The following is a 60,948-nucleotide window of genomic DNA, read 5'->3' on the forward strand; positions in this document are numbered from 1 at the left end:
GATAATTGTATTTGCTCTTAATGTTAAGATAAAACAAGTTATATTGTTCCACCGCTTATCGCACGATTTGGTTGATGTATAGGTAAATAATTACAAACTAGGCTGCTCGTGGGTTAAGTATTATTATTAACTTGTATTTATCCAGGTTTAAAAAAAACACTTAGGTTACAATCTGATTTTCAAAGATGACCAAGTTAATGTTTGTAGTCCAGATAGGATTAACAGTAATTGCAAGCAACAAAGGGTATATCGGTACACACGATTTGTTCACCAGAAAATGTTTAAACTTGCAAAATCCAGTTAAAAAGTGAGCAAGTCAGATTGTCAACGTTTCTGTGCAGCTTGGGCAGTATTTACAAGTCACAGAAATGAATCCAGTGGTTGAATGCGTTACATTCAGCCACTTGAGTTGCAGAACCAGAGGAAACAGACAGGCCTGCTCGTGGGAATGCACACGGTACGTTGTCGTGTAGCGCTATGCTATATGCATATTCATTTAAAGGCTATCTTTGATCTTTGAGATGCGAGATTACATCCATTGCACCTGTTGGCATTTTCTATAACTATTTAGCGTGGAAAATTGAATGCATTTGTTTAAATTATTGCCCCTAGTAACATAAATTATTGTAATTATCCCGGAGACTTTACAAACTGCAGTCTGCTCGCACTTACAGCCAAAACAAACAGACACGTCACGGGGATAGTTTAAGGACATCGATCCTCTGCAACACATTTTCAAGTCATAAATAACTGCATACAAAATAGCTTTTTAATGCATATGTGGTAGCGACTTCAACAGCAACAGAAAAAAAGACAATGTTCTGAATCAATCATTTTCCAGTTAGAGGTATACACAGATAGACCCAAACAGTCTACCACTTTGCAATTGATTTGGGTTTTCATTTTCTGCAAATGCTTGCGTCAACGGTTCTCTCAAACTAAAACACATAGTCAAATTATAAAACGACGCGGGGGAGGGGCGAGGACACAGCACAGCGATGCAATACTCACGTTTGACAGGCACAAACACAGATTTAAACGCCCAGGAAAGCATTGATTAATTTAGTGTTTGTTTTTATTTATTTTTTTAAAAAATGCAATTACTGCAACTAATCGCTCAGACTCCTTTGGCTTAAAAAAAGAACAAAAAAAAACTTCTGCTTTATTTAAAACTAAAACGCTCCAGTAAAATTATCCGTATTTGTGTTGCCATGCATCATTTCCCTCGCTTAGATTATAGAGCGCTTTATCAAAATCATTGCCTTCATCGGCGTTGTGTACGATCCATTGTTTTACTGTTCTGTTGTCTTTCCTTCTATATCGCTGACAATTTCACTATACCGTATTACCATTACTGAGGATGTTACCGGAGGCAAGTTAAAAAAGTCCCTGTTTTCTTTCAATTTAGCTTAACCCGTTTGTGCTTCCCAGTTCTTATCAAATCAGAAGGTTAACCTATAGCTTTTTTTTTTTGGATATTGCAATGGTATAGACATGAGTGATTACATACGTCCCACTAAAAGTTGGGTGTTCGGTTGAGCGGTCGGTCAGTTTGTAAATTTGGTATTCGTAACGTTCTGAAAAAAAGTATCGTTTATATTTTGTATTGCATAGTTGCCATGCCAACTTTGGGTATCGTGTGAGCAATATAGACGACAACTTAAATGAAAGTAAAATGGTTTAAGGGACACTAATGGGACATTAAATACAGAAACGCATACCGAGACAGATGACCACGACTCATTCGGCGCCTGAAATTTAATTAAACATACATACGGGTCTGTGAATTACATAATCATACAGGGCAGGGGAAACTGCCGGTAAGCACGGTCCATGTGAGCATTTATAAATATATGTTTCTGTAATGTATTTCTGTTTTATAGCGGTGTTTATCTGTAGCTCGTGGTTTAGTTGTACAGCACCACAATAGGCCATAGGCACAAAGCTTTGTTATTTTTTTTAAGTCTGTTTTTATGACAAACAAGTGTTATGTTTATAAAAAGGCTCAGAGTCAAAAAATCAGGTTAACTCGAAAGTGTTTCATGTGGTATTAAGCAGACGTTTGCAGGATGTAATTTTATACACTAAGTTTGCAACATCTTAATGTAATTCTTGGATTTTCACCTAATATTTATTTAAATAGGAATGTTTACTGCATATGTGTATAATGTAATAAAGGAGAATGCAAAAGTAGGCTGAGTAGGCTGATCTATACAGATGATGTCGGCAAAAACCCCAATAAAAAGGTGAATAAGGTGCCTTTTATTAATTATGCACTGTAAAAATATGTTTATTATTAGCGAAAAACAATTTTTGTGTTAACTTTCTAATCAAGGACACCACGGATTGTGTCACCGATAACAAAACACAGGCACAGGCTAAGGCTACTGGATACATAACCGTGTCTGTCAACCATTCCGGCTTTAATTTTATTGCCATTAAACTAAAGTCTCATTTCAAAATTCCCTGTATTTTACTTTTTTTTCCCCTGTTAAGCAACACAAGCTGTATTTCTTGGAAGATCCAAATTATTTTATTGCTGAATTTTAAAATGCTGTAATATTTGAGAAGGATGTAGGATAAAATATAAACGGTGGCTTTTAATACAACCCAGACGCAGGCTGAGCACTTATTGTCAAACAAACCCGTATTTTAAATCAACATGATGTGTTACTGGTTAAGCCAACATGCAATATGTGCAGCAATGTGCGTATTCTGTGCAAACCATTTCATTCATATACTTTCAACGTAGTGCTATATATATATATATATATATATATATATATATATATATATATATATATACACACACACTGGCCGCCCCCCAAATTGTCAGAACTTTGTTCACACACAAGTGTTCGGCTTTTGCGACTTGAAGTATGGGAAGGCGCAGAAAGCTTTTGCCTGGGCGGAAATGAACAGCACAATTAAACAATGAAGAAAGGGTTATTGGTATTCAATAAACCCGAATACCCGTGTAGAGCGGCCATAACAAGGCTGTTTTAATCTTCCTAAACTAAAGGCAGAAGAGTTGTATCGTATTTATACCTGGCACAGCTGCCAGGGCGCTGTATTCTGGGCTTGGCACGAAACCAAAAGTGCAATAGAGCCAACAGTGGTTTCCATATTCCAACGTTTCGTGTAATAACGCACCAAGTAGTAAAAACATGTTTTCTTTGAAAAAAAACAGACCACAAGCTGTATTTATATCATTTGATATATTACATCTAGATTTAACAATGATAGTGTGTCATTACGATAGTTCAAGAGAACATTACCACGACAGGTAGATGATGTTAGTTAAAATATGCTCCCAAAGAAATTACAAAGTAGTCTGTTCTGAAATGAGGACAATGTCACTTAAGGGGTTAAATTAGTTAGTGCGTCTAAAATAATGGCGTGCCCCTTTGTTTTCATTACATTCATCTTCGTGTTGGAAATTAGAATTCCGCATTGTTTTCTAGCATTCCAAAATGCTTTGATCTTCCCCTTTCTTAATAAGAAAGAAAGAAAGAAAGAAAGAATGGAAAGATGAAAACTCAAAGTGGGGAACTCAACAGCATATCCCTCCCCCTCCCCAACCCCGAGCTCACCAGAAATCAAGACTATCTCTTTAATCAGCACTAATGGGGCAGGGGGCGCCATCCTCGTCTACAAATTCAAATGTATTTATTTAACCAGGATAGACCCCTTGAGATATACATCTCATTTACAAGGGGTCCCTGGCAAGAAATACCATTGTAAAATCAATGCAGAACTGGATGTATTTACTCTCCACTAATGCAGTGCCCTCAATATGACACGGTTTTAGACAATAGCAAGGGAGTACAGCATGTAAAGAACGGCCTTTATAGATCCTAAACCAATACAAGGGTCCCAGTGAAAACCTAAAGGAACAGTATGGCTCAATGTAGAACATATTTTAACAGTGTACCTCTGATTTGATGGTTACAAGACTATGGTCATGTGATCGATCTGTAGCACCCTCCTCCATCCATGTGTGGCCTTGCCATTTTGCTTTCTGTCAAAAAGCTTTCTTTTTGGTCCAAGGCTGGCTTTAAAAATTCTTTAAAAATTCAACTCTATTTATGCCTGGCGTTGGCATTGGATCTAGGGCAGGGGTTGCTCAAGTTGATCCACTCCTGGTTTTTGTTCCAACCCTAAATTGTTTAATATATTAAACCACACACTGAAATAGTTCATTATATAATTTTACCTGTTAAACCTGGAGTGGAACTGCCCTCCAGAACCGGGATTGGGGACCCCTGCTCTAGGGGAACACTTGGAGCTGATGTTTAATGATGACCTCCATGAATAACACAGATTATTATTATTTTTTTTTTAGCTACTTCGTTTAGAATATTCCTTTCACAGACAAAATCAGCTCTCCCAGCTGGATGTAAGGGGTGAGCAGGAGCACTCCGTTCTCAGCTCCTCTGCCCCTGTCGCTCCCCCTCAGGAACATTCAGTCTAATGAAAGAGAAGCAGGCAGGAACGCACCATGTGATGAATACGATGCACTATTAAAACTGTAAACTGCTGGGACCTCTATGCAAAAAGGGCTGATCTGCAATTCCTTGAATTATTTGTTTCAATGTGCATACAACTGTGCTACCACTTCCACATATGAATTAATAATAACTGGAGATGTCTAGAACTTCAGCCCACTGTTTATTCAGTTCCATTATACCTTTTATGAACTTAACTGCCTGTTGCAGGCCTCAACCCTCTTAGCAAAATAGCTATTAAAAGCAAGCAGAAGAACAATGACTATGCTCAATGCATCTTGTGTGGAATAGCTGGCCAATGCATAACTCAAACCATGAACAATCATCCAAGGAATACTGGAGTGTACTGTACTGTGTTAGGGTCTGCTCATAACCCTGGGACGGCAGCCCAATCAATGAATTCATTAATTAAATTAGTGCTTTAGGACATGGTTTAGTTTGTTCAATTCATTCATTAAGGACATGGTTGGAACAAACTTGGACTGGAGTGCTAACCTCATCTTGTAGAGTTCTAGACTTGAATCGGTTCGATTTGACCAGTGTTTTATAAAATGTACTGTGTTTTTTTTTTCTCTTCTAAAGTTGGAAAACGTTTACCATTAATTTTCCATCATTGGTAAAATGATCATGCCACTAGTACTAGGTCTTACGGACATTTTTCGTTTTGCATGATCTGTATATTCATCATCCATCCATAACATCAAACCACCCAATCAGTATTCTAAACTACAAGAAACTCAAGTGGACAAACGTTTGAGTTTTCCTGGTATTTACCTTCAACAGAGTGAGGAGCTGGTCATGTCAGAGGTTTCCAGACCTGGCCAAGCCCGTAGATGAAGGATATTTAGAATTTAAGAAATGCTGTTTTAAAACAGTAGAAAGTTGTGATAACCTAAGTACCCAGTTTAGATTGTACTAGCATTTCATGCAGACTGTTTATTTTTTAAGCCACTCAATAAAAAGCTTAACAGACTATCCCCCGGTTGTATTTAAAAAGATAACCTCAGTTATTAAAACAAACAAAACAAAAAAGTCTTTTCAACACATGGAAAAAAATGATAATAACCTAAATTGTATTTTGGTTCTGTGGTCTATTACTAAATATACAAGGCTAAACATTTGCCTGACATCATAAACCGATTTACACAATTAAACAATGAATGGTAAATGTATCACAACTTTGGAAAAAAAAAAGATACTTTTCCTAAAACTAAAAGTCAAATTAAATAGAGTACATTTATGGCACATTTGTTTATTAGAAACAATTATAGGTTTATTGCATTTCATTAGCATCACTTGAACCCTGTCGTTATTATTATTATTATTATTATTATTATTATTATTATTATTATTATTACTATTTGTAGTAGAACTACAGTAGTTTGCAAATGTATTAGAACATCCCATTGCTTCTGTAGTTTTAATTTGTCATGCGTATGAAATCAAACCACTCTAACAGAAAATCTTGGAAAATTGTCAAAACACGCAAATTAACGATTGTCTCATTTAATTGATGGCTTTAATAGGCCACACGTGCAATTAATTTTAAATAGTAAGAGAAAAGAAACACATTTTAGAAGTTGTTTAAGATGCCTAATTAAAGCACAAAGTGGTCTAACATGTTCACACATGATGTTTCTATACCGATTACTGACCGAAAATTGAAATTCTCACCCGCAGAGGTTTTCATGCAGTCAGATATATATATATATATATATATATATATATATATATATATATATATATATATATATATATATATATATATATAAATTACAAATCTGAAGGTGTTCTGATAAACTTGCGCACGACTGTTAAGTATACCTCACAGAACACTATGATGTATTATTATTCTTTGTAGCAGAAGTAGATTCGTTTTGCATACTTTGCAGTAACCAGCACGGGATATTTTTGGGGTTTGTTTTGTTCAGTTAACCGCACTGCGGATGTAACCGGTATTTTTAGAGTAGGTCTTTGACGGGAACGTTATTGTTATCATGAATGCTGCTGTCCTCCGCCGGCCCCGATGGGCATCGAAAGCCTGCTCACTTACTTATTGACCCGTAATGCTTTACAATGACCCTGCTGACCCCAGCGTGACCCAGTGACCTCGCGAGGACTAGGGGCAACAGAACGGAGCACAGATATGCTAAGAGAGGGGGATGGGCTGCGAGAAGAAAGAAGGGGGGATAGAAGCTATGGGATATGGAAGCATTTATAATACCCCCGCAAGCACACACACACACACGCACGCACACACACACGCACGCACACACACACACACACACACACACGCACGCACACACACAATTAATCTGAGGCACTGCTGATAGGGACGCAGTAAAATAAGAATACAGACCGATTTAAATTGCCCCTCTCAACCCTCTCCACCTCTTACTTGAAATACATTAAAAAAACTAAAGCCATGGACTATTACTTTATAATTATTATAGACGTGTGATACAGTCAACACAGACAGCGAACACTATAGCGCCTATACAATTAATTCATGTTTTTATATTTGTAGTTACGAATTTAGTTATCTATGCCCCCAGAGTTTTAGTAAAATAAATAGACGTGGTTTAATCTTTGTTCTATTGTAACTGTTGCAAGTCTAATACCACAGATTGTAATTTTACAATTGGATTTTAAATGTTATGAAAGTGCCGCCATATATGTGTATGGTATTATGAATACAAATATATGTTTTTAAGTTCAATTATTTTTAAGTGAAATGTTGAGTCTATTTAAATATAACACAAGCATTCCATACTCTCTTTTGGCCCATGATTTTTATGACTTTGAATCTAAATAACCTCTTCGACAGCGAATAGCTCTTAAATTATATGTCCGACTTGAAGAAACAGTTGGCGCAGATGTCTCTATACTGTAGCTGGCCGTTCGGAGCCCGGTTTTGGCAACCGGATTAGGGAACATTATAGAAAGCACGTTTAGTGGTAACCGAATATGAAGCCGCCATCGCGGATTAGCGTGATCGGCACATACGTCTGATTATGTCACCATGCTAGACTGTTTTGATAATCATTTATGGCATGCAAGTAATTGACTTTTCAACACACTTGTCATGTAATTCTGCATGCTGTATTTTTCACATCACTCTGCCTCCTCATTTTTTACAGGACATGACATTCAAAAGAAGACTTTTGTATCCAGTATAATTTAGGTCTTTAACTGCAGTAAGGCATGCGCGCTTCCCGCAGAATAATACTATATGCGTATATAAAAACACAACTTATCTTGGCATACATTTCCGTTCCCAGCCCATCTGTTCGTTAATAATTCCCAATCTGCAATAAACAAACAAACAAAAATATATCTTCATAATGAAATACCAGAACATGATATTCCCAGTCTGTAAACCCCTCAGATTTCTAAAGAATGCTGGAACACGTGGGGCAATCATGGAATGTTGTTGGAACTGCGGGATGTTTATCCTCGTCTGTGATGTGTTAATACTGACTTGATTGAATTGTAGCTTACATATACATCACTGCCTTCCTTGTTGTATTAACACAGTGGGTTTAAATAATTACACTAATATGAAAAATATACAGCTGAATGAAGATGTTTTTACAGTAGCAGTGGCAAGTATGAGAACTTATATAAAACGTATACATAAAATCGTCAAATGATTTTATATATACTGTACACACACACACACACACATACACACACACACACACACACACACACACACACACACTAATACAAAGTTTACATGTAGTTCTATAGCTTTTTTCCTAGTTTTTTGTTTGGTTTTGTTAATTCTGCTCCGGCTAAATGCTGCCGTGCCAGCTTGTTGACTTTAACGAGACTGCCTTATGTGCCTTCCCCGCACATATGGGGATATTTCTAATTCAGCTAAATCGATACCAGCATTACACGGTATAATAAATGGGCAGAGGTTTTGAGTAGAACATAGTATAAAACATGGAAGTGCGTGTCTTCTGTTGATTTACGACCGCCGACCCCCCTTCATTTTCAAAATCGTTTTCTTTCTGCGTATCAAGTTTTGTATATTTATACTGCCATCCTGTGGCTTGCATAGGTACTGCGCATTGGCTTTATTTAAGAGCAGGTGGTTTTAATTTTTACTGCATTCCACCGTCACTCAAAGAAGCTACTGAGTGGATACCGAGCAACAGATATTAGGGTGTCTCATATATATATATATATATATATATATATATATATATATATATATATATATATATATATATATATATATATATATATATATAATTTATAAACGGTATGTAGTTAACTGATCACATATTGTTCTAATTGAGTTAAATTAACAGTGACAGCATAGGGAATGCTTGGATTTTAATTTGATAAATTAAACTCGGTTCGTGAGAATAAATATTGTTTCATAATGAAGTCAAGTGACGTATTTGTTACGCGTGTTCTTGCGCTGTTTGATTTACTTGAAGCATGGAGGATAGTGCAGTTTCAATCTCTCCACTAGGAGGCGATCTACTCTGGTTAGAATTTGTGATGTAATAAATACTTTCTGTTCCTATGTGTGCTTGTTTGTGCATGTACAATTTCACTTTTTGTTTTTTAAATGAATATACATTGAATCTACGAAACCAGTAAAATGTCATTAGTGTACATTTGTAATCTCTTGGTCATAATTAGGTCTCTATTGAGTTTAATTTTTTTTGAGTGTGTTATTTATTTTAACAGCTTTCGAGTTGAATTGAAGAAAAAAAAACAAATTGCATTTTTTTTCACTCTGGGTTCAAGATCTTAATCTTGTTAGTTTGGGTGCTGTCCTCTTCAAAGGCTAAGAGGTGGAAAGCAAACACGCTTCCTTGGAATTACGTCCAGCAGCTGGCTTGCTGTGACATACATAAACAATGACGCTAGAGAGGGCTGAGTTTCAATTCTGTATTCATCGATCAGTTTTGCAGACAGTTTCGCCACCTGCTGGTAATTTATGGTTATGACCACTAATAGAAAAGTTACATGTTTTTCTGTTTTTTGTATTTTTTGTTTTTTTTACCATGTCACATGTTTTAACCAGGCATCTGTTCTTTACCATACGTTTATTGTGCTGTACTGTATTTTGCAAGGCTATTTACCATGCGCTGGCTGTAGTGACTATTTTTATGATAGTTGTCACTAGTAGAAAGCGGCAGATTGACTGGTTTCTATTGATTAAAGTCTTTTTTTAAACCCCTCTGCGCGATAGATCACCACGTTATGAGCTCTATATGGAGTTTGACACAGAGGGAGTTTACAGTTTCTAGCTATGCTTACAATTTCGCTGATTGACAAAGCGTTCTAAATGCCCAGCCCACTGCAAGTTCTACAGAAACAGATTAAATACGTTCATATCAGCTTTCTGTCGGGTTTTTATTTAGATGCAATGACTCATAATATGTTTGTAAGTGTAAAAGTATAGTGCGCTAGAAATACATCCTCAACTTGATTATAGAGAGCCACTGAACCCTTAAAAACACACATCAAAACTTAACTCCTTATCATTGTGTCTGACGCTGAAGGAACACGAGGCCACTTTTTTTTCAGGAAAACGGCGCCTATGGCAAATGATCAGTGCAGAAAAAGAAACTGCTGGAAGCAGAAATTAAACATGGTAACCTTTCAGTGGAAGACAATGCTCCCAGCCACGTGTTTCTGCCCCGGTCCGAGGATAATTTATGAAGCAGAGTTGAAAAAAAGAGCCGTGAGGAGGGGGCGGGTCTCTTTTTAGCTATGTGATTCAGATGGTGTAACTTTACTATAACAAACCACTGGAAAAAAAAAAGTGTATTCTTAATTTTAAAACCCACGCTTGTCAACAACACACAGAGCGTATTATTAACAGCAGTAACCAGAAATTATACAAAGCACCACGCCTGCAATATCCTTTTTAAATAATCACACACACACACACACACACACACACTCTCTCTCTCTCTCTCTCTCTCTCTCTCTCTCTCTCTCTCTCTCTCTCTCTCTCTCTCTCTCTCTCTCTCTCTCTCTCTCTCTCTCTCTCTCTCTCTCTCTCTCTCTCTCTCTCTCTCTCTCTCTCTCTCTCTCTCTCTCTCTCTCGTCAAGTTAAAAATGGGTTCTCTTTAAAACTGTGTCAGTTGTAAGTCTCGCCATGAAAACGGATGCCGGTTCTGGTCATCTCGTTACAAAAAGGATATTGCTGCTCTAGAAAGAGTGCGAAGAAGAGCGACCAGAATTATCCCGGGTTTAAAAGGCATGTCGTATGCAGACAGGCTAAAAGAATTGAATCTATTCAGTCTTGAACAAAGAAGACTATGGGGTGATCTGATTCAAGCATTCAGAATCCTAAAAGGTATAGACAATGTCGACCCAGGGACCTTCTTTGACCTGAAAAAAGAAACAAGGACCAGGGGTCACAAATGGAGATTAGATAAAGGGGCATTCAGAACAGAAAATAGGAGGCACTTTTTTACACAGAGAATTGTGAGGGTCTGGAACCAACTCCCCAGTAATGTTGTTGAAGCTGACACCCTGGGATCCGTGATTCTGGGATCAATAAGCTACTAACAATCAAACGAGCAAGATGGGCCGAATGGCCTCCTCTTGTCTGTAAACTTTCTTATGTTCTTAACTCTGCTGAAGGTATATTGGACATGTTTGTCTGCTATATGTTTTGTCTAAAACTGAGGGAACACAAAGCCCCTTTTCAGTAACAATGGCTTGAGACCAGGAGACCTATTTGAGGTTGCTGTATCAAACCCCAAGTCTCCCCTGGTGTGCCAATTGTAAGACAATTACATTCTGCATACTGAGCAGCACTGGTAATGATTCTGAGTTTCAGTTCCTTCCAGTAGGGGGCGACATTGTCATTGGGTATCCTGGTAATGTATTATTGTACATAACTATTTGCAACTCAGTTTGATTCACAAAAGGGACTTTATATGCACGTGCTTCTTTAAACTGTATTTTCATTTTCTTCACTTTGAAAGTCTCCTGCCTTAGAATAAAGTGCAGGATTTCCTATAATTTCTTCCATAAGGTAACTCTTAGGTAACACTTTACATGAAGTGTCTTATTACTGTGTATTTACGTAGTAGTTACTTAGTAAATACATGTGTACTTACACATAATTACAATGTTATTATGCTGAGTTACAATGTACTAATGCGTACACTTTTTTTTTTTTGCATGATGTAACCCTAACTCTGCATACTTAAATATGCCACACAAAAAGATTTGAACATTGTAACTATGCATAACAACATTGTAATTATGTGTAAGTAAATACACAGTAATTAGAGACACTTCACGGAAAATGTGACCAACTCTTGCCCCCCTCTAGTTAACAATGTGGGCGTCATGATGACAAGACCCATCGAGTGCCAGCGCACCTTCTTCGGGGAGACCTTAAAAGAGTATGGAACAAGGTTATTAAAATCCCTTTACATTACTCCTATGAGCATAATAATATCACTAGACCCCCCCCCCCCCGCCCTTTTTCTATTGATTCTTTGCATGTTTTTTTACATGCATGGTTATAGATCCAGAGAACAGCATGATAGTGGAAACAGCAACATCCGAAACACTAGGAACCTTAAACAAATTGAATAGATTGCCATGTTCATTAGATTCACATGTTCTCATCGTGCTTCTTCCTGGTACCTTCTGATTTCCTGTGCTGTAGGTCACGACCGTACTATGAAGCTGCAGTGACAACAAACAGTGGGCTAACCGATGGAGGGATGTAGATGAAATACACCAATAAAAAATGAGAGAGGATCTGTGTGTGTCACGCTCTGATTGATCGCAATCCTGTCCTTGTACCCGGGGCAGTATCAGTCTGATCGAGCCGGGCCCAGTGGTCGCAGAGTTTGAGACTGCAGACATGTTGACTAAGATGTACTTGACCAATTGCAAAGCCATCTTCAACAGCACTGGGCAAAACCTGACGACATCGCCGAGGAAAGAACCGCTGAAATGAAATCACGTTGCTGTGATGTTAGCCCAGTTTAGGCTGGAGCAGCATTTCGGGCGTATTTTAGTAGCGTGTCTGTTTATGAAGTAGGAAACCAAACAAGCTTCTTCTGTTTCATTTTTTTTATTTTCCCTCTTTTCTGTTTTCAGCACCTGCTGAGAGTGAGCACGGTCGAGGTGACCCCCTTCTGTCGCCAAACGGGCCTGAAGCACGCAGACTTCCAGTGCGACCATGTGATGCACGCCAGCCTGGTCTGCGTCAAGATGATGAGGTGGAAGTCTCAGAAAATGCACAACGGCTTGAAGGGGACTTACATGGGGGGGGGGGGGGGGGTCATGTCATGTGCTGATAATGACATGTATGAAACATGGATGTTACATGTATGAAACATTTTGCACATTAAATGTTTTTAGCATGATCTGCCCCAGGGGTTCTCAAACGCGGCCCTGGGGACCCCCTGTGTCTGCTGGTTTTCATTCCAGTTGAGCTCTCAGTTATTTAAGTAGACCCTTAACTGAACTGAGCCCTTTGCTTAATTAGACCTTTTTACTTGTTTTCAGCTCCTAAACAGTTGAAGATTTCAAGTTAGAGAAAACATTTTGTAAGTAACTTGAACTCTGCACCTGTTTTAAGAGCTGAATTAAAAAGGTCTAATTAAGCTAATTATTAATTAAATTAAGGTTCTAGTGAAATGACTGAGAGCTCAGTTGGAATGAAAACTAGAAGACACAGGGGGTCCCCAGGGCCGGGTTTGAGAAGCCCTGATCTAGAACGAAGGCATTTGTTTGTCTCAATTGTTACCACTAAAGGGACTGGGTACAGTGGTCTTTAAAGACAGCTAATACAGGGAGATGTTAATGTTTATAATGGTGCTCTAGTCTGTATGTTGAGTGAACTGTGTACTTGTTTACATTGTTAATAATATTGAATGCAGCTGGTATTATGCACTAGACAAATAAGGTATTGATTAAGTTCCTACTGAATGTTGGTCTTTAAACTTTGCTTATTTAACTTTTTAGCTAATAAAAAAAACAAAAAAAAAACACTGTGGAAGCCTGTTGTTTAAAAGCACTTCTTAGTTAGATCTGTTAGATATGTTCTGGGTCGGGTATAATTGCTTGATTTTATTTTTCCCAAGGAGCTAATCAGAAATGAAAACTTTAACTAAACAATGATGCGGAAGGCAGTGAGAAAACAAAATACAAAAAATAAAAACTACCAAACCGTGTGGAATGTTTATGATCGATACTGCGATCGATCTTAATAACCCTTATTAATCCAGCTGGGGTTTTACTTAGGAGTGATTGTCGATCCAATTATTAAAATTTATGAATACAGTAAAAATACGAGGAGGTCAGTGAAAAAAAAAAAAAGGATTTAGAAATGTTATGTTAGATTCCCCACTGTTTAGATTTTAACAGACCGCTTTCACTGTAAAATTCCTTGCTGCTAAAAGACAAACAGATGTAACCCCCCCCTCACCCCCCTCACCCCCACCCCTGTGAAAGCCTGTGATCGGATTCAGTTGATTAAAAGGGCAAAGTTGTCCCAGGAGTTTTAAAGAAGCACGTAGAAAAATATATATATATTTGAATATCTCTACAAAAATACCTCCAGCCAGCAGATGTTTACTCACAAACAAGCACCCGAGGAAGGGAGGGGGAAGGGATTACTGAGGTCTCTGTCATCCTGTACAGGATGCTCAAACCAGACAGCGTGTCGAGAAAAATACACTTTCACTTCGCAAATTATGATGGAAAAAAAAAAAACGACAAATGCAAATGTATTTTTAAACGTGATGAACTGAAAATAGCGCAAGATGTCCTTTGAGAGTTCAGAGAGTGTGACACAGTGACTGGATACTAAGAGCATCTGGAGGTCTGCAGGTTGGGGCTGACTCCTGTAAGCAGCAATATAGAGCATGGCAATGGCGATGGTACTAAGGCATAATGGTAAAGGCCTGCAGCAATGGGATGAGGCTGCCATTGGCAGAATGGTACCACAGTTGAAACATTTGCATTGTAATTCATTCCAGTGCAGTGGTACATTATCAGGGCCACGGTTCAGAATCTGTTGCGCTGCCATTGTTGGAAATAGCCAAAGGGAACAGCGCCCCCTACTGAGGCTCCAACAGCACGCCCAAGTTTCTGAAATCTGAAGAAGTCTGACATTTGAAGCAGTGCTCGTAATTATCGGCAGGTATTAAAGGAATTCATTCACTAACGTGTTGATTTCAAAACAAGAAACGCTGTCCTTCCCTCGCCTTTACAACTCAGCACCAATCAATGGCGATTAACGTCTGCACTGAGCGTTTTGAAAGCCGACCAGAAACTAATTTTCCTCTCTCCTGTACCGTAAACCTTTCTTGTTTTGAAATCAACACATGAAAGCATTTATTTAAATACCTACTGATAAATACTTTTAAAATCATCACAGACCTAATCTGAAGTTTGGCTGGGCTGCTGGAAAGCATCAGAGAACATGGTACAGAATCCAATTACCATGCAAGTGTACCGTAGCAACTATTTCACTATCAATACCCTGTGAGGTGGCAAGCAGAACAGGCTAAGTGAGTCGGAAGTGTAGAAAGCAATTGAATGCACATCTGCCATAGGCAGAGAAGACTGATTCAGAGTATTGAGTCTGTGCAGGGAGGGCTCTACTGGTTTGGTTTTGGAGGGATACTTTTCCTGTATTTACCAGCCTTTCAATGCCATATGATATACAACTATGGCCAAAAGTTTTGCATCACCTAGAACAGGGCTTCTCAAACTAGGGACTCCCTGTGTCTGCTGGTTTTCATGAGAACATAAGAAAATAAGAAAGTTTACAAACGAGAGGAGGCCATTCGGCCCATCTTGCTCGTTTGGTTATTAGTAGCTTATTGATCCCAGAATCTCATCAAGCAGCTTCTTGAAGGATCCCAGGGTGTCAGCTTCAACAACATTACTGGGGAGTTGGTTCCAGACCCTCACAATTCTCTGTGTAAAAAAGTGCTTCCTGTTTTCTGTTCTGAATGCCCCCTTATCTAATCTCCATTTGTGACCCCTGGTCCTTGCTTCTTTTTTCAGGTCGAAAAAGTCCCCTTCATTCCAACCAAGCTCTTAATTACTTAACTAGAACTTTAATTGAACTAATAATTTGCTTAATTAGACATTCTTACTTGTTTTCAGTTACATTCAAGTTACGTATCAAATGTTATAGCTAACTTGAAATATGCAACTGTTTAAGAGCTGAAAACAAGTAAAAAGGTCTAATTAAGCAAATGATCAGTTCATTTAAGGGTCTAGTTAAGTAATTGAGAGCTTGGCCGAGTTTGAGAAGCCCTGACCTAGAATTGTAGGATTAAGATAGATATCTTAGATATTTTATTTAAACATCATGCAATCAAAGAAACTACAAAATGCTAATGTTAACTCTACCGGAAGCCATAATAGTAGTATAGTATTTCATGTTAGATTTTGAAATGTCACTTTATCAATTTTCGTCATTTTTTTCTTTTGCATACGGAAAACTACATGGCAGTATGTAATTCAATATGTTAACGTAACCTTATTCAGCAGGCTTCACTCGACTTTATGAAGCAAAATTAGTTAATTGTATAGTGGGAAAACCTTTGGCCATATCTCAGACTACACATTGATGCCTAAATTAATATATAAAACTGTACAGTAGCCATTTCTTTCACAGATAAAACAGGACACATCCTTCCTTGTTCAATTGAGAAGATTTAAATGGTAATAAAAAAAAGGGTGGGGGGAGGGGGGGGGTGATGACAACTTCTAATTATGTAACAGTGGAAAACGGAATCACTCGCGAGAAATTCAGTAAGATTGCTGTTTTTTTTTTTTTAAACAGGCTTGTTTGGTTTCGCTTTTCAAAAACAGCACTTTTTTTTTTTTTCATCGAGAGACGTTCGCGTGCCCAAGTTCTGCTTTGATTTGACAATATCTGGGTACAACACATTTGCAGCTTACACGTGCCATCTTACCATTAAAGCTCTCCAGATACGAACCGGCTAACTTTGTGTTTGCCGTGCAAATACAGGCGTAAAAGTCAAACTCAAAGACTGAACAATTAAGATCATAGGAAATACTTAAGAAGAGGCTATTCAGAACACCATGGCTAACGTATACTTAGAGCTATCGGGCTAACTTTAACTGTTGAAAGCTTGTAGATCTTACCCGGGTAGCAATTCCATGCATTTATTAATATCATTATATATATATATATATATATATATATATATATATATATATATATATATATATATATATATATATATATAGGTAACTGCATAGTTAAATTATGGGAAAAGCATGGTAAAACGGCAAAATACCATGTAAACACTTTTGTAAGGGTGCAACTGCAGAATACCACAAGGGTGCAAAGCCATTGGGGTATTCTGCAAAACCCACAACTTGTAAAAGAGCCTCCAAGCTGACCTTTAGACCCCCTTAGCCTTCTTCACAGCTTCTAACAAGGCATGTTCCATACTGAAACTAAAACAGCAGCAGACAAGTTAAACAAAAAACATGTTTATTTTGCACCAATGTAAAAAAAAAATATATATGCAGACAATGTAAACAGAATACAAACAAATAAGCCACTCACCTTTGATAAATAGGTAGTTCTGCTACATTACAAATGTCAGAAATTTAAACACATTGCATTGCTACAAAAAAAACACAAAGCATGTCGTTCATTTACAAATCAAAGCAACAATAACAGAAGTATAACATGTATTTTTTTTTTAAAGGTTATTTATACAGCTCTGTAATACCTGCACATGAACATATTTAAAAAAACAATATTTTTTTGCAATGCTTATTGATAAGTTTCCAAATCAATCTTAAAAAATGGGTTCAAACTAATGTTGTTTTCAAGTCACCTTTTATTAACGTGGCTCTTACTAAGGATTTGAGTCAAAAAAGTGTACAAAGTTGAATGTGTGATTACCTACATCTTAATGAGCTTCTGATCTAACATTACATTAACATAGAGTTCGGCTTAAAAATAAACGATGGCAAGCCTTGTTTTTTGCTTTCTGCACAGATGTATGTACGTGATTATACTATTATTTTACACCTGGAAATATATTGCACACATTTGACCACACAAATACAGGTAAATATCTATGCATACAGCATTTCCATTGCAGATAGAATATATATATTATTTCCACTTTTTTTCCCCTCACCCAAATATTTTTGACGATGCTAAAAAAAATCAAAAACCAAAAAAAAAACATTTCAAGCTGTTGTACGCATGCAGAAATCTGTGGGAGGAGCAGTTTACAATTTATCTGATATGGAACATACAGTAGAGACAGAAGAAACAAACACATGAAGAACTAGCTGAATGTTATAGAAAAGAAGGCTGTATGAGGGTAGCTGTATATTTAAAGCAGAAAGGGTGACACATCTATGCACCATTGCTATGATAAATACTTAGACACCCCTGCATTACACAGTAAAATACTAATACTTTAAACCAGCTCGATATAAAGATCATCTAATCGGACTAAGTTCCAAAAGAGACCGCTGTACTCCACTGCTTTCAGTCATGGTTACAACAGGGATTCACATGCGGTGCCACTAACAATGACTGGATTCACTTCATAAAGAAGGCACAACAGAACTATGACTGAATGCATACAGTGCCTGGATTAAAAAGGCTATGATTGCGTGTGTGGGAGGGGGGCTGGGTACTTGCAAAAAAAAAAAAAAAAAAAAAGCTGACTCAAAATGAGTATTCTGTGTCTGACTCAAACTAGGTAGTTTTGTAAAAATATCACAGACCTCGCTTATCTTTACTCAGCATGCTTGCTACAAAGTAAAGGGACAATGGTACTTCTGTGAACCTGCAGTGGCTGAGCAATCAAGGGCAGTAAAACAACAGGGGCTCATTGAGAAAAAAGTTCACTTTTCAAGCATCACAAGGCAGCCCTTTTGTGAGGGTGGGTGGGAGGCTATGGGGACTGTGGGTTGCCGCTGTTTCACAGCGGGTAAAAAGTCATATGAAGAAAACAGATCCTCTTCCTGTTCAATTCATTTTATAAACATTTTTAAAATCAGGCGTATCTTTTAGTAGTTGTTGACAATATTTTTATGACTGAGAAGAAGGGCACTTTTTGGGGCACAAGGGCAGGAAGGCAGGGGGGCCCCCAGCCCCCCAGCTCCCCAGCCCCATGCACGTCACTGATCAATGTTAAAGTAGGGGTGAAAAAACAATTCTATGCAAATTGATTTTTAAATAGCAGGACCTCGTCTGTTTAGGATGTTTTCAATAATTATGTTCTGGGCTTGCTCTGTTTGATAGTAACATGTCCTGCAGATACCTGATTGCATTCCGCTTACTTGTAAGTAGGGTTACCATATGACTCCATGTACACTAGGACAGTTGGAGACAGTTCAGGCTTTTCAACTCACACCCCAATGCATTCTGGTAAATGTAGTCCTGTTGTGAAAGGTACCTGAGACAGGTGAAAAGCACCAACTGTCCTAGGAGTCCACTTACACACTTATCAAACGTTTCACAGTGGGTTGCGTTAAATGAATGTAGCACCATGCAATTTTTCCAAGCAATTTTCACTAAGTTGCATTTGTGGCTTTAACTATTCACATAGCTAAAATTGCTCAAAAATGTTTCTTTCAGCGAGTTGTTTTGCAAGTTGCCCAAATCTTCACTCTTGTGTCATGAGCTTTAATATTTAAAAAAAGCAATTCTACCTGTTAGTGCCCTCAGAATCTTAATACAGTGATTTCAAATGAGAACACGTTACAGTGCAGTTGACGTGGCTAAAGTGCAGCTATAAGTTTATAACACTCTCTGTAACTGAAACTATACTTATTTTCATACCATAAAACACAGAACTAACAACATAGGTACCGTTAATCATAACAAACACAAGAGTATACATTTCAATGCTTCATATTAAATTGGCAATTTTTTCTGTGTGGTCCAGTGGTTAAAGAAAAGGGCTTGTAACCAGGAGGTCCCCGGTTCAAATCCCACCTTAGCCACTGACTCATTGTGTGACCCTGAGCAAGTTACTTAACCTCCTTGTACTCCGTCTTTCGGGTGAGACGTAATTGTAAGTGACTCTGCAGCTGATGCATAGTTCACACACCTTAGTCTCTGTAAGTCGCCTTGGATAAAGACATCTGCTAAATAAACAAATAATAAAATGTCTTATCAGTCTGCGCCGGAATCAAACTTCTAATACAGATTGGCTACAAAACAATTTGTTCTGCCTGTCCTGTTTAAAATAATAATATTCTACTTACTTATCAGGCAGAGTTTGATAAGGCTGGAGTTGTTTTTATATATAGATAGATATAGACAGGTTTGAAAGGAGGTATAACTGCAGTGTACAAAAACGTAAAAATATATATATATATTTTGGATGTACACAAAAGGTTTAAATGATAAAAAAAATAATAATAAAAGAAAAACATTTATTTCAGGACATATCAGACAAAAGCCCTTCTTCAGCTGTGTAGAAAGCAAAGTAAACACCGTGCAGTATAAGTTTATTACATTTTTTTTAATTCAAACCTTAAGTGTAAATCCAAAGAAAACCTTTTTTTTTTCATTCACACATCTACTGTACATACACATATTGTATCCCTGAAAATGCTTTTACAAGAGTCTTATACAATTTAAAAAAAAAAAAAAAAGCAATGCTACTTTTGAAAAAAAGAAAAGAAAAAAAAAAACTCATTTGTTAATGAAGCGGTGCTCCCCGCGCGCTATGTGTGACGAAAACTCGTATCTGTCCGGGCTCCGGTATCCACACACGTTGCACTCGAAAGGGTCCCTGAAGCCGTGGCAGCCCATGTGGATGGTGAACATGACGTAGTCGAGGAACAGGACGTGGCAGTGCTCGCAACGGAAAGCAGGGACAGCCTCCCCCTCCCCGCCGATCACCCTGAACATGTCGTGGGGCGACAGGGGAGGCCTGCCGGCCTCGTAGGGTCTGGGGGGCAGGTCTTTGAGGTGGTGGTGGTGGTGGTGGTGGGGGTGGGGGTGAGGGTGGGGGTGGTGCAGGCCGTTGCGCGGCCGGGCCAGGAGCAGATGACCCAGGTTGTAGACGCCGTGCCCCTGCCCTCGCTCCTCCTGGGGGTGGCTGTCTGCTTCGGGGGATTCGTGCCCGCTAGTGCTGGGAGACGGGCCTCTGTTGGAAGGCTGACGCTTGACCCGCGGATGCTGGTGGCTCCCGCCCTCGGATTCATGGCCGTTCATGTCGGAGCGGGTGAGGGAGAGGGGGAAGACGCTGCTGATTACAGGGACCATCTCGGGAGGAGGAGGGCCCGCCGGGGGGGTCTGGATCAAGGGTCGCATGTTCTCGGCACCCATGTAGCCCCTGGCCTGCTCCATCATGCCCCTTTGGATCAGCTCGCTCTCCTTGCTGTACATCAGGCTGTTGTTGTAGTTGATGTCCAGGCAGAGACGTTTGTCACCTGTGTGCCAGGGGGGGAAAAAAAATGAAAATGAATGGTTCAAGCACAGAGTTCTGTAATGGTGCGATCTGAGCCCTGGAGGGTTCAATCCGGTTCAGGTACTGTACACAGATACTAAGTGTTCAATTCTTCTTGAAAAAAAAAAAGAAAAAGAAAAAGAAAACTGGAACAAAACTGTAAGAGGCCTTACCGTAACAAGAACTACTAAAACCTGTAATGGTGAGTCAGTCAAAGGTGGGTGGTGCACAATAAGCAGTCATTTACCACAAATACTACACAGAATGACCTGCTCACGTTTCTCTGTTTTTTTTTTTTTTTTCTTGCAAGGACTGTGCATCAAAATATTATACCATTACCAGCAGATGGTTTCAGTGTTTTTTTTTTTTTTAATGCTGTGCACATGTAGCTTTGCAGATGCTGATGTGTTGCTGATGTTATGCAACAAGGATGAGGTGGAGCAGGGTACAGAACTAGGGACCCCAGTTTGGGTAAAGCCCTGCCCTAGCAGCAATAGCAGTCTGATTACCGCAGTCTTTGTGGCGCTGTCTCAAGCCCAGCTCTCCTTTAGCTGGATAAAAGCTGGTTTTCCAAGCATCCCCATTTTACTGATTCATCCCTCAAAGGTACTTTATCCATATCGTCATGCATGTTTTTTTTTAGGAAAGGAGAAACGCACCAACAAAAAAAGTTACCAATTCAAAAAACAATGCTGGGACTTGTAAGTAGTCTTAAAGATTGTATATATATATTTTTTTACTGTACTTTACTTTAGAACTGTAATTGGTACCACAGAGAAAAAAAAATCTACTCATGACACTTTGGAATAAAAGAAAGTCTCCTAACGCATTAAGTATTTGTCAGGCTGTGTCCTCTCTTTCTCAGACTGGTTTTCAGCCTGTTGATCGTGAGGCTACATTCTCAAACCTTTTTCACACCATTTCTTCAGAAAGGAATGACACACGTCAATAAAGAAGATCCCCGATACAGCTTACCACTACACTGCAGCAATGACCTCCTAACCTGGCTTTTAAAAGCACTGCAGGACAGTCTTTCAAACCATGGAGCTGCACATTTAAATGCGTAGGTATAAGATTTGTAGCTATTTAATGTGGAGAGACGACAATCCCTTCTTGAATGTATTGTATTGTTTGGTTAACCGAAGTCTATATATTAAGCATAAAAGACGCTTTGTACAAAAATAACACTGCGTGTCGAATTAACAAGGAACCAAAATAAACAGAAAGAGGTGGGGGACGAATTCATGCTCGGTTCGCTCGACGGTACATTGTCGTTTATTGACCCCTCCCCCGCCCCTTTTTTTTTATTTCGCTCAAACCCCCGTGAAATGGTTGCTAGATTTTTTTCACAAGCCACATAGCTGGGACTTCGCATGTATTTCAGCTCTATTATTAGCTGCCTGCTTGAAAGTGGTCATCGTTTTGGAGTGTGAAGAGCTGGTGCATGCTTTGCTCCTCAAGCTCACTTGCTGGGGAGAGGCAGAGCGAGCAGCACAGACCACAGGGGAAACCACTTGAAAGGAACTTTAATTAACGCGTGCCTCCTGCAAAAACCATTCTGATCACGGTACACTCACAAGGGAGGGGAAGGGGGGGAATCAGCTCCACTTCAGCTATGTGACATGTTAAAAACAGCAGAGCAACAGTTTCCACTGCACCCAGTGCTTTAATTATAGGTGCGTTTCCTGAGTCTTTGATTCAAAGGCATTTATTAGCAAATCGATGTTTCCGATGGCTAGGTGTCAAAAGGCAAAGATTGTTTGCAGGGCTACTAAGTTGTGTAAGGCTGTAGTCATCTTCCAGTATTTGCAGATGTTTTCCACAACCTCATCTACAACTTGAATTAATACAGAAAGGCAGTGATTAGGTACCGTGGTCCCTCTTAATGGAATGCATGTCTTGTCTTCTATAAGGGCCCGTACCAACCGTTAGGATGTTGTAACATTTGCAAAGCAGTCAATTGATAATCAGGAATTATGTGTTGTTATGAGTGCAAGGAAGTTTGCTAACTTAACGGGCTGAAACATTAAATAAATAAAGCACCCAATGCACTCCATGATTAATGAACTAGTCACTGAGAATTCAGTATTGGAAAAGATCAGCACAGGGCAAGGGGACTGAGATAGAGTGGAAAAGGTTTTCGGAAGGCTCGGTGAATTATGGTTGGATAAAGAGCTGTTTTGTGCACCTTTTCCACTGGATTTTTGTTACTGTTAAAAGACAACCTCATTCTAACTTCTCAAGCTGAAAAGCGTCACTTAAACAACGCTGGCAGGGGACATGCTAACAAAAAAGGCCAAAATGATACAGAAAATATATATATATATATATATTTTTTAATCTGCGTTGTTGAAAGTATTTATGGTTCACACATTTAGCAAGTTTCGTTTGTTGCATTTAATCGCTAATCAAATAGCAGCTATCTACTTCACTTTCAAAAAGGAATCGTGGGGAGGGGGTGGGGGGGGTTTACAGTAAATGAATTTTTTATCTTTTTCAGGTCCTATTTGTGATGTGTTTTAACACCCACAGAGCAAATAGGACATTATTTTCTCGCTTTAGCTGAAAGGAATGGTCTTAAGACCACAAGCATGACAATTTTCCATTCGCATTTGCAGAGCCTGTGACTTCTCACCTCCTTCCGCCCTGCCTACTGCATTTCTCTTGGGCTCTGAGCACCTTTGGAAATTGTAACAATGTAATTTGATGTCAGATTAAGGTCCAGTAAAATCTTAAATCTGCATTTTTGTTTTCAATTTAATTCCCTAATTATTTAATACCCTGTGATATGGATTCTGTATGATTCTACTAAATATTGTTGTTTGTGCTTAGATCAATGGTTGCCTTGCTTGCCAACTATTAAGAATATAGGGAATATTTGAAGAATTGGTTTCAAACGACATTTGCATACACATAATGAGATCTGTGCATCCCACTGCAGTTTTTACATTAATCAGTTTTGATATCAAGGAATGCATTTAAATAATAATCTCACTGTTTTTTTTTTTTTTGTTCTTTTCCCATCAAAACCCTCCTGCTTTGCATATCAGTTGGTGCCAAGGGTTTTGAAAGCCTGCTGAAATGGTGAAAAGTGGATTTTGCAAAAAGAAAAAAAAAAATGATACTATGACTCACAGCTTTGACACATTTACAGAAAATGATCTGCAGAGAAACCTTTCTCTCTGTTCACACCTTTGGTGAAAAGACCCTGTAACTTTTCACCTGATAGAATCTTCTTGGTGTGACTGAACTTGCAACGGTGAACTCCATTAAGAAACAATTCAAGTGCAGAAATAATTCAGTACTGAGCAATACTTGGGGCACTGCAAAGGTTGGATTATTTTTTTACACTGAAAGCATTTAGAAGTTTTCGTATTTTACAGTTTTGCTGATGTTTTTTTAATAGTCCTGCTGTAAAAGCAACCTCTCCTATGTGCTCTTATTTTACAAAAAGGCTTTTCATATCAAAAGATCATCAGGCTGTAACTTCTAATACAGCAACAGAGGCGCTTTATAAAAAACACTTTCTCTTAACACAAATTATTCCTTCTTCTTCTTCTTCTTCTTCTTCTTCTTCTTCTTCTTCTTCTTCTTCTTCTTCTTCTTTGGCTGTGTGTTCCAGTGGTTAAAGAAAAGGGTTTGTAACCAGGAGGTCCCCGGTTCAAATCCCGGCTCAGCCACTGACTCACTGTGTGACCCTGAGCAAGTCACTGAACCTCCTTGTGCTCCATCTTTCGAGGGAGATGTTGTTGTAAGTGACTCTGCAGCTGATGCATAGTTCACACACCCTAGTCTCTGTAATATGGAGCCTGCTGTAGGAATCTTTGCGAACAAACCAATGAGAAACGAATGTGTTGGTTTTTGTAAACTGTTTCAAGAAACCTAATCAGGAAATAATCAACATCAGCAAAAATATGCCTGAATAGTACAATTAAAGTGACAAGACTGGAGGTCGGAAAAAGGAATCTGCAAATACAGATTTATAAATGGATCCATTCGTTGTTGAAACAGCATTGACGGTGCTGTTTTGCTGGGTTTGAGTGTCTCTGGTTTGGAAACAAACCGGTAAACGGCCAGCTAGAATGCCATAAGCAGCCATTATTATTATTAAGTGATAAATAAATAAATAAATACGAATGTAATAATAAAATGTGAGCATCATGCATGAAATCCCTCAAAACATGTAGCTGCTAGAAGGAATAGATCTGGATGAAACCCCTCTATATCCTCTTTCGTTCACGATTTTTTATTTGGATTTTTGGAGATTTTAAACCAGTTTTTGGTGAACTCTATGGAGTTCGAGAAGTTGCCCCCCGGCCATAACTTTGAAAAAAATTAAAGAAATATCTGCATTATAAAATAGATGCATAGATAGGAAACTTAACATGGTACAATCGTGCACGCAGTGACTGGAGGGGACATAACCTACTTTCACTAATATTTAACATGGTACAATCGTGCACGCAGTGACTGGAGGGGATATAACCTACTTTCACTAATATTTAACATGGTACAATCGTGCACGCAGTGACTGGAGGGGATATAACCTACTTTCACTAATATTTAACATGGTACAATCGTGCACGCAGTGACTGGAGGGGATATAACCTACTTTCACTAATATTTTTAAGAATGTTTTTTTTTTTTTTTTTTTTCAGGGGGTGGGGACACAAAATGAACTAGAGTATTTGTTTTATTAGTGATAAACACATCGTGCTTGACGTTGCTCAATGTATTGCATAAGCTTTGTTTAAATTGTTTCCGTAAAATAAATTGAATTTTATATGCAAAACACAGCCTGCTGGTGGCAAATAATCACATTTTAGTAACCACCCCTTCCCGCCTGTGACACCCCACTTGCTTTGCCTAAAAAAAACAAATCACAATATAAAAGTGCTTTTTAACTCTTTCCACCCCTCACTCCACAAATCAGACAACATGTTGCCTTCTGTGCAATTCAACATGACACAAAGTGCTAATCATTTTGAAGAGCCAGATTCTCATTCTATGGACCATGAGACTGTGGTCTATCTTAATTCAATTTTAGAACGATGATTTTTTTTGAATAAAGAGAACATTCTCAAATAGCGAAGTACTGTTTCATGACACCAAAATAAAAACACCTTTTGTTTTTAAATAACAATATAAAAGGGCCTGCTGTGATATTGATAACTAGCACTGTACTGAAAAACATATTTAGATACACTCTGCTGCTACAATCTGCTTTATCGAAATTGACTACTCAACAGGTACCTGTTAGCAGATTTGCAAAACTAAAAAGGGAGACATTATAAAAGAAAGAAGCAGACACACACAAACCAAGCAAGCAACAAAAAAAATCAAAATGCAATGCTTTACTCTGATTTGAAACAAGCCCGCATCTATTTTTTTTTTTTTAGCAAACCCACAAGGTTAATTTATTTAGAACCGTCACGCTTGTTTCCTAAATAAACACTTTCTAATATGGTTTGTTACAGCACAGTAAACGTGAAAGAAACGAAAGGCTTTACCTGAAATTTCAATGAGGCATTCTTTGCTGTGCTCAGTTTCTTTTTTATTTTTTCTTTTGAAAGCATAGTCGGGTGAGTGTTTTTTTTTTTTTTTTTTGTACAGAGATACCACAAAGAATGAACGAAGTCTGAACAGTGTCAAGCAACTGACAGGCTTTGATCAGCCAACACAGTCGGTGTAAGAGAATGGAAAGATAATCTTAAAGAAACACCCTTGTACTTTTAGCAATGCGTTTTCAAAACCGTGGGTCATGTAAATAAGACGTAGGCTGTACAAGTTGTTGGTGCAATAAGAAAAAAAAAAAAAAACAACCCACAAACATTTCGGAACCACACACACACTCCGCCACAAAATAGAAAACACAAAATCTTACCAATGAATTTCTGAGGCATGGAACTCTTCCTTTTCGCTACGCTGCTTGCCAATCTGTCCAGCACTAGAGTCCGTTCTGTTCCCATCTGTGTTTTGGCGATTCTCACTTCTTCAGACTCTGGTTTTTATAAAACAACGGAGTGATGTGTTTATCTGACAACAATTATTACACACAAGATTAACAAGAAGCAGAAGAAGAAGAAAAAAGAAAAAAGATTACCGCTAGTATATCTTTTTGTTTCCACGCCAAAAAAAAAAAAAAAAAAAGCCTGGTGTCTCTAGCTGAGAGGAAGTTGGTTGAGGAGGCCTGACGTAATTATAATTTTTGCCAACGGGTGAGAGGCACAGGCTGCGGCCAGTGGAAGTTTAAAGAGATATAGAGAGAGACATCCTGTGGTCTCCAAGAGCCGCGATAGGAGGACATGACCCGCACTATATATCTTCTGCATCGGAAGTAGAAATGCTAGCCTCTGGACCCGTTTGCTCAGAATGACAGAGTTTAAGGCTAGCTCAACTGTTTTTGTGCAATGGGGTAGCGTTTGTTTTTGCAAAGAAACTCACAGAGACTACATGCTGGATTCCCATTGTTTCATCATTTTCTTTTATAATGACATTCTTATTTTCATTCATTCTGTCTTTTTTTTTTTTAACATCCCGTTTCCTTTCCTAAAGTTTGATTATTAATATTATAATCAGTTGAATGCTAGTTATCAGAACCCCCTTGATAAACATCTTCTAATACTGTAGAAATCCTGCTGACATTTTTCACAGTTTTCCCAAATATTTTGTTTAGCCTAAATATTATTATTAAGTTACAAAAACAAAATATGATGGTGGATCCTCTGATTTTCTCTAATTTACAGTACTGGCACAAATTATGACAACAACAAATGATTTACAGCAAGACTGAGTGAAGTGAAGTTATGGAAACTACACATGCAAGACTAGGGGTGGGGATTGTATTGCCCATGTCTCCTCACTCAGACCCTTTACTTACTAAACACCCGGGTATCCCTGAATAGATAATCGTCTCCTCTTTAAATGTATGCTATTTTAATGAGCAAGACATCTCACAAGCAGAATGGTACCCCGAAATGTTCTCATTTTTCCAGGAAAGCAGTAAAACTGGGGATGGGGAGTTTGTTGCTGGATAACTTCACTTCACGTCTTGCTGTAAATAATTATTGTTGTTTCCATAACTTGTGCCGGTACTGCATATGCAAATAATACTAATAATAATACTAATAATAATAATAATAATATAGGAGGCTGTGTGGTCCAATGGTTAAAGACACCTCAGCCACTGACTCATTGTGTGACCCTGAGCAAGTCACTTAACCTCCTTGTGCTCCGTCTCTGGGGTGAGACGTAGTTGTAAGTGACTCTGCAGCTGATGCATAGTTCACACACCCTAGTCTCTGTAAGTCGCCTTGGATAAAGGCGTCTGCTAAATAAACTAATAATAATAATAATAATAATAATAATAATAATAATAATAATAAAGTAATATGGCAGCAGCTAGAGTTGAAAAGTCACAGTAACACAGTAGTACAAAACATGGAAAAAGTACGCAGGCTTACAGGCAAGAAGGCAGACAGGTACACAATATTGAACAGACTGAGCATGAAGGAAAACTACTGAAATGGAATTTGGAGGTGCATTGGTCTGTAGTTTGTAGGCAGTTAGCAACAGAACGAACTGTGTGTAGTCATCGTGAGCATAGTGACACCAGGGTGATGCGCTTCAAAATAAAATGCAGATATTATCTCCATACGTGTAAAAAAAACGGAACTTGTCCCCTAACAGCCTATTGATTAAACTATACGTGTTATTCCATTCTGCTGTAAGATGTGTCACTGGTGCTCCCTACAGAACCTTTACAATCTGATTACCTGTCCCTCTCTACAGAAAGCAGACTGAAACACTGGCATGTGCAACCGAACCTTAATTGGGAAAACGCCTGCTTACTCGTGTGGTTTACTGGAGCACGCTTCTTCATTGCACAGCTTAAGAACCAGTAATTTTATTAAGCTGGTTGTTCCCTTGCAGGGTAGCGACACTCATTTCAGTTTGCAGCAGACTGGAATGAGTTTCAACAAAATTTCAAATAGAACGGTTCTTATCGGAGGTTGCTTTGAGCCGTAGGGCCGTCTCATTGCTGACGGACATCTGCTGAGGTGCCGTTGAGTTGTATGTTTTATGATTGATTACGTTTTTTTTTTTATACTCCTTATTTATTGTGTTTTATGTTGCTGTGGTGGTATCAGCCTCTTGTCAGGTCGTCATTGTAAATGAGAATTTCTTCATTTGGGTAAATAAAGGTTTGGATCGATTGAAAGGACTGCAAGGACTATCTCATTGCTAGACGCAGATTTAGTCAACAAACAATAAAAAATGAAGCTGTGTTTAAAAAAACAAAAGAAAAAAACACAAAAAAACGCATGAGCATGAAAATACTGAAGTGGAAAAAACAACTCAGTTTTGTTTTTTCTTTATTTAGATCATAGTCTTTTATGTAATATACATTTGTACTATGATTAGCTACACACAAACATACATATACACACGTATACACACACACATATATATATATATATATAAAAAAACTTGTTTTGACTTCAATAGAACTTTGTGGCTCTGTTCATTCTCGCCTTTTGCTGCTTTGGTTTAGATAAGGAGCCTCTGTTTTACTGATTTACAAGACAATCTAAATTGGAAGACGCATATTTAATTTTAGCGACGAAGGACAAAAAGTAAAACTGTTGAATTTATCATTGCGCAGTTGAGAGGCGTTTGCGTTAGAATGTATGTCCCAAAAACAAAGGCAGGTTTAGTGTGTGCACTGTGTACACCACAATGTTTCTGTGCTATTTTCCACTGCTGGACTTCACATTACACCCTTGCGTATCATAACACTATTTTTAACAAGTTGCAAAAAAAAAAAAAAAAAAAATGAAGCATGTCCAGCAATGTCGACTTGAAGACATCGAGAATGACTTCTCGTTGAAACCGTTGCTGTAATTGTGTATTTTATATTCTGCAGATGTAATTTCGAATTTTGTATTGGTGATATTTGCACTGTGTGTGTGTGTATGTTATAAACAGAGATTACATATCTTCCTGCTAGGCATGTAAATGGATAGTTAACAGCAGTATTCAGCATGCCTTGGCTATTACTAAATGCTCTGTGGACATGGAAACGTGGGTTTCTAAGACTGAAGCTCAGCATTGTAAGATGTAAAGTGGAGCGTGGGGTGATTGACAGTTTGGCTCAGGATCTAGCCTTCTGGACCAATAGGAGCCGCCCTCGTTTGAGGTGCGACCTCGGTCAGAGGTCACCAAGGCTGGGTGATGGAGGACCAGCGACCCCCAGAAGGGAGACACAGTACAAAGGAGGCGGTGGGAAGGTGGAGGAGAAAGGCTTGCAGAACAAGTACTGGAAGGTGAGCCTGGACTACATAGGTTGAGGAACCAATAGGATAAGCGTAGCGAGCTGAGCTGAGCTCCTGGAACTACCTCAAGCCTCGATTTGATTAAAAGGGAGTTTATGCTTACTGGAGCTGATAAGGGGAAATTGGAGAGAGTGGGGGGGGAAATTTTCTGCCACATTAGGCAGAAAGATATTGAAGATTTTATATAAATATTGTGCTACCTAATATGCAGTAAGATTTATTTTGGGTTGCTTTGGCTTCAAACTCAATTCACAGTTTGCTGCTATCGTTTAGATACTAGGAAGCCATTAATAAGCAAAAAAGCTTATATTAAAGATTATATATATATATATATATATATATATATATATATATATATATATATATATATATATATATATATATATACTATTTTGCAACTTAAAAATGAAGTGACATCTACAAAAAAGGATCACAAAACTGCATTAGCACGCTTTGCATTTCTCTCTCTCTTTGTCAAACTTAAAATTAAAAAAAAAATAAAAAATAATGGACACACACAAAAAAAAAGTCAAAAACCACAACTGCTGAGTAGAAAGCAAGAAGACAGAGGTAATGCTTCCTGCGTCTGCTCTAATGCGGTTGAAAAGCGATGGAGAGTAGAACAAAGAGAGGAGGCTTATTGTGCAACTTGAAGGCTTTATCTGATGAAGCGAGATCCAAATCAGAGGGCTGGAGGCTTCAGGTAGTCCTGTGTTACATAAACTGTGCCCAGAGTCTGGCAGGTTTGAACACCGTTTCCTTTAGAACCAATTACAAGTGTTTACCACTAGATAATAAAGGAATCATTTCCTTTTTGAAGTGCATCACCCTGGTGTCACTATGCTCACGATGACTACACACAGTTCTGTTGCTAACTGCCTACAAACTACAGACCAATGCACCTCCAAATTCCATTTCAGTAGATTTCCTTCATGCTCAGTCTGTTCAATATTGTGTACCTGTCTGCCTTCTTGCCTGTAAGCCTGCGTACTTTTTCCATGTTTTGTACTACTGTGTTACTGTGACTTTTCAACTCTAGCTGCTGCCATATTACTTTATTATTATTATTATTATTATTATTATTATTATTATTATTATTATTAGTTTATTTAGCAGACGCCTTTATCCAAGGTGACTTACAGAGACTAGGGAGTGTGAACTATGCATCAGCTGCAGAGTCACTTACAATTACGTCTCGCCCGAAAGACGGAGCACAAGGAGGTTAAGTGACTTGCTCAGGGTCACACAATGAGTCAGTGGCTGAGGTGGGATTTGAACCGGGGACCTCCTGGTTACAAGCCCTTTTCTTTAACCACTGGACCACACAGCCTCCTCATATGTATGGATTTGAACCATACATAGTCAGATGGCATTTGCACCTGCTTGCATTTTAAACACTAACTAAAGTTTGCTATTTTAACCCATTTGACATTTCTGGTTTCCCCAACGTGTTAGGAGCAATAGACTGCACACATGTGCTGCTACTCCCTCCAGCTCATTCTGAACATCTGTACAGGAATAGGAACACCTATTCTATTAATGTGCAGGTAGTTTGTAATTGGGCACAATTTAGCACTGCACCCCTGACTAACTTAAATAAAAACTGACTTATAGGCTACTAATGGTAATACGAATTAGTGGTATACTGCAAAATGTGTTGCTGAACCTTTGAAATTCGTATTAACGAGATCTTCCTGTAAGTATCAGAACTTGTCAATGCGGCACCATGATCTATTTTGTGTTAACTGTCTAGGCTGCCAAGTTAATAATAATAATAATAATAATAATAATAATAATAATAATAATAATAATAATAATAATTAAAAAAAACGCTAAAATCATTTAGTTTCTATCTGAAATAATCTTTTATTCGCATTGTACACCAATGTGCACAATGCAGCAGCATGATATATTTAGCCTACAGGCTAAAGTAAAAAGAAAGTGTGCTGGGTATTCATTTGATTTTACTACTGTACTGTATAGACCTACTGTACAGATTTATGTTTTCACATAATGTAACGTGTAGCCTACCCAAAACACATTGGTGTTATTTCAGTGCAATGATTGATACATTTAAAATACATTGAGCACTATAAATGTATGTGTGTGTGATTTTATTGTACATTTACATTTTGGACAAACATATCCGGTTTAGCGAGGGGCTACTGTCTGATTATGAAAAGCTTTTTGATAGAAACATATTGTTTTATTTGGGGGCCCCACTATAGAATCTGATGTCTTTTATTTTTATATATATAAACAGTATTCAAATAGGTAAAATGAAGATGGAACAGAATGCATTGTACAGATGACGTTTACATTTAACAAAAACAATGTTGTTTTGATTCTTGCACCCTTGCATGCATAGACGTTATCCTTCGGGCAGCAAACCACAACTCAACGCCCGCTATTTGTTTACACAATGTCGCACGACTCTCGCAACAAATATTTAAATGAGTATATTGCGGCTCTTTTCATTAACATATTTTCTCTTAGTACAAACGACAAAATGTTTACTTTGCTAAGTGTTGCAACGAAAATGCAAATTGCGGTATGTCTGCACTGTGACTGGCCCATCTTAGTACACCTACCTCTCAGTGGGTTAAGAAACTGTTCTAGGCTATTATTCAGGATTCCACTACAATATAGAATATACGTTTTAATTTTATTTTACAACAGCAGCATCATTTCTTCCATCTTCCTTTTTTTCCTCCACTTCATGCAAATCATAAAGAATGTTATGCATTTACCAAAGTTTGCCCTGGTATGCCATGTTTTTTAAATACACTTTACCATACCTCGCTATTCTTTACAATGCTTCCCTGTGTTTACCATGCTTCCACTGTGCTTTATTACATTTTGCTGTGCTTTTACTATGGGAAACTTTTATAAGGGGCACTTTACCTTGTTCATTGTCTATCTGGAAATAAATGTATATGTTTCGGCAATCAAATAATGAGCAAGTCTGTTGGGAGGATAAAAACATATTGAAATGCCAGTTAAACATTTAGATCAGTTTAAAAATTTAAGAAACCTTGTTAAAATGACTGTTACACTGCACAAGATCTTTTTCAGAGAATTACAGAACCGTAGTGTCATTTTCAGAATCTTTTGATCACACACACACGCAAGCTTTCTAAATCAGCAAGATTCTTTTTAGTTTTTCACACCAGCTTTTGGTGCAGTTAAATAGGTCAACGCATGAAATGACCCACAATGTTATCTATGTTTGAAATGTGGCTGATTCGATTTCAATGAAAGGAAAAAAGCATGCTCTGGGTTCTCTGCGAAGCAAAATCCACGAGCAAAATACTGAAATCAACCGTTAACTCTGCAATCCAGAAAAAATCACTGTGTGGGTTTTTTTTATTAGTGAGTTGTAGAATGAACACTTAAAAAAACCAAAAAAACTGTCTATACTGCCATTTGTTGAACTGCAATATCTGCCTCTTTTTTTTTTTTTTCCCTGGCAGTGAATTATTATTATTATTTTTTTTAATTTAGTCGTCGCCAATGGTTTTTACCCGTTTTCTCCCCAATTTGGAATGCCCAATTATCATTTTTTATCCCAGTTCACCGCTGCAACCCCCCGACGACTCGGGAAATGGAAGCTGGAACACGCGTCCTCCGAAATGTGTTCCTGCCAATCTCTCATTTTTACACACTGTGGATCCACAGCGAAGCCACCAGACCTATAGTGCCAGAGAACAACACAGATCTGCAGGCGCCCTATCGGCCACAGGGGTCGCTGGTGCGCGGTGAGCCATGGATTCCCCTGCCAACCTAATCTCTTTCTACCCGGGTGGCGCTCGGCAAATTGTGCGCCGCCCCCTAAGAACCCCCGGTCACGGTCGGAAGTGACATAGCCTGGATTCGAACCTGCCATCTCCAGGCTATAGGGTGCATCCTGCACGCCATGCGGAGTGCCTTTACTGGCTGCCCCACTCGGGAGCCCTCTGACAGTGAATTATTGTTTTTTGTTTTATGTATTTAAGTTGTAAAACAAAAAAAACAAACAAAAAAAAAACTTCAATCAAGCGTAAATGCTCTCCTGATATATACAGTAGTGTGCAAATGTATCAGAACACCTCCAGATTAGTAATTTCTATCCTTTATATACCTACCTGCATGCAAACCTCTGGGTATGAGAATTTCAATTTTCGGTCAGTAATCAGTGCTATAAAAACAATGTGTGAAAATGTTGTAACACTTTGTGCTTTAATTAGGCATCTTAAACAACTTCTAAAAAGTCTCCTGCATTTAACCATGTGTGGCTGTGGGTTCCTTTTCTCTTACTATTATAAATCAATTGCATGTGTGGCCTATTAAAGTTATCAATTAAATTAGACAATCACTCATTTGCCTTTAACAATTTCCCAAGATTTTCAGTTTGCGGTTTGATTTCATACGCACGACAAACCAGAACAACAGAAGCAATGGGGTGTTCACATAAATTTGCACCATACTGTAAAACTAGCAAGAAGCAAGATGAAGGCAGAAACTGGGTTATAGGGTTACATATCTTAGACATTTTTACGATAACGTTTAAAACGCACGCCATGCCGATTATAAACCAAACAGACTGTTGCGGTAAAGTTTATCACAAAGGAAACAGGACTGATACTAACTAGCATTCTCTTTGGGTGGGGATGTTGACATTTTCAATGTAACAAAAAGTTACACTTAAAAAGTTAAAGAAATGTGAAATGCTTTAAAAGCTTTTCTGCACCCCCCCCCCCCCCCTTAGCTTTTCGTATTGTTTTTAATCTTTTTGAATGAGGGTCTCCGCCTGCACTTAAACTAGGTTCACTAAAAGGTGAACAAGCTCACTCTTTGGCCTCACCTTTCCAGGTACCCCTGCTCCATAAATCAGCTTGCAGATAAGTGGAGAGGCTGACCGTAGAGAAGCCATGGGCAGGGGGGGGTGGCAGGATAGCTGTCCTCCCCTGTTAGACGAGGTTGGGGAGGAGGCAGACTCTAGTACACAGCAGGGACTTAACGGATTGAGCTAAGATATAAATCACTTCCTTGCCGATCATTGGACGTATTGCTTATCAAAGGACGAATAAGATACTAGCTGTTCTATTGACAATTTGATCTGATATTAAAATATGCCTGATGTTTGTCAGCGATTAAACAGGCAATGACAAGAAAAAGTTTCTAGAGCTGATCGCTGCCAGGATGAAAGGGTTAATGGTGGCTCTTACCTCCATCCCTGAGTCCTTTGCTTTGAATGTAGACATGGCAACGCTCTTTGTGTTCTTCCAGGGAGCTGCGTTGCTTGTAGCTCCGTCCGCAGTGGTTGCATTTGTACGGCTTTTCCACTAAAAAAATAAATACATACATAAATCAAATGTACAATCGATCAAAGTGTGCCGCAAAAACGGTTAAAGAAAAAGGCTTTATGACTTTGATTGGTGTTCCTGATGTTTTAAGTTTTCTCATGTGAACTAGCGATTCCACAGTCAGTTAATTTACAGTAACAGCTCTCCGCTGTATTGGAAATATCTGCACATGCCCGAGTAACTGAGCAGGTGATAAAATACCCCAACTGATTCATAATGCAGTTTCTTTTTTACTGAGTCATGATAAAATAATCTGTTTTTCTTTTTTTTCCGTAATGAATGGTTAATCGATTTCTCTTCTCGCTTCTTACTGCACAACTGAAACCCTACCTATGCAACAAGTGGAGAGGAGTACAGTCATCATTACATAAAGCAACCGTAGCAGGGCTAGGCAGTGAGGCTGAAATACTCAACTTCTTGTCAAACCGATATGCATCTCTCATAGCAGTGATGCATGACTTAAATTTGTGGGCACCTTTGATATCAAATAAGATTTCAGTTGTACCATGTTTAACCCAAACCGCTAATCAGATTTTTGTTGCATTATTCATGGCATCTTTTGAGAGTAATGAGATTCTAGAATGCGATAGTTCTAATCGCTGTAGAGAAATAGAGCTATAGATAATTGGTAGAGCTATAGATAATTATCATTATTTTTTTTATTTTTTTTTATAGTTTTTTTTGTGTGTGTCTGATTTTTGTTAAACATACACTGCATATAACATAGTCTGCTAATAAATAAATAATAATAATCATCATAATAATAATAATAATAATAATACAGTCCCCAACCCTTTATAAAACTTGAAAGACCTACTTTATAATATATTTTGGTTATTATTATTTATTTCTTAGCAGGCACCCTTATCCAGAGCGACTTACAATTGTTACAATATATCACGTTATTTTTACATATAATTATATTATTTTTTACACAGTATTTTTACATACAATTACCCATTTATACAGTTGGGTTTTTACTGGAGCAATCTAGGTAAAGTACCTTGCTCATGGGTACAGCAGCAGTGTCCCCCACCTGGGACTGAACCCACGACCCTCTGGTCAAGTGTCCAGAGCCCTAACCACTACTCCACACTATTATACTTTAATTTTTAATTCAATTTCCGATTCAGTGGGCAAATTACCCATACCTAACATTTATGGAGGGGGCACTGCATGTGATTATCCGACAGTGGACTTTCCTTATAAATAACTTTCTTTCAAATAAAAATACCTTGTTTTCTATACCTGTTGACAATTCTTGCAGTAAACAGTTTCATGAACAAGGCAAGACCGTTTTAATCAAGTTCCTTTGGTGGAGATTGAACTGCATCTAATTTATTAAAAGCAGAGACTTTAAAAAAGAACAATTTTTGAACAATGCACAAGTTCAAACTGTTGTGAACAGGGCGTCGATATCTTGTAGTTTCACCTTATCTTAAGTTTACTGCAGCAAGGGAAAAAAAGGTGATTCATTTTGAAACTTAAGTGGCAATGTGTTTTGAAAGCTCTGGTTGTCAAGCAAAAGAAATTGCAGCGTGCTTCGTAAGCGCACCGCTAGTTAATATGTAAGCAAACCAAAAGACACTGCTGTTTGCAGCCGCAAAAATCTATTTTTTGTTATTGTTTTTTTTCTTTTAAACTGACATCCAGTATTGAGGGATATGCATCAAATTAGCAATTGCGGTAAGGAAACTTTTGAGAAGAGACGTAACCGCAAATTCAAATACCAGCATCAAAACAAGAATTTTTGGGGGGGGGGGGGGGTTATGTAAGAAGCGAGAGGAAGATTCCGAAAAGATATTCATGCGGAATGTTCTGCCAGTAAAGTACAGATAAAGGTTTCAGCCCTGCCCAAGCTCACTGGATGCCTGGCCGGTAGGGTCTGCTGTAGAGTGATGAGGAGAAACAGTCCCTGACAGCTCCACACCACGCAGCTGTGTCTTTACCAGGGGAGACCCTGGCGGACTCCTGCGCTCTCCTGACTGTATGACTCCCCCTGCACACTACGTGGCCATGCCTTTACCAGGGGAAATCCTCTGGGACCCCAGCGCTCCGCTGACTGTATGACCACCTGCACACCATGTGGCCGTGCCTTTGTCACGGGAGACCCTCGGGGACCCCTGCGCCCCCCCTGACTGTATGACTCCCCCTGCACACCACATGGCCGTGCCTTTACCAGGGGAGACCCTGGCGGACTCCTGCGCTCTCCTGACTGTATGACTCCCCCTGCACACTACGTGGCCATGCCTTTACCAGGGGAGACCCTCGGGGACCCCTGCGCTCCCCTGACTGTATGACTCCCCCTGCACACCACGCGGCCGTGCCTTTACCAGGAGAGACCCTCGGGGACCCCAGCGCTCCCGACTGTGTGACTCCCCCTGCACACCACGCGGCCGTGCCTTTACCAGGGGAGACCCTCGGGGACCCCCAGGACAACAGATTCTCAAGCCTGGGTCAGAGCTCTCTTGAACGCAGTTACCTGAGTGGGTGCGGAGATGGCCGCTCAGGGCATCCCGTCTGCGACAGGCGTAGCTGCACATGTGACACTTAAAGGGTTTCTCTCCGGAGTGCAGCTTGATGTGACGCAGCAGATTGCCCTTCTGTGTGAACGAAGCTCCACACTGGGTGCAGTGAAAAGGGCGCTCTCCTTAAAGTATTAACAAGAAGAAGAAGAAGAAGAAGAAGAAGAAGAAGAAGAAGAAGATCAATCTTGGGCTGCCATTTTAACTATTAAACTAAAACAAACAAACAATTGACTACAAAATTGTTTTTATCCTTGATGAGTTTGTCTCGTTTTTTATAACCGGATTGAAGTTTTACTGAATATGAATGAGGGTATCTGTTTTAAATTCTAAATTATCTAAATTACTGAACTTTATAATAATCCTGCTGAAGTTTCCCCCCACAGGGATGACATATTGGCACAGTCATTAACATTACTGCATACAATAAAAAAAGAAAATAATGAAATGAGGACCGAAAATAATCAAGATAATCAGGGAGTTCTTAATAGATTCATACAGAAAAAAAAAAATATCACCAACAAAATGTTATTAGTTGACTAAACAGGAGCAGCTGCACTTAGACCCAGCTTCAGCAGTGTTCCGCTTATCAAACATGTTCAACGTTTAAATCACAATATTAATTAATATGCTCCAGTTTGAATGCATGTGTACATAAGACCACAGAGTGTGCTTGCGGCCATTTCAAATGCATTAATAAAAACAACATTATAATTCAAAAGAGTCCTAGTATGAAAAATATCTGTCATCTAATTGACGAGCCACAAAAGGCTAAAGAGACTTTTAGTGCCCTGGTTTAGACCTTCAGGGGCAGTTATGGAGAAACCAGTGTTTACCAGTATGGCTGCGTTTGTGCACCAGTAAGACATTGAGGCTCACGCAGGCAAGCCCGCAGATGTCGCAGTTGAGTTTCCCGCTAGACGCCCTGGACCCTGCGTACGGACTGGCTTGGTTCTGCGCTCCGTCGTAGTCATTATACTCTGTATAGTGCATCATCTCAGCTGCCTCTTGACCTTCCTCTTCCTCCATCCTGGAGTAATCTTCGTCTTGCTCGTTTTTCACTTGAACTTCAACTAAAAAAGAAAAAAAAAAAAAAAACCAGGAACCGGGTCATTAAACATATCGGCAACAGGCACAAATCATTGTCTTTTATGTCAACCACTGGCCACCTCAGTCAGCCCATTCTGTTGTAAAGGCACACTGTGAGGGATGAGGCGCTGGTGTCAGGCTGTGAGATAAGGAACCGTCTCACTTTGAGCTGTCAACACACACACTGCCACACGCCCTGTGGCTTGCAGCTTGATGGAAGCTTTAAATTGTCTGCATGCTCTGACTAGTCTAATAAAAGAAAAACGGAAGGACCCTCAAGTCAAGCCCATTGCCTCCCGTCTCATAATCTAGACTTAAAAATAGTCAAATACACCTTGTCAATTCAACAACCATATTTCAAAATGTAACCTGTACTGAGCATTAGAAATGAATCACCAACTCCTATAACAACAAGGCAGTTGACATCGCCACTGTATCTAACTAGAGGGCCTGATATTCTTTTGTTTTTGTGCCTTCAAAGGATTCCTCTTGCCTGGGCCTCTGTTGTTTCAAAGCCATCACAAAGGATGCACCTGACATTGCACTCAGCTGTGGGTGCTATCCCACCAAAGCATCGCTGGCTCTTGAGTGTAGGCGTTTAACGAACTCTAGTGGAAAATACAACGCCACTTCGGCTGACAGATCACAAAAACACCTTTTCACTTTGACTTCTTTCATTCTCTCGTCGCAAGGCAGATAAGGGCGTGTGCTAAGAAATAAATAATAATATGAAATCAACCATACACATTTTATCTGTAACGTTTTCAGAAATAACTGAAATAGGTAAATGTGAGGATCAATCAATTAATCTTTATTTTATAATATAGCGCCTTTCATAGTGGACCACCATCACAAAGCCCTTTACAAGATGCAATAACAACAAGAAAATCCATAATACTTTGAATACAGAGAAATGCATAATACATGATAGTAGCATAATACATAATACATTAAATAGTAGCAGCAACACAGCAGCTAATAGCAGATATCAGGCTTAAAGAGCTTGGAAAGCAAGAGAGAACAGGCGGGTCTTGAGAGCTGATTTAAAGCGAGCGACGCTGGGAGCATCACACACCAAAGCTGGGAGAGAGTTCCAGAGAGTCGGAGCCATGAAGCTAAACGAGCGTTCTCCAAGTGTGGGGCGCTTTTGCTTGGGGATAACAAGCAGGCCAGAGTCGAAGGACCTCAGCTTGCGGGCCGGGACATAGCGGGCCAGCTGGTTGAGGAGGAACTCAGGACCTGTGTGATGAAGGGCCTTGTAGGTGAGCAGGAGAGTTTTGAAAATAACCCTGAACTTTACAGGTAGCCAGTGCAGCTGGGCAAGATGGGGGGTGATGTGATCACGTTTTTCACACCTGGTAAGGATCCTGACATTGAAATTCTAAACTAGCTGCAGTCGGTCTATGGTGCGTGCCAGGAGACCACCATATAGAGAGCTGCAGTAGTCGAGAGGAGACAAATGGATGACAAAGTATCTCCGCATCCGGCAGGGAAAGGTAGGGATGGACTTTGGAGATGTTTCAAAGATGGTAGAAGGAAGATTTGACCACGGAGGAGATGTGGGCATCAAAGGAGAGGTTGCTGAGGTTGAAGTACACCAAGGCTTCGTACTGTGGGGGAAGGCAGCAGCAGACAGTTTCCGAGGTTCAGGGCAGCTATATTGAGATTCTTAAGTTGAGTTTTAGATCCTACTACAAGGAGTTCAGATTTGCTGGTGTTCAGCTGAAGAAAATTGGCAGACATCCAGGCTTCGATGTCTTGAATGCAAGCCGACATTCAACTTGCATTCAAGACAAGGATGATGATTTATTCTCCATAATAGTAACTGTCTGCCAACATTTCTTAGGATTATTTCCAAGATTGGTAAATTGGTAATTATAGTAATTGACTTTAGCCTTTCTAATAGCCTGAGTACATAAATTTCTGGTTTGCCTAAAAGAAAGCCAATGACCATGGTCCTTAGTAGCCCTTGCCTTTCGCCATGCTACATTGTTTTTGCTCAATTAAAGAAGACAATTCAAAATTAAACCAAGGGCTACTACAATTTTTAACTCTAAACCTTTTCATTGTGACTGTGATTGGTGCGCGAGCCCCTGTATATCAAGTAATATTTGTTGGTCTTCCAGTTTGGCAGGGATAGGGTTAATACTATCCCTGCCAAATACACGTGCAGACTGTGGCTGGGACTTAATTGATTAATTAACTATCAATTAAGCCCATCCACAGGTGTATAAAAGGAAAAGTCTCTTCACTTGTGGGGGACGAACCCAGGGCAAGGACCAAACCAAACCAAACCAAGCGAAAAGGAAGGATTACAGTTCTCCTTTATATCTTCCAGGGCTGAAACCTCCACAACACCCACATACGATTATTTGCCAGCCCAACATCCACAGCTGTGCTTGTTAGCAAGTAAACCACTTGTTTATAGCCTTGCTCTGCCCGGGCTCTATTGCATATAGTTGTGAAATATTTAAAGAGACAGTGCACCACTGTAAATAAACACGCACAAGAGCATTTAACCTGTCACAGTAACGAACTACAGGAGCGACAAATCGGCCCCAAAAACCGAAACATGGATAAGAGAGCAGGTTTGTAACCGTAAGACTAAACCACTACCCCAGCATGATATCGCAACACAATCTTGTGTGGGGAAAAATTTGTTGAGATGAACACCTGTATATAAATGCACCTGAAGGGAAATGCTGAGGTAGAAGGCAAGATAGCCACTGAACACAAACTTAATACTCCCAGACACAAACTATATTCATCAGAAAACATGGTTCTTGTTTGCATTTTGGGTGTCAAGACTCTCTCGGAGAAGAGCTTTGTAAGGACAGTGTAATGTTCATTTAGGCTGTAGTATAAAATAACTTAATAGCAATGTGTGTGTGGTTGTTTCACTTTTTTGTTTAGTTGTTTTGTATGTATGGGGACATATAAGAACATAAGAAAGTTTACAAACGAGAGGAGGCCCCATTCAGCCCATCTTGCTTGTTTGGTTGTTAGTAGCTTATTGATCCCAGAATCTCACCAAGCAGCTTCTTGAATGATCCCAGGGTGTCAGCTTCAACAACATTACTGGGGAGTTTGTTCCAGACCCTCACAATTCTCTGTGTAAAAAAGTGTCTCCTATTTTCTGTTCTGAATGCCCCTTTATCTAATCTCCATTTGTGACCCCTGGTCCTTATTTCTTTTTTCAGGTCAAAAAAGTCCCCTGGGTCGACATTGTCTATACCTTTTAGGATTCTGAATGCTTGAATCAGATCACCCCATAGTCTCCTTTGTTCAAGACTGAATAGATTCAATTCTTTTAGCCTGTCTGCATACGACATGCCTTTTAAACCCGGGATAATTCTGGTTGCTCTTCTCTGCACTCTTTCTAGAGCAGCAATATCCTTTTTGTAACGAGATGACCAGAACTGAACACAATATTCTAGGTGAGGTCTTACTAATGCATTGTAAAGTTTTAACATTACTTCCCTTGATTTAAATTCAACACTTCTCACAACATATCCGAGCATCTTGTTGGCCTTTTTTATAGCTTCCCCACATTGTCTAGATGAAGACATATGGAAGACGCAAATGCATGATGACATATGAGCCAGATGCCATTTTTTCCTCCATATGAAGCAATGAAAAAAAAAAAAAAATTATTACGTGTCCAAAACACAGCTACTTTCAATATTTCATGCACGCATAACCTTCAATGACAAAAAAAAAATACAAGATTGTATTCACAGATATCGCCTTATTATGCTGTCAGTGATTGGTTGCACAGCATGATACAGCTGTCTAGACTGTGTCTTCTAACACGTTTGTTACTGGGGTGGCCCTGTTACTTCTGCAGTGAATTGACTGAGCACTGTTACGTACCACACCTCCTGGATGCGGGCTGGGTGGGTGTGAGTAGCTTACTGGTTACAGCTCATGACTGCTGTGCTGTGGAAGGATGCGAGTTCGAGTCTCAGATGACCTTTACACACCTGGCTCATTCACATAAAGGCCCACTTCTATTGTGGATAGCACAGCACCCAGCCTTCTCAATACCTACCACGAATCTATGACTGTGTTTGAACTTCTGTATGAATTACCATGATCTCTCTCTCTCCCTCTCTATCTCTTCCATAAATTCATCAATAGCCGAAAATTCAGTTCCGCTTAGCTATGCAGTGTCTGCTATGAGCAGCGCTGATGCAAAAAATAAATATTTCTCTTACTGATTTCCTGAGAAACAGAGTTGCCGATGTAAGCCGCTAGAGAAAAAGCCACCCCCCCCCCACCCCCCCCTCCAGCATTTAAAGTGGTTGAAAGCCACAGCCAGCCCTCTGCCAGGCTCCATTTCTGAACAGAAATCCCCAACAATTGCAGCACTAGCTGAGCAAAGACGCTGATGATGTGAGATATGCTTCAGTGGGGCTTGTTCTGGGGTTGGGAGATTGAACTCTCTGATAAAAGCGACACTTCCTTTTTAGCTCAGCAGCACCACTGGAACCTCAGCTAGCACTCAGGCGAGGGGGCTGACAGCCTTTCTGGTTGCACTCAAGCCCCAAAAAACAGAAAACAGAATACCAGCCCCCCCCCCCCCCCCCCCCCCATCCCTCCTCCCTCCTCCCTCATCTTCGAGTGTGCTGCTCTGCAACTTCCATAGACCACGTGCGGTTTGACACAGTGCATGAAAACAGGGCTCTTTAGTTTCAGAAGCACGGTCTAGGGCCACAGTACTGTTCTGCAATACCAGCTTTAAAAAACTATAATTCAACAGCCATAAGTCACACCATTTCTTTAGTCACACCAACACCTCAGTAGAAATCCTACTGTGTTTTGGAGGAATTAAAATACACACACACACACACACACACACACACACACACGTTTGCATTCCTATGTTTGTGGGGACTTCGCATTGACTCTCACTATATTTTTATTTACTATTTCTAACTCCAGTCAGACAAAACTCCACACAGGGCGAAAGTCGACAACAAACTAAATATTTTGGCACTTTTTTTTTTTTTTTTAAGGCAAATTTAGTTCCGTGTTTTACAAGGTGGGGACGTCCCCACAACGTCGTTTTTTCAGGAGTTACTATTTTTGTGGGGGCATTTTCTCAAATGTTGTCCTCACATTGATAGTAATACCTGCCCACACACACACACACACACACACACACACACACACACACACACACACAGTTGTTTTGAAGGCGTATATGTTGCTGGTAAGTGTGCTTTTAAATGTAGTTCAAAGAGTTTTGCTTAAGGACAGCTATAAGTAAATGTTAGCTTGTAATACCTATCAATCATCTACTCAAAAGAAGTAAGCAGTGGGTGTTACTAATATACCACTTTTTGCGCAGATTGTAACATTTCTAACAAACTTTTGTTTAGCAGAATTAGTGGTGGGTTAAAAAAAAACAACAAAAAAAAACAAAAACAAAACCTATCTTCAAATCTAACTTGACATGCAGTAAAGCCGCCTGGTGGGTTTTAAAAGAACAAACCATTTCCTGCTATTCTTTGATCTTCTCTTGATTTTACTGCAGACCTGCACAGCCCCCTCTGCAGAGCTCCAAAATAACCAAAGACAATTAAAAAAAAACAGTTATTTAAGCTTGTTGACTCTCCATCTTTTGTACTTTGCATCACTTAAAACCCCACCTTGCATACCTTATATACTAACCCCACCTGTAAATCGTCATGGATTGAGGCGCCTGCCGAATAAATAAATAATAAATAATACTATACAGTACTTGCACAAATTATGGCAACAACAAATGATTCACAGCAAGACTAGGGGTGGGGATTGTATTGCCCATGTCTCCTCACTCAGACCCCTTACTTACTAAACACCCGGGTATCCCTGAATAGATAATCATCTCCTCTTTAAAGAATATGCTAACAGTACCCCGAAATGTTCTCCTTTTTCTAGGAAAGATGCAACGCCGGGGATGGGGAGTTTGTTGCCGGATAACTTCACTCAGACTACTAAATAGATAATCCCGACACGGAAACATGTTTCGATGAGGTGTGCTGGATGCTTCTGTGCTTCCAAAAACAAGGAATCATGTTTTTTTCACAGTGGACCTGGCTTCATCTGAAAAGGATGTTTTCAGAGTGCATCTGGCCAATTGGTAGTGGCAGCAGTGTGGAGTAGTGGTTAGGGCTCTGGACTCTTGACCGGAGGGTTGTGGGTTCAATCCCTGGTAGGGGACGCTGCTGTACCCTTGAGCAAGGTACATTACCTAGATTGCTCCAGTAAAAACCCAACTGTATAAATGGGCAATTGTATGTACAAATAATGTGTTAAAAAAAAAATGTAATTGTATGTAAAAATAATGTGATATCTTGTAACAATTGTAAGTCGCCCTGGATAAGGGCGTCTGCTAATAAATAATAATAATATTCTTAGCGCTTGTAACTTAAGCGAAAAAAGAATACAAACCCCACAATGCATCATAAATGAAACAGCAATCTTGAATTCAACTGTAGGCGGCTGTTATTTCGAAGGGGAAGTGACTTTTCTTTCTGCCTCTCACACCTGATCTGCCCAGTAGAGCACAGCAAACATCTGCCATCATTGCCTACCAGCTAGAGTGAGCTGGCACACTGACAACATAACGGGCTGTTTAAATTTAAAATTTCAATTTGTGTCTTTTTAGTGTCAATTAGTTTTTTTCGCCTTAAACACTGCACACTGAACCCTGTAAGCTTTTACTTGCATTAATTATGAATTATTCTTTAGTTAATACTGCACACAGCCTTTTCGCTACCTCCCTTACATTTTCATCTTCTGAATGCAACGTCTCATTTTTATAACCCACAGGAAACGAACTGAACAGTAAGAGGAAGCGTTGGAGCCAGGCGTGTGAAATTTGTGAGTTTTTGTAACTTCCCCATCGTACTGTTTTGTGGTTTGGCGCCCGCCATTGCACGCTTAACGCAGGTAACCCTGCACGCAACTGCGGAAATTGTTCGGCCAGAACCAAGGCCGTAAAAAAGACGTTTCTAAGGCTGTGCACGATTAGGGGAGCACCAGGTCATGTGACAAACTAAATAACACCAAACGCAGGCATGTTGGCATCACCGGTGGTAGAATTTTTTTTGTACTCCTCTTACTTTAAGATACGGTCTTTGAAGAGTTTTTGGTGCTTTCCAATATTTTTTAATAGTCTCGGAAACCACAATATCTGGGTTAAAAATCATAGCCCGCGTCATCTCCCATACGAGCTTACCCTCCACAGGTGCTACATCATCATCAAATTCTGTTTTTACTGTGCTTAATGCCTCCCTTTTGCTTCTCTGTGATTTCCTAACTACGATTTCACCACACTTTCGTGCCCTTTGGTTTGCTTTTCCGCAGTAAACTTTGCGTGATGGCATTCTTTAGTAACTGAACTGGGGCCGATTTGAAGGTAACATACCTTGATCCGTGTCGGCTGAGGACTGATTCATATATTCTTTGGACTCATTCTCGTTATCAGAAGTATGGGTTTCCTCTGGGGGTAGCTCAGATGAGCAGTCTGCAGGACCCTCCTGAGTCTCTGAAAGGTAGAGCGCATTACTTGATTGGTTCACATCCCCTAAAACTGGTGCAGGCCTAGTCATTTAAGGTCTAAGATAGTGAGCTGCTTTCAGTCATGTCTGGAGACGGACCAGTATGCCCGTAGAGGTGTCCAGTTTGAAAACAAAAATCTTCCATACGCAATTTATTTTTAATGTATAAAACATTAACTCTGTACACATTACATTATGTCAAAAGATAAATATATACAGTAGGCCTATACAGTAGTAAAATAAAATGAATGCCTAGCACATTTTGTTTATACTTTAGCCAATATGGTAAATAATACTCGTAACACAAAATCAATCATGCCACTGCGTTCTCTGTTCACCTTACTGTACAATGAGGAAATAAAAAAAATATTATTTGAAATTGAAACTAAATTAGCATATTTTCCCTTTTACTGTAGCCAACAGACATAAAACACTAAATAAATCATGGTGCCACATTGACACATTATGATACTATCTAGATGTGTGTGAACTGTTAAAGGGGCCTCCAATAAACAGGCCACAGCAACATTATTTGGTTCCTCTCCTTTAAAGTGTCAGTAAGAATGCCCACTTTCACGTCGGACCTTCTTATGATTCGTCGTCCAGGCTGCTCAAGTTGTGTGCGTTTGGATGTGCTAAAACATAACTTTGTTAACTTAAGGTAAAACTCAATATTTTGTCGAGTAATTAATTAGTTTACCTGCAGGCTGCAGCTGCTCCTGTAAGTCATCCGATTCCATTGTCAGTGAATTATCTTTAAGAAAAGGAATAAAAAGAATCATCAGTTTTTAACAATTATTAACCGTTGGAAATGTTCCAGCTGTGTGGGGCCGGAGTTAAACAGTACTTCTGTTGCATGCAAACACAGCTAACCCTTGAATCCTTTTGGAGGAAATGAAGGAAACACCCCCTCATAAGTATCTGGTCCAATTGAGCTGGAATGACCCAATTACTGTATTGCTACAGACAACAATTAGTTTAGTTTAGTTTAGTTTAGTTTCTTCACTTTGTGCCCACATGGCCAGCACAGGTACATCTCAATAGTGCAGCACTAATACACAGAGTAGACCATACTCAACAAAATAACAATGCAACAATAAAATAATTCCAAACTACTATTATTCATCCCCCAAAATGTTATATATATATAAAGATATAAATTATAAAGATATAAATTAGAGATTTAAACAACAAATTATTACATAACATGCATAACATAAAAAATAACAAGCAAAAACTAATTTCATACTTTGACAAAAGTATTTGGCCACCCTTACATTAGTATTTTGCGTGCCCACCCTTTGCTTCCGTTACAGCCTGCGGTGTATCTTTGTATCTTGAAACCAGTTCCTGGCATCTTTACGGAGATATTTTTGCCCATTCTTCACCACATACAGCTTTGTGTTCTGCAATCGACTTTGGTTGCCTTTTTGCAACAGCAGCCTTCAAGTCAATTCACAATATCAGGTCTGGCGACCCAGATGGCCAATCCATAACTGTAATCTTCCTTTTATTCAGAAATACTTTTGTAGACTTCACAGAATGCAGAGAGCTGGTTGCAGTAGTTCCTGGTCTCCTGTGTTTGTCAATAACAGCCCACACAGTGCCTTTTGGTAAACAGAATCTTTCTGCTATTTTTCTGTTAGTTTCTCCTTTTTCGTTTAGTTGTATCACTGCCATTTTGAGATCGTTCCTGTGCTCTTTAGTTTTAACCATTTTTTTAAAATCACAAATTTACAATTTATTTTTCAGCACGTGATGATTATGTATTTAGTTATTCTATAATTATCATCAGGTGTTGGTTTTCAATCATGACAAGTGTCAATAATTAGCAATTAATTTGTTTCATACGAAATATGTTGATTGTCCAAATACTCTTGTCAAAGGATGACATTCTTTTTGCATGTTATTTTTCACTTTATGCATGTTATTTAATAATTTGTTGTTTTGTTATAAAGCTGAATCTCTGCTATAATTTTTATCTTTCAATAGAACAATTAGAAATGATTAGAAATCACTTTTTATGTGGTTTTTCTCATTTTTCTAAACTGCCCAAACACTTTTGTCTGCGACTGTACATACACACCATAAGTTACTGTTCATGGTATCCTGTTTGAAATCTGTACCAAATATGTGCCTTCTTTCTGATTAGATCAATGTGTTCCTGTTATTAGGCACCAAAACACAAAAAAGAGGAAAAACATCTTGATATGGGCCACTAGGCAAAATCACTTTTGGGCTAGATTCTCAAAGCTATTTAATCTGTCTGTAGCGCAATTTTATTTTCAACACCAAGCGAGCGTCTAAAAGGAATAAGGAACAACTTAATAATACTTCATTCAGGTTGTTTGTTTCTCGTTTGGTAACTTTATTGGGTGCGTTTCTCCTTTCTTAAATGTTATTTTTGCTAATGACGAGCTGGATAAATTGCTCTGGGAATTTAGCCCCTTGGCATGTGTTTTAAAATGTGTCAAAAGTGGCAACCGACCACATTTCCCTTTTGACTATCCCACTTCGAGAGGTCTAACGCGGGCTTAAAAACCACCTGGCAACCTACTTCTTGATCTGCCCCTTTTTAAAAATCCTGCTGTGCCCCAAACCACATGTGTGGTTGCATTATAGTTACATTTGGCTATTCGGCCCATCAAGGTTTGTTTCATGTTAGCACACCATTCTCCCCTACCGGGGGAACTAATTTAAAAGCTCTAGTCTTTTTTTTTTTTTTTTTTAATGTTCCCAGTGTTTTAGATCCTACTACTTCACCTGGTAGGCTAGGCCATGCATTTATAACTGTGTAAAAAAAAGTGCTTCCTACCTTCTGTTCTAAACTTACTTTTACTCAGCCCTCTTTTTCTGCTCTCTGTTCAGAAAGTGAAGTTATTTGACAATCTGCCCCGATGTGTGTATCTCACGTCCTATTACGGTGTGACGAGGTGTAATGAACCGTTTCCTGCATGCAATATTGGAAAGCAGGTGTGTGGGTTTTGGGCACATAATAAATATATTCTTCATTGAAAATGTTTTTTTTTTTTTTTTCATTGCTTTATACAGGAAGAAAACAGCTCCTGCAATGAGGCTATCATGCATTCGCGTCTTCCATATGTCCCCATATATATAAAGACTAGAAGTGATTTTTTTAAATTCTCAGTCCCCATATGAGGTCGCCGTACATGAAAGGGTTAAGAGACTCAACAGGCTAGATTTTTGAACCTCAAAAATTGTAACAATCGCAGGAAATAAAGTTACCACAAAAAGTAACCAAACGATATAAAGTTGCTGCATGGGTGGATGGGTTCTTTTTACATTGAAAAAGCGAGCTGCACCATGAGATCACTGACTTCGATGCACAACCAGGATGTTTTCGTCTTCTTCTTCTGCAGTGCAGAAAACAGAGATCATTTTTCCTGGCTTCGCAGAAACTGGCTTACACATCTCCTAGTCACCTTGCTCTGAACTTTCAGGTGTCAAAGTAATGCCAAGTAATCCTAAAGAGTAAAACATAACAACTACTTCGACAAGGCTCTTCTGTGTAGGAGTAAGTCGCTAACCACTAGCTGTGATTTGCCAAACATGCACAATGTAGGGATTTTTTTTTGTATTTGATCTGTAGGAATATATATATATATATATATGTATGTATATATATATATATATATATATATATATATATATATATATATATATATATATATATATAGACAGAGAGAGAGAACCACCCATTAAACATATGAAATAAAAAAGGATATGCACCAATAATTCAACACTACAAAAAATGAACACAACATGAATGACCTACAATGTGTAGTTTTAGAAGAAATATGATTAGATAATGTACAACATACAAAGGAAAATAAATGGATAAATAGACTCAATACCAGGATGCTTGACGGTTTAAATAGCAAGAAATTGTAGATTATGTTGTAAATGACATCCACAAGCACATTAATAGATTTAAACAGAAATAAGTGAGTGTAGTTACCATTAAAAGCCTGCAAGTACCTCCACTGTTTGTTTCAAACACACTTTCCCCTTGACAAAGGTATGTTAAACATACCGAAACGTTGGGAAGTTGGCACTTTTGAACCAAAACTATATGCAGTAATACAAAAGTACAGTCACAATGCACTGATGAGCCCCAAAACATGTCTGCAGTTACTGTGTTCTGACGCTGTGAATGTAGAAGCCTTGTGGCGACTTTCACGCAATTTGATTGGCTCTTGTAATGCTGAAATTTGCATATCCCAATTACCCATAATTCCAACAGTACATAGCTGCAGAACGAAGGCTCCCACAGGGTAGCTCACACAGGGTAGTGCTGCGTGCGCAACTAGTAATTTACGTTGTGCTTCGTTCACCCTCAACACCCCTACCTCGTGACCACAATACGCCACAAATCTTAGGTTTAGGGTTAGGTTATTGTTATGAAATAAACTTTGTTTTAGTACCTAAACTTCATCACCCTTATCATGTGATCGGGCTGTAGCATATAATGATGACGTCTATTACGAGTTGCACATGCAGCGATACCCTGCGAGAGCTACCCTGTGTGAGCCTGCGTTCTGCAGCAATACCCCTCTCCATAATTCTATAGTTACTGCTTTCTCCCACCTTAACTCTAAAGCTACTTGTATTTTATATATACAGTGCCTTGCATTCAGACCCCTGACCCCTGACCTTCAACAGTGGGGTTTTTATCCAGAAAAATTGTGTCCTCGTTAGGGCAATTTCTTTCATCGGTGTAAACTGGGAGCTTCCACAGCACAGGGGTTGAATACTTATGCAAGCAAGATATTTCAGTTTTTTATTTTTCTTAAAAATATTTTCCAATATAAAACCAATGTCACCTTACAATAATTGATTTTGAGTTTCAGTGTTTTAAAATAAAATATCAAACAGAACGAAATTTCAATGTACCATTTGTAATTCAGTAATATGAGAGAATTGGTCAGGGGTCTGAATACTTTTGCAAGGCACTGTATATATATATATATATATATATATATATATATATATATATATAGTGGTTTAAACTGTACTGTACCTGTAAGTAGATATTCCTAAAAAGGTACCCATTTATCTTTCTAAAAACAGAATTGTCTTGATGTCACTGCAGCACAAGAAGCGGGGATTGCTTTAATAAAATGTGACCAACCTGCCCAGTTTACAGGAATGAGATAAGACAGCTAGCCTACATCCGTACTGAGCCTGAGAAAATACGCCTAGTTTCAACGCAGCGAGCAATACTTCTAAGGGCAAAAAAAAAAAAAAAAAACCCTTCTAATTTTGAGCAACACACCCACTTGATCTTGCTTCAGCGAGAAATACAATCACATGTATACTGAAACCTTGGTAGTCATGATCTGTAGTTCCCTTACTTCGTCCGACAATGCTGTGGTATTTAACCTGCTTTAAAAGGCTTCATTGCAGCATACGGCATTTATCGTATCATATTACAGGCAGCAGACCCTGACAGTGTATTTTATTTGTTTCACTGTTTATTACATTTGAAAGTATGGGTCTTCAGTATTCATTATAAATCTTCCTTGTATTGCAAATGTTTCCCATGCTTTCAAAAGACTTTTACCATTTATTTACCACATTATACCAATGTACTAGGTAATGGGCAGCAGTGTGGAGTAGTGGTTAAGGCTCTGGACTCTTGACCGGAGGGTCGTGGGTTCAATCCCAGGTGGGGGACACTGCTGCTGTACCCTTGAGCAAGGTACTGTACCTAGATTGCTCCAGTAAAAAAAACCCAACTGTATAAATGGTTAATTGTATGTGTAAAAAAATAATGTAATTGTATGTAAAAATACTGTGATTTCTTGTAAAAATGTAAGTCGCCCTGGATAAGGGCGTCTGCTAAGAAATAAATACTAATATCAAGATATAAGAATAATAACAAGATAATAAAGAATAAATAACTGAAAACATTTCTTATTGGATCACTGAATGTATCCATAAATACATACATGAAAAAATAAATAAACAGCAAGAACACATAACTCTAACCCCCACCCCCCCACGGATTTAACAGTTGTACAACATAAAAGCCCCCACTGTACTGTATAGGTTAGGTAGTTCACAGTATCACATGTTAAGACAGAGAAAACTCCTCCACAAATAAGAAAGCATGCAAAGTTTTTTTTTTAACCCTTAATTGTCAATGCCAAAAGTGTTTAACTGCAGCTCAACAGTGGGAGTTCACTTGAAAACAGTGGGTCGGGGAGGTTGTGTTATAAATATATTGAGAGCTACTGTCATTTGCTTACAGTGATTACAATAGCGCACTTCACAGATTTGCTTAAAACCTTTGCACCCACTTCACGTCGTACTGAGATCAGACACAATTAAGCACAAACTATGTGTGACAGGCCTTGTTTGTTTTTTAAGTCAGTTCTGTCTGTATTTCCTTAATACAGTCCTTCAGGTTTCGCTGTATAGGGCCCTTATGCTGGATTTACTTTTCAAACATTTGTCTAAGGGTTTTATCAAACTTACTTTATGCTCCTATAAATCTTACGACAGCTTGAAAAACAAAACTGAAAGAAAAATATAACTGTTCATGTTAACCCAAGGGAGATGTGTGTCCCACAAATAAAAATTATTTTTGCAAGGAGGTGCATGAAACAGAATTTAAAATGTACTGACAGGCCGGATCTGGTCCTCCAAATTGTTTTTCCTCCTTGTGATACTTGAGCTGCTCTCAAATGTATATACATAAACACCAGATTATTTTAAGGGCAGCAGTGTGGAGTAGTGGTTAGGGCTCTGGACTCTTGACCGGAGGGTTGTGGGTTCAATCCCCAGTGGGGGACACTGCTGTTGTACCCTTGAGCAACTTTACCTAGATTGCTCCAGTAAAAACCCAACTGTATAAATGGGTAGTTGTATGTGATATCTTGTAACAATTGTAAGTCGCCCTGGATAAGGGCGTCTGCTAAGAAATAAATAATAATAATAATGCTATAAATGAAACGACTAATGAAATGAGGCCTCTTCGGTTGTTTTGTTGCTCAGTTATAATAAAACGAACGTGGATTGAAGAATCGAGTAAAGGATCTGAAAATATTCTTTCTCACTCCTTTTCGGACCTTAAAGTACAATCTGCATACGTATTAGGAACACAGCTAATATACAGATTAATACAGTATTTGACATTGCCTATAAGTATATAAAAAAACAGAAGGGTAAAATATTTTCCAGCGTAGGTTGGTGTGATGTTAGTAGTGGAGGGGTGGGGGGTGAGGGAGGGGGTAGGTGGGTGGCCAACTTTAATGCTCCTTATTTCACTTAAATAGTACTGTCTGAGCACGTCAGCCCTGTTAGCACAAACTGTGCTTAATCCAAGCACACACTTTTATTGAAAAGATATGAAAAGACAGAAGCCACAGTTAAAACTCATGTGAAAGGTCATTTCACACATGCAATTTTTTTATATATATATATACACACACTGCTAAGACAGTAAAATTGCATGTGTGGGGACATGCAGGCAACATTTATAGCTATTTTGATAATGCTTATAGAGTATAGCTCAGCAATAACAATTGACTGAATAAAGTAACCAAAGGGCTTAAGGTCATTAAAAAAAAAAAAAAAATACTAAATACATAAATAAACCATTATTTACACATCATTATTTTAAACTTCCTTCAAATAAACTACTGTATATTTATTTTCCAATTTTGCCATACATAATATATTACTTTATGTAGCCAGTTTTTTTTTTTTTTTTTTTTTTGCTCTTCAATTTCTATGACATATTAGGCAAAGTTTTTGTTAACTATTTTTGGTTTTGTTTATAAACCTTTACTCAGTGTTTTACGAATGCAAATCAACTTCTATGCCTACCTCAAACAGTTTTCATGAACTGCAAACTCGATTTAGCCCATTATTCAAAAATGAACAGCCCTGAGCAAAACTGCTGTTCAATACAGTAACCTTAATCCTTCAAGGCACAAGGGACATGTGTGTCCCATAAATAAAATGATGCAAACTTTCTTACAATGAGGGGCACTAAGCTGGGTTTCAAACTGACTGACAGGTCGGATCTGCTCATCCAAATTGTCAGTATCCTCCTTGTGATGCTTGAGTCGTTCTCAAATGTATTTTAAGAAGAAACCGTTTGAACAACAAGTGCTCAATTCCGTGTGTACCTTTAGGGGTTAAAGGCTATTGGGAAACAACAGAATATTTGTTCTTGTTATATTTATATTGCGTTACATGCCCTCACCTGTTGCTACAACTGTTTAAATATCATACCTGTCATTTTTCTTTTCATTGTTAACATCCTGACAGCTTTTCACTATCAGTGTAAGGATTATTGCCCACATTGTCAGACAGGTAACACAATCGATCCATGATGTGGTACGGAACAGAAAATCCAGAGCACTTTTTTTTTTTGCTGTTGTTTTTGTTTTTTTTAAATCTTTCTTCCTGCAGAGATTTAGAGGACAAACCTCAGTGCACTAAAGCGGACATTTTGAAAAGAGCTTTGAAACAGGCTTCATAGTTATAAGTGTAAAAAGTTGTCAGGCTGTCAACAATGAAAAGAAAAATGGCAGGTACGTTATTTAAACAGTTGTAGCAACACGTGGGGACGTGTAACGCTACAGAACCCCACTACTTACTCTTTGAAGAACCGCCACATGACTGTTTTAAAAATTATTTCCATTTACTTGCACCTTTCTCATAGTGCTACCAAAAACACATGCCATTTACCATCAGCAAGCAATATATGGCCTTGTGAGTAATTTTAATCTTTGCCCAGGGCTTTAAAAAAAATAGAAAAGCAAATTCAAATCGAAGATCAAAAACTCTAACTGTATAATAGCACCCAGCTTTTTAACATTTCAACTTGGAAATGATTGAGAGACAAAATGTCCCGTTCTGATTCTGAGTGCGTTATTACCAACACTTTTACAGTATTACCACTGGAAGCACACCACCAAGAGTTTGAGAATTATCATTGTAAAATCTGTAAGAAGGACTTTTTGTAGAAATGTCATTGATGTTGTATTCATTTATGTCTGTCTGTCTGTCTGTCTGTCTGTACGTATGTATGTATGTATGCATGCATGTATGTATTTATTTATGAATAAAGATAGACAAGACTGGATTAAGAAAAACTACAAATTCCACCCCATAAAAACTGCTACCTGTAGCTTTTAACACCATCAGGGCTGAAGAAAGAGATATTTTATTGACTTTATAGAGAACGTGAAATGGGTGGTTATGTTAAGAGTCTGTTTTGTGCATCTGCTGCCTGCGCCAGTTAAAAAAAAAAAAAATACTCATTGTAACATCTTCCAAAAAATAAAACTGAAACAGGTGCTATCTGCATAAGACTTTAACACTAAGCATTTTCTGTACTGCATGTTCTCCAAATTACAGCATAAATAACTGCTACAAAACGATTCCAGGCGCTGCAGTATCTTGTGATCTTTTTTTTTTTTTTTTAAGTTGAAATAAGTTTAAACTGCACTTCCAATAACAGCTTCCTGTAGACAAAGGCTCTACCTTTTAAAACACATTTTCTTTCACTGTGCCAAATGCTCCTCAATAAAATACTTCGAAACCATACAAAATGTCATAATGCCCGCACAGAAAAGTGTGTCAGTGTTAATTAAAACAACCCGTCTTGCCTGCTCCATTTCATGCAACGTGCAACAAAACCCGTTTATTGTTTGCAATAATAATAATAATAATAATAAATGAATCCGTTCCTACCTGCCATTCCTGGACCTGCTTCTTCGCGTCGGGTTCAGCTTCGCGTGTTTTTCTCAAACTTGCCGCTTTTGCCCTGGATCGCGGAGATGGCGGGAGATTCCCTTCTCCACGCGTGAGGTTGGATTGCAAAACATGACGTCACGCGCTATCCCGAGGAGACGGAGACGGGCGTCTTAAAGACACAGTAACAGGAGCAGGCAAGTTTTTTTTTTTTTTTAAAGCGACAGTAGACAGTTTCTTTTCTTTTTTTTTTCTTTTTGAAGTCCATAACAAACAAGTCGAAGTACTCATTGGACCGAACAGTAATTACCTCGAACACAGGAAACCAAAGATGCGGACAATAAAAGTGGCTGTGTAGCTCCAGTGTGCAGCATAAGTTATTTACTACATTTGTGTACGCCTCTAAACTGTGCAGAATCTGTTATGTGTATTTGTGTGTGTATTGCTTTCACACAGAGTATATGGAGCAATGCAGGGCGTACACCTTGCACCGCTTCACTATGCTGTACTGTAAACGCTAACTATGCTAATCTTTCCAACTTCTGACGAACTACACAAACGCATCTATTTTACACAACATCATTTAAAACAGTAGTATTCTACCCTAACTGCACCCTGGGAAACAGCGCGTTGTTGGGTAGACACCAGTGTCTCCACTTGCGCCTCTTTATCAATACAATAAAAATTTTAAAAGAATCGCCCCTCGTCCATGCATGAAGTGAAAGAAACCATGCACAGTACTGTAAGTGACACACAGCGCCTCTTAGTGGACACTTCCCCGAATTACACCTGTGTAACTAATACTCTACTGTACATCCATCAATACATTATTATTATTATTATTATTATTATTATTAGTAGTAGTAGTAGTAGTAGTAGTAGTAGTAGTGGTAGTAGCAGTCGTAGTTATTTTAAAATAACCCGTACCCTCTGTGCATTCATCAGTAAACAAGATTTGTAGACAGTCCAGTTTGATTACATTCTCAAAATGTAGTATCTGGTCAGCTACAGTCACACAAGAAAAAAAAAACTGAATTCATTGACACGATGTGTGGGGGTCATACATGGCTATTTTTCTATCATTTGAAAAGATAATAATAATCTTTTTTTTTAAGAATTAAAAGTACATTGTTGTGAAACGGTGGGCGGTTGCCATATTCAATCCGTATTGATCTCTTTTGTAAACGCTTCCTGCCCTATCAAGACAATTCAGACAGAAGCGTTCATTCATCTGTGAGCTGAGTGCTCCCTCTGGTGGCCAAGGCGTTTCATGGCAGCTGATAACTCCAGATTGAAACTGGAATATTGTATTCTTTAAATATTGTTTCCTTTATCGATTCTTCACCCATTACCAGGCACTAGGAACTTTAATTAATCAGTAACATAAACGGTCAATACATTATTTATATATACATACATAAAAAAGTAACCCTTACAGTTACAAGATACTGGAAAATGTAATGAGATTACAGCAATGCGTTACTCCCCATCCCTGCTCATAGGTATACATTGTTATGTAGCCATTATGAAGGTGCTATACACAGTGTTAAATTCAAACACATGTTTTCGTGTATTTAAGGTAAATCTTCACCACAAGCAAGATTAAATAAACAGCGTTTATAAAATAAAGTAACAGGTGTCCACATTTTGTGACAGGGGCGAGTGTAATTATTCTTCCTTTATTTCATCCAAATTATTCAAAAACAACATTCATAACATACATGAATAACATTAACAACATTACATTAATAACAACATCAATAACAACATTAATAACATCCATTAATAATGATTTGGTACCATTTGCAACAATTACTGAATTACGTTTGACCTTATTTGGAACATACACAGCTAATTCTCCAATTACTGACACCTTTAAATTAGATCCACTCCACTCTGTAAACTTAATTTCATACATGCTTATCAACACTCGTGATAGATTATGCAAAGCATATTAATAAGACATTATTGAGCAGGATTTACACTAGTATCGGCATTAAAACAATTATTTGTGAAAAAGTCCTCAGGTTTAAATTCTGTATTTGAACTGTCTGTCTTCTATCTTCAATGAGACAGAATTCCCGTGGGGAATTGTGGAGTGCAGGTATGACGTCACTTGACACTGTAAGGTGTTCCTCTATGTCTATGGTATCTCTTCCGACTCACGGAGCAATTGGGTCTCCATCTGCTCTATCTGGCGTCCGTTTGCGTGGTCGCGTTTTACGCAGGTGGCCTGGTACTGAGTCTCCCAGGTACCGTCCTTGTGTGAGCAGAAACACACGGTCATGTCGTCCACCTCCACTCTCAGCCCCGCAGGGATGATGGTGTTTACCGCGAAACAGTTCGACCCTGAGAAGATAAAAAATAACCCCAGTCTGCTCCAACGAGTTAGAGACGGTCGAGTGCGTAACATTTACGCAAGCGTCATGGCAGCCAGCAGACTCATCTGCATAACGATTTGAGCGCCACGTTTTCTAATCTTCATAAGTACCTGTACTATACTACTGTACTACTGATAAGACAAAGGGGAAACACATGAGCTGGTCTACTATACACAATCCTGTGTTTGGTTTCTATAAAGAACCACTGTTGCATACGGATCAGTTGATATTTTATAGCAGTAAAGTGGAACAAAGAGATTCTAAATATCCATTAGGAGATCCATAATCTGATGCTTCTAAAGCTGAGGGAACACGAAGCCACTTTTCGGCTTGGAACTTGGTTTCAGAAGACTAGGTTTCAGGCCACTGCGCGGCACACCAGGAGAGACTTGTGGGTTTGATACAGCAACCTCAAATAGGTCTCCTGGAACCAGGTTTCAAGCCTCTGTTCCTGAAAAGGTGGATTTGTGTTTCCTACACTGTACAGTGCCTGGAAAAAAATGTATGGGATGAAATAGTTCTATTGTGTTGAGATTATTGAAACCCTAGCTAAATATATAGAGACCATTCACCATATAACGTGTTTATAAGTTGTTTTTATGAGTTACCATTTTTGCAGATAGGGCAGCACTGGTGAGGCTCGTATGTTGGGTCCACACATTGGAGAGATGGGCACTCAGCAACCACGCAGTATACTTCTCTGCTGGCTTCACAGCGGCATCGTTCGCAGGGGGATATCTGCAACACACCAAACAGGAGTCATTGTTCGGAGGTGTTCTCTTCATTGCTGTCACCTGCGCAATATGAAACGGAATGCACCGCGGGGTTGTGACGGCCGCAGTGGGGAAGCGATGGACACAGAACTATTGACCCGCAGGTCAGTGGGGTTGTTATAGTATTCAGGGTGGTGCACGTGGTTTTGCTTTTAAGCAACGCGATTCATAATCAGAGAGCAAAGGCATAAAACAAAGTTTTGAATACAGTCTTAGAAAAAAAAAACTTTTTAAGAACTTTTTTTTTCATCTATTGTTAATACATTTGATGATACTTTTATATTGAAGCATTTGATCTACTTTTATGATAATAATAATAATAATAATAATAATAATAATAATAATAATAATAATAATAATAATAATTATTATTATTATTATTATTATTATTATTATTATTATTATTATTATTATTATTATTCACAACCATAAAACACTCCTTTGAAAAATGTCTAATAAGAATATAAACTGCATTTTTCCTTAGTTTCAAAACCAATTGGGCATTAAAGGGTTAAGGTCGGACTAGACATGATAATAACAGTAACGGTAACGCTAACGGTAATATAAATAGTAATAGTAATTACCGTGAACTCTTCCAGCAGCTTATACGTCTTCCCTGCATACTCACAGACGTTGCTTACCGCCACGCAGTATGGACAGCAGGACCTGAAGCTGATCCGAGTGCAGCGCGGGTGAACCCGCGGACACCGGGGCTTTATGCACAGGGGCCCCTCTTCGGTGCAAGTGCAGGGGCAAGCGGTCGGAGCCGGGTAATAAGTCTCTCCAATATTATACACGAATCCGTGGTCATCCAGGCACCACTTCCCTCGGTAATCCCCGAAATCGTACTCGGACTCGCTTTTTGAAGTATACTCAGCGGCAGGGGCCGTGCTGGCACAACTTAGAAAGATCAATTGGAGTAAAACGCACAGGAACGGCGAAGGAAAGTGAACAAGCGGCATCGTTTTCACTCTTACAGCACTGACAGTACAGCCTGCGAACACAGTGTGACAAGAGCAAATGAACTATCGTGCAATGACCACATGCAATTACAGCCAACTGGGTTCAGTGATTCTTTACCGTCAATCAAGTATTACAGAGCTCAATGAGCTGTGAATGTCACAGCCTAGGTAAACATGGAACATGGAACATGAAATTGTTTCGTTGTGTCACTGATCTGCACTTTCAAGAGTGAAAGACACCCCTGTACCTAGTTTAGAAAGTACTAGGTTTAAAGCTTCTGAAGAACCTACGGGCACTGTAAAACTGAT

The 60,948-nt window shown here is 38.9% G+C and overlaps 2 protein-coding genes across 2 annotated transcripts; both read right to left on the reverse strand.

Annotated features, from left to right (window-relative positions):
• Window positions 1-17,044: 17,044 nt before the first annotated feature.
• LOC117433371 (zinc finger protein Aiolos-like) lies at window positions 17,045-57,090 on the reverse strand. The gene is made up of 8 exons (XM_059006754.1): window positions 56,524-57,090; window positions 47,492-47,545; window positions 46,659-46,778; window positions 38,989-39,225; window positions 38,110-38,277; window positions 35,490-35,606; window positions 26,832-26,948; window positions 17,045-20,930 (listed from the first exon to the last, which is right to left on the reverse strand). The coding sequence occupies exons 1-8, from the start codon at window positions 56,528-56,530 to the stop codon at window positions 20,188-20,190; spliced, it is 1,563 nt and encodes a 520-aa protein (XP_058862737.1). The 5' UTR covers window positions 56,531-57,090; the 3' UTR covers window positions 17,045-20,187.
• Window positions 57,091-58,186: 1,096 nt separating this feature from the next.
• LOC117433238 (brorin-like) lies at window positions 58,187-60,702 on the reverse strand. The gene is made up of 3 exons (XM_034055336.3): window positions 60,262-60,702; window positions 59,513-59,642; window positions 58,187-58,872 (listed from the first exon to the last, which is right to left on the reverse strand). The coding sequence occupies exons 1-3, from the start codon at window positions 60,637-60,639 to the stop codon at window positions 58,667-58,669; spliced, it is 714 nt and encodes a 237-aa protein (XP_033911227.2). The 5' UTR covers window positions 60,640-60,702; the 3' UTR covers window positions 58,187-58,666.
• Between the last annotated feature and the right edge of the window lie 246 nt (window positions 60,703-60,948).

This window comes from Acipenser ruthenus, chromosome 33, assembly GCF_902713425.1.
Source record: "Acipenser ruthenus chromosome 33, fAciRut3.2 maternal haplotype, whole genome shotgun sequence".
Classification (NCBI taxonomy): domain Eukaryota; kingdom Metazoa; phylum Chordata; class Actinopteri; order Acipenseriformes; family Acipenseridae; genus Acipenser; species Acipenser ruthenus.

Excerpts from the sequence above, each read along its gene's own strand:
- LOC117433371 (XM_059006754.1), bottom strand. Across the intron at positions 46,779-47,491 it reads GGAGCAGCTGCAGCCTGCAG|AGACTCAGGAGGGTCCTGCA; the intron begins GTAAACTAATTA and ends TCTACCTTTCAG. Across the intron at positions 26,949-35,489 it reads CAAAGGACTCAGGGATGGAG|AGTCTGAAGAAGTGAGAATC; the intron begins GTAAGAGCCACC and ends TATAAAAACCAG.
- LOC117433238 (XM_034055336.3), bottom strand. The coding sequence starts at position 60,639 with ATGCCGCTTGTTCACTTTCCTTCGCCGTTCCTGTGCGTTTTACTCCAA. Across the intron at positions 59,643-60,261 it reads AGCTGCTGGAAGAGTTCACG|ATATCCCCCTGCGAACGATG; the intron begins GTAATTACTATT and ends GGTGTGTTGCAG. Across the intron at positions 58,873-59,512 it reads CTGCCCTATCTGCAAAAATG|GGTCGAACTGTTTCGCGGTA; the intron begins GTAACTCATAAA and ends TTATCTTCTCAG.